This window comes from Malania oleifera, chromosome 6 (genome assembly GCF_029873635.1).
Source record: "Malania oleifera isolate guangnan ecotype guangnan chromosome 6, ASM2987363v1, whole genome shotgun sequence".
In the NCBI taxonomy this organism is placed as follows: domain Eukaryota; kingdom Viridiplantae; phylum Streptophyta; class Magnoliopsida; order Santalales; family Ximeniaceae; genus Malania; species Malania oleifera.
This window is the reverse complement of record NC_080422.1, coordinates 77,534,948-77,607,036: the sequence shown is the minus strand read 5'-3', so window position 1 is coordinate 77,607,036 and position 72,089 is coordinate 77,534,948. Positions and strand designations below refer to the sequence as shown.

At 35.8% G+C, this 72,089-nt stretch overlaps 1 protein-coding gene across 1 annotated transcript; it reads right to left on the bottom strand.

Moving 5' to 3' along the window:
• Positions 1-32,199: 32,199 nt before the first annotated feature.
• LOC131158021 (O-fucosyltransferase 35) lies at positions 32,200-49,130 on the bottom strand. The gene is made up of 9 exons (XM_058112570.1): positions 48,388-49,130; positions 37,063-37,209; positions 36,915-36,984; positions 36,737-36,807; positions 36,557-36,645; positions 36,173-36,305; positions 35,606-35,838; positions 33,117-33,593; positions 32,200-33,013 (listed from the first exon to the last, which is right to left on the bottom strand). Exons 1-9 carry the CDS (start codon positions 48,868-48,870, stop codon positions 32,809-32,811), a joined length of 1,908 nt encoding a protein of 635 aa, XP_057968553.1. The 5' UTR covers positions 48,871-49,130; the 3' UTR covers positions 32,200-32,808.
• Between the last annotated feature and the right edge of the window lie 22,959 nt (positions 49,131-72,089).

Here is a 72,089-nt window from a genome sequence, read left to right as displayed (position 1 = left end):
TAGCCAATGAAAAAACATATTTTAGACTTTGCATCAAGTTTACTACGAGCATTAGAATCAATATGAACATAAGAAACACTTTTAAATGAGAAAAGTTTACCTCTTTATCGCTCTAAACCTCTTCAGGAAGTCTGAAATTCATTGGAAATGAAGCTCCTTGACTTATTAGGTAAGTTGCAGCACTAACACCATCCGCCTAGAAAGTTTTTGGTAGTCCAGTATGCAGCCTCATACTCCTAGCACTCTTGTGATCGCCATGTTAAGCTCTTCTCACCCTACCTCATTTATATTGCTTGCTTGTTATTATTTACTTTGAATATAAATTGTGATATAATACACTTGTATCTTGCCAAGATAATTTTGTGATTGTAGAAAAAGTTATATATCCGCAAAAGACATCTATTCACCCCTCTTAGACGCATACCCAGACCAACAAGTGGTATCAGAGCGTCAATCATTGGACATGCGAAGTAACATCCAAGCGATAAGATCAAATGGTGGATATGTTTGTCCAAGGACAATCCATTGACCGTCCACTCAAGTTCTGCGAAATCAACTATCCGGCATGGAAAGACCGAATGTCAATCTTCATCCAAGCATATGAGTACAAAATTTGGAATGTAATCACCAAAGGAGATTACGTATTCAAGGATGACGAAGGTGAGATGATACCAATTGGGAAAATCCCAAAAGCTTATGCAAAGATGGCTCAACTAAACTTTAAAACAAAAAATCTTCTTTATTGTGTTGTGAATGATGAAGAATAAAACTGAATCTTCGGTTGAAACATGGCAAAAGAAATGTGGGAGAAGCTCCAGGTAACATATGAAGGTACAACTCAAGTGAAAAGATCAAAAATTTATATGTTAGTTAAAGAATATGAAATGTTTAAAATGGAAGAAGGTGAGTCGATTATTTCCATGTTTACGCATTTTACACATATAACAAATGGATTGAAAGCACTTGGTAGGGAATACTCTATGGAAGATAATGTGCAGAAAATTCTTCGTTCGCTATCGGAATTGTGGCAAGCAAAGTCTACAACAATTGAAGAAGAAAATGACCTATCTAAGGTCACTCTCGATGAGCTCATTGGGTCTTTCATGACCTACGAGATCTAGAAGAAGAACACTGTTGCAAAAGTTGAGGCACAGAAAAAGACACCCGAAATTGCCTTAAAATCTAGAAAACAAAAGGAAATTGTGGAGGAAGAAGAAAATGATGATGAAGTAGCTCTCCTCACATGAAGATTCAGAAATTTCTTACTAAACAAATGGGGTGGTAAGCAAAAGGAAAAAGGGGAATCAAGCATAAGGTGTTATAACTGTAAGAAGACCATACACCGAATGGCTGGCTGCCCACTCTTCAAAAACAAAGGCAACAATCAGCAAAGAGACAAAAAGAAATATAAAGTTATGAATGCAACCAGATGGGACGAGCTGGACAGAACTTCAACTGATGAAGAAAACGAAGAAGAAGTTGCAAACTTCTGTTTTATGGAGGATGAACAAAATGAGGTAAATTTTGATGATGAATACTTTCCCTCATATGAAAAAATAGAAGAAAACTGTAGGAAGCTTTATATTGAGTTGATTGCTATTAAAAAGCAAAATAGGCTTTTATAAGAAACTCATACAAAATGTAAGCAAAAGCTAATTTGTTCATGTGATACTTTAAAAGAGGAAAATACCTCTCTCAAAACTAAAAACAAAAAGCTTGTCAAGAAGTTCAAAAATGACAAGGAGATTTCTCAAAAAGAAGTTGAAATTTTGAAAAACCAAATTGTAGAAATTCTTCAAGATAATTCAAACCTGAAGAAGAAAATTGAAGATCAAAATTATATCATTCACAAATTTACAAGTGGAAGGGAAAATCTTGATAAGTTACTTGGAATCCAAAGATTTGGAATTTTCAAAGAAGGTTTAGGCTATGGGTTGTCGTCATCTGAATCAATTGGTTTTGCAAACCTTTGTGCTAAAGGAAGCTCTTTGACAAAGAAAAACCCAGCACCCAAATCAAACCCCTTACATGCTAATAAAGTTTGCTTGTGTTGTGAAAGAAAGGGTCATGTATGCTTTACTTGCCCCTTTAGAGGAAATAGAGGAAAAGGAAGAAGCATGAATGGGTGATTAAGAATACTAACCCTATAGGACCCAAGGCAATATACATACCAAAAAAAATCACTTAGTGGTGTGTGCAGGTATGCTTGAAGACAAAGTCTATAAGAAAAAAATGGTTCCTTAATAGCGGCTACTCAAGACACATGACGGAGACGTTGGCAAATTCTTCCCACTCAGCTATAAGAAAGAAGGGTTAGTAACATTTGGAGACAACGCTAAGGGTAGAATCATCGACAAAGGTAAAGTAGGTAATTCTTCTTTATCTATTTAAAATGCTGCTCTTGTACATACACTTAAGCATAACCTGTTAAGTGTTAGTCAGATGTGTGACAAGGGAGTGAACATTATATTTCAATCTACCCAATGCATGATAAATGATTTAAATGGAAATACTATACTTATGGGTAAGCGTGAATCTAACATCTACACAATTGAGTTTGATGATATTAAACATGTGATGTTAGATGTTTGGCTGCAACAAATGAAAATTGTTGGTTATGGCATAAGAGGCTAGGTCATGCTAGCATGGACTTATTGCATAGGTTATCTTCTGAGGAACTAGTAAATGACTTACCAAAAGACAACTATGTCAAAGACAAAGTATGTGATGCATGTCAATATGGAAAACAAGTTAAATCATCTTTCAAAACCAAGAAAATGATATCCACAATGAGACCATTAGAATTGATACATCTTGATTTATTTGGACCAAATGATATTGCAAGTATAAGTGGAAAATTGTATGCTTTTGTTATAGTTGATGATTTCTCTAGATTTTTGTGGGTAATCTTTCTTGCAAACAAAAGTGATACTTGCAATGCCTTTATTCACTTTTGTGAAAAATTCAAAAATAAAAATGAATGCCAATTGTTCACATTAGGAGTGATAGGGGAAGAGAATTTAGGAACAAAGAATTAGAAGACTTTTGTAATGAAAATGGTTATTCACACTTCTCCGCACCTAAAACTCCACAAAAAAATGGAGTAGTTGAAAGAAAGAACCGAATGCTCAAAGAAATGGCTAGGACAATGCTTAATGAACATAAACTTCCAAAATATTTTTGGGCTGAAACCGTTTGTACAGCTTGCTATGTTAGTAATCGTGTCATTGTTATATCCAAAATAGGCAAAACCCTATATGAGATATGGAATGATAGAAAACCAAACATCTCACACTTTAAGGTCTTTGGATGCAAATGTTTTATATTAAACAATAGAGACCACTTAGCAAAATTTGACTCAAAATTTGATGAAGGAATCCTTCGAGGGTATGCAATGAACAGCAAAGCTTATAGAGTGTTTAATAAAAGAACCCAAACTGTTCAAAAGTCAACACATGTTGTTTTTTATGAAACTAACCCATATGCACCCAAAACAACAGTTGACTTGGATGATCAAGTGACTACCATGAGAGTTGAAAGGGAACTTGAGCAACTTAAGATAAATGATGAACAAAATTAAAATTCTCAAGAAATCAAAAATGATCATCAAGAATCATCAACTTAAAAAGAGTCTATGAAACCGGAAGAAGAAAATCAGGAACTCCCTAGAGCTTGGAAATTTGTGAAGAATCACCTACCAATCTCATCATAGGTAATCCATCCCGAAGAGTTAGCACTAGGTCTCACTTAATAAGTGGATGTAATCATATAGCCTTCGTATCCCAAACAAAGCCTAAAAACTTTGAGGAGGCTGAGAATGACGAGAATTGGATCATTGCCATGCAAGAAGAACTTGACCAATTCGAAAGAAGCAAAGTTTGGGAATTAGTTCCTAAACCCAATAACACGACGATAATAGGCACAAAATAGGTATTTAAGAATAAGAAAGATGAAGATGGTAACATTGTGAGAAACAAAGCAAGGCTTGTTGCACAAGGGTATAACCAACAAGAAGGAATTGACTATGATGAAACATATGCCCCTATAGTAAGACTTGAAGCCATTAGAATGTTGCTTGTCTTTGCCCGCTTCAAAAATTTTAAATTATTTCAAATGGATGTCAAAAGTACATTTTTAAATGAATATATTAATGAGAAAGTATATGTTAGACAACCCCGAGCTTTTGAGAGTCATTCTCACCCCGAACATATATTTAAACTCTCAAAAGTCCTTTATAGACTTAAGCAAGCACCAAGAGCTTGGTATGAATGTTTAAGCAAGTGTCTCTTGGAAGATGGCTTCACAAGAGGACAATTTGACACTACCTTGTTCTTGAAACATAAGGAAAATGATATGCAAGTCATATAGATTTACGTAGATGACATCATTTTTGGAGCCACAAATGAAAATATGTGTAAAGAGTTTGCCCAAACTATGCAAGAAACGTTTGAGATGAGTATGATGTATGAATTAAATTTCTTCCTTGGGCTACAAATAAAACAAATAAAGAATGGAATTTTCATTAATCAAGCTAAATACATCAAGGACATGTTTAAGAAATTTGGGCTTGAAATGGGAAAATCAAAAGCAACCCCTATGAGCATAACAACGAAACTTGATGGTGATGAAAAGGGGAAGAATGTTGACCAAAATCTATATAGAGGGATGATTGGTGGTCTGTTATAACTCACTTCTAGCAGACCTAACATTATGTTCAGCGTTTTCTTATGTGCTCGATTCCAATCATGTCCCAAAGAGTCACATCTCAATGTCATTAAGAGAATTTTTAGGTACCTAGTAGGAACATTTGACTTAGGGCTCTTTTACCCTAAGAATGCTCCATTTGTTCTCATTTTCTATTCAGATGCTAACTATAGGGGCTATAAAACTTATAGGAAGAGTACTAGTCGAACATGTCACTTCCTTAGACACTCTCTTGTATCCTAGTTTAGCAAGAAACAAACCTTCGTTGCACTCTCAACCACCGAAGCTGAATACATTGCAGTCGGTAGTTGTTGCGCCCAAGCATTATATATGAAGCAACAACTCGAGGACTTTAAAATTTTGATAAAGGGTACACCAATCCATTGTGACAATACCAATACCATTTACATATCTAAAAACCCTTGCCTGCACTCTAGAACTAAGCATATTGAAATCTGGCACCATTTCATTCGAGATCACATACGAAAGGGGGGATGTTGAATTAGTATATGTGAATATCGAAAACCAATTAGCTGATATCTTAACAAAACCCCTTAATGAGGAAAGATTTTGCAAAATTAGGCATGAACTATGCATGTGTACTCCTCAAGACATCCCTTAAAATAGTAAAGATGGTTGAGCATATCACAAAAAAAAAAAAAAGATGGTTTGGTGCAGGACCAAACCATCGACGATTTCAGGGCACCTTGAAAAAACCTTTGATGGTTTCAGACAGGCAAATGATTTTAGTACCAAACTGTCGATGGTTTCATAACACCAAGAAAAATAGTTGACGGATTTTTGCAGGCCGAGCGGTCTTTATGTCATTAAAACCTTAAATTTTTTTAACCCTCACCCTTTTGTGTTATGCTTTATCCTCTTAAAAACCTCTCTGAACCCTCTCCTCTCCTCTACTCGTGATTGAACACCTTTCCCCATGGCTCCCAAGCATGCTCACGATGAAGCCAGCTCCTCATAAAAGAAATCCAAAGCACCTCAAGAAACCTCGTCCTCTCCACCTCCTAGCTCTTCCTCTTCCCACTCTAAGGAATCTGATTCCTCTCTTCAATCTAAGAACGTATAAAGAAGGATTCTGAGGATTGGCAGAGCCTCTTCTCCTCCCAAGAATCTCATCGGCGATACCACTCAGTCACAACACAAAGAAACATTGTAAGTAGCAAGATTCTTCCGATCACCTTCCTTCAAACGCACCTTCCCATGTTCATTGCTAAAATTAGGAAAATTGGTTGGGAATTTTTGATGACTTGCGATGAATCTGTATTCCCTGAACTAGTAAAAGAATTTTATGCCAATTTTTTTTCCAGCACCCCCAAGGAACCCGCACATTCAATGGTCAAGCGTTAGGAAAATTTCTTTAGATGCTGAAACCCATTATGAGATACTTAAATGTGACCGCTATGACATCACTAGTCTCCCGAGCAAAGGCTAGCCAATGCATAGCACATGGTTCGACCCTCATGATGCATTAAAGTTAGTAACTGGAAATCCTCAAATAACAGCAATAGCTAAATCGAAAGCAAAGGACCTAACTATAGATTTTTGAGTCCTGCACCACATGATCACCTATAATATCTTTCCTAGGCATGATGGACGTGACACAATGACTCTGGCCGATATATTCGTGATTCATTGTGTCTAACATGGTCGAGGGATTGATCTTCCATTTCTCCTAGTGCATGTCATGGAAACTAACCTCCATAAAAAGAATGGTTGTCTTCCCTATGGCCATCTCCTTACAGCCATATTCAACCATTATGATGTACGCACCGCAGGTTCTAAATAGAAATTTCCTAGACCAAAGGATAAATATTCAGAAGCTACCTTACAGCATATGCATTTTTTACAAGATGCACAAACCTCCCTATGGATAAAACCAGGGCAACAACAAGCGCCCATTATTAAGGACCAGGAAGAAATGGTTGGAGAAGCAGCAGCTGTAGAGGATCCTAATGCCATCGTGGACATACTCGAGGATCTTGAGCCGCCCCATGAGTCTGTTATGCAGTGCCTAGAAGGGATAGACCTAGAACATAGTGCTCATTTTAACTCCATTGGCTCTACTCCAACGGCCAAGCAGTAGGAACAATGCTCTTTTTTTGACTCCCTCCAACAGGCTTAAGAGGCTCGCATGGCTCATGTCAATTCTATCCTAGCTACAATTCTTGAGCATCCTTGCCACAACCTTTAGGCACCTCTCACTACTTTTTAATGATGGAAAAATGGGGAGAAGTTGTAATCCTTTTGGAAACTCTTTTTTTAATTTTTGTTGCTCTAACTAAAATTCTACACTAGTTAACACGTGCATGTTTTTGCACTAAAATATGTTATTCGGTACATACTTTTGGAAAAACACTCCCATGAATACCGCTATGATCCTTCATACTTTGTTTGGACATGGTAAGCATCATTTGACCTTCATGCTAAATTGTTGGTTATATTCATCTTGTTTGAGTATTGAAAATATTAGCTATTGTTGGAAATATTTAACTTACCTGCACTATATTAATTTTCTTGGAATACTGAAATGCTTGTATTGGACTTACTGATATGTTGAGTATACTGAAATGTCTAAAATCAATCAGGTTTTAATGGAAAATGCTCTATTTACAGACGGCATGCTGTCGAAATTTCATCTTTTCAAAATAAAATATGATAGTCAAATAGTGCATATATTAAGGGGGAGGATTTGTTATCATTCAAACATGTATGCATATTTTGAGGGGGAGCATTTTTTTTAAGAAATATCTTTCAAAAAAAACACCAATGGTTTGCTATCATCAAAAAACGGGAGAATGTTAGCCCTAGTGGCTAAGTTCCTTTATTCAAACTTGTTTTGATGATAACAACCCATTAGTGATTCTTTGGTTAGTTAACATTTTTCCTCAAGTTCAGTTCAGACAAGTAGATACTTAAGAAAGCATAAAGATCGAACGAACCTTAAGGGAGCAATAAGCAAAAGCATACACAAAGAATACTCGAGGCACAACCAACCAAAGACTTGATGATGTCCTATATGTATAATAAGTTGTGTGTAAGGTAGGATATCCCTGTAACTTTTGTGGCATGATATTGGTAAGAATACTTAGCAAAAGTTGAACAAGTGCATCTGCATATTAGTTCATAGGATATCTTTAACAAACTTAATAAGTATTAAAATAGATTTTACAAGATATCACATACTTAAACAAATTTTTAAGGACAAGGTTTTAACAAGTTTAGGGTTCTATTTTTATATAATTTTTAAGCACCCAAACGAATATGAAACAAATCAGGAGCTTAGAAGGTTTTCTGGAACAAGGCCTAACATACAGAAAATCGTCGATGGTTTGGGAAAAGCCTAAAAAACCATCGACAGTTAGGTTCATTACTTTGCTGTTCTATAGAAAACCGCAGACGGTTCATTACTTCTAGTTGTTTTGATTTGTTGTATTGAGGAGTTCTTTGTGAGCCTTTGTAAGGTGACTCTTGGTGAGAATCTTATTGTAGCTCTTGGTGAGTGGCCAGATTGTAAAGACTTCTCTGTCTTAAAGGAGGATGATTAGCGGATTTGGGGAATCCTTGAGTTGGTCTCAAGGTGTGGACGAAGGCTTGGTGCCGAACCATGTTAATATCGTCGTGTTAAGCTCTTCTCACCCTACCTCATTTATATTGCTTGCTTTTTATTATTTACTTTTAATATAAATTGTGATATAATACACTTGTATCTTGTTAAGATAATTTTGTGATTGTAGAAAAAGTGATGTATCTGCAAAAGATGTCTATTCACCCCTCCCCCTCTAGACGCACACCCTGGCCAACACATAGCCTTCCACTTCTTAAAAGTTTCAAATACATCAGATTTATTTTTCAAAAAATAAACTCATACCTTTCTGGTTGAGTCATCAATGAAAGTAATGTAATACCTTGAACCTCCAAGTGATGCAACCGAAGAAGGACCCCATAAATCAATGTGCACTAACTCCAATTTTCCAGCCTTCAATGTCCTACCAGTTTTCAAGAAACTCACTCTTTTCTCCTTTCCTAAGACGCACCTTTAACACAAGTCAAAATCAATAGACTTCAATTCTAGTAGTTTCCCTTTTGACAGCAGCATCTTCATCCCTTTCTCACCCATGTGACCAAGTTTGTGGTGCCATAAGCTCGTATCAGTACTTGCTTCAAGAACTGCAATTGTGTCTCTTGGACTTGAGGTCATGTATAGAGTATCAGACTTCTTTCTACCAACCAATACTCTGACTCCCTTTGTAACCTTCCAAGTGCCGCTAGCGAATAACATTGCATGCCCTTCATCATCAAGTTGTCCGACAGAAATCAAATTCCTTCTTAGGTCAGGAATATGTCGTACCTTCTTCAATAACCAAACAAACCCATTGGGCAGTGACATCCATACGTTTCCCATACCCACAACATCCAAGGCTATACCATTAGCCAAATACACCTTACCAAAATCACCTACTACATAATTTTGTATGATTTCATGGTGTAAAGTGGTATGAAACGATGCTCTTGAGTACAAAACCCAATCATCAAGTGGACTGTCTGCTGCAAGAAGTAATGCATCTTGTACCTTTTCTGTTACAGCATTAGTGGAATCATCCTCATTCTTCTTCTTAAAACTTTTGCATTACCTCCTAAAGTGACCCATTTTCCCACAATTCCAGCATTGTCCTTTTTGGCCAAATCTAGATTTACTTATGTTTCGATTATAATTTCTAGATTTTGATCTACCCCAATCTGAATTTCATTCATTACCTCTACCTTTTGTCTCAAGGTTTAGGGCAGAACCAGATTCTGAGGTTTCAATGGCATCTCTTCTATGAATCTCATTAGCTAGAATTAAATCTCGTATGTCATTGTACTTCAATTTTTATTTTCCTATAGAGTTGCTTACTTCCATCCTCATTGCCTCCCAACTGTTTGGCAACGAAGCCAAAATGATCAGTGCACGAATCTCATCATCAAAATCAATTTCTACAGATGAAAATTGATTTGTGATAGTGTTACACTCGTTCAGATGTTTTTCTACTGATGCATTCTCTGCCATCTTCAAATTAAACAATTTCTTCATCAGATGTACCTTGTTATTTGCTGACAGCTTTTCATATATACTAGACAAAGCCTTCATCGAATCTGTTGTGGTCTTCTCCTCTTCAACGTTGTGTGCAATAGACCTAGATAGAGTTAATCTGATAACTCCCAGTACCTATCTGTCAAGGAGAGTCAATTCCTCATCCTTCATAGTAGCAGGTTTTTCACCTAAAAGTGGCAAATGCAACTTCTTCCCATAAAGATAATCCTCGATTCGCATCCTACAGAATCCAAAGTCTGTGCCATCAAACTTTTCTATTCCAAACGCCTTTCCTGCTTGCTTTACCATTGCTTCTAATGAGTCCCTAAAATACATGATTTTAGACCCTCATTTACCTATGCTTATCCTCATTTTATTATATATGAACCCAGAGTTATCATTGTTCAGAGTTATGCAAGGTTTGTTTGTCTTTTCAGGAAAAACAATTCAAACCATGGAATTAGGCATTATAACAAGCTAAGGAGAATTTGGAGGATTCAAAGCTCGAATTCAGACGTTTAGCCAAGCTCCAAAAGCTTCAAGAGTATAAATGGACATGAAGATGATGCTCAAACATGTGGCACGACCAACAATCCACAAGGGCAACTTAGTATTCCACTACAAACTCCAAGGTTCATACTGAGATCGAATTGTTGCAAGGTTCGACCAAGTGCTCGACCAAGTGACCCACTGAGGTGACCACATCGAGATGTTGAGACTTAACAAGAATTCAAAAATACTGAGAGCCTCAATGAAGTGTTCGACCAAGAGACATTTAGAGGTGACTATGTCGAGATACTGAGATTTCTTGAAGATCGAGATACTGCAAGTCTCACCCATCAAAACCCTGAGGCACGATGAATTCGAAAGCATTGGAGATTCGAATCCTTGACTTCCCACGTGTCTCAACTAGGGCGCGCACAAGAATGACAAAGGAGCGACTTGGTCAACAACGACGATCTGCCGCGCGGGATCTTCTGCAAACCTTCTAAACTGCAAAACAAACTTTGCAAACCCTAGAGCCTATAAATATTTGCTATGAACATGAGCTCTGGGTTCCTATTTGGTCTCTCTTAGGTTAGTGACAAACTTAAGATGTCATTAAGAGTCAAGAGAGATTTGGAGTAGCATAGTTTTCAATTCCTGTTTTGGTGTGTGCATGAAGTGTTCATCGGCCTGTGACAACCGGTTGCATTTGTGTGCTATCTGTGTATATTACAGATCACTCCGTTTGTAATTCCTGAAATTAGTGACAGACATTCTAAATAATAAAGGGATGATCTTTTTATTCTTGATTTCATTTACATGCTTTCATTTGTTGCTTTACATTTATCAGTTGTGTGTTTGATGAAGGATTGCAGATAAGGATAAGCACTTCTACGTATCAGTCAGAGGGAAATAGTCGGCTACGGAACTGCGGAGGTGTTTGTTCATCGTTGATACAGGGTATTCTCTGGTTCCCGACCATGCTCTAGACGGTTGGGGCACCTTTACTACCTTGCGCCCTCAATCGCCCCTCTCCCACTTTGGCCCACTCGGGTTAGTACTTCTATGGAAATTTGGATGAACATAGATAGAGACATGGCGTCTAGCATTTGATTCAGACCATAGTATTGCTTTGTAGGAGTAGGGTCACTTTTAAATTTACTTTCTTTAGATTTACTTACTTTCATTTAATCGCTTTCCAATACTTAGAAACATCCACCATTGCAAAACATCACCTTTTACTTCTTTTTCATAACAAGGCTATAATAAACTAACTCGGAAGTGGTTTACTAACTGCGCTTCAAGTCCCTGTGGATTGATACCCGACTTACTCACTTTCTACTAAACTGGGGATAGTTAGGTTTATAAATATTATTTTTGGTAGTTTAGGACCCAAGCCTAAGCGAGCCTACCAGCTCCCAGTTGAACCTAACCCTAGGCTCTGATACTAGTTGTGGGGAATTAATACAAAATTCCCAGATCCTGTGAGAAACAAAAATAGAGAAAATATCCACGCCAAAGAAAAATAATCACACACAAGATAATATTTACGTGGTTCAGCAATTTTGTCTACGTCCATAGAATTGCAAGGATTTCACTATAATTAGGAAGAAAAACAGAGAGTGTGCCTATACAATGTTCTCTCTCTCTCTCTCTCTCTCTCTCTCTCTCTCTCTCTCTCTCTCTCTCTCTCTCTCTCTCTCTCAAAATAACAACCAAAAGCAACTAGGCTCCACAAAGCCCAAAAGCAGCATGGTTCATCTGCCATGAAACTTTTTTTCCCTTTTTACTCTTATTGAGTTCATTTCATGTTGCCTAGCATTTAAACAAAAGAGACATCTCTATAAAGGGGGGGGGACCCGATGCACAAAGCTCCTGCGTATGCGGGGTCGAGGAGGGGTCTATCAAATGACAATCAGCCTTCACTTACCCATGTACACGTGTGAATTTCCAAATATGTATAATATATAACATGCAAACATACAACAAACCCATGGTTCTGTCTATTAATAGGGAGAGAGAAGTTTGTTAAACTAACTAAAAATAAAAGGATTTTACAACCTAGGGTGTGGAGGCCTGAGGAATTATACTAATTAAATAATAGGAGGATAAGGAAAAAGAAATTGAAATAGGAACTTCAGTAGGGTCTCGTCGATGAGAAGATATTCATAAGGCTGTTTTTGGGCCTGAAATTCATCAACGAAGAGTAAGTGTTCGTCGATGAAATTCCTTCATGGCCTCATCGACGAAGTGACGTATCTCGTCAATGAAGACACATAGCTGAGCATTCTATATAAGGCCAAGATCACCCTTTCTGTGAGATAATTTTCTCTCTCAGTTCTCTCTCTCTCCTCTATGGCTCCTCTCCCCTTCTCTCTAGAAATCCAGGACGGTTCTTCGTCGGTTCGACGATTCGAAGCTGCCATGCTACTCCTGGGAAGTTTCTCTTCATTTCTTCTGGAGTAGATCGTTGGTAGGGCCAACTTGGACACCATCCCAGATTTAGGGTAAGTTGGTTATCTTAGGCTTTTTAATGAATATTTGGTATTTTTAGAGTTGTAGAAAAGTAGTATTTTGATAAATACTGAAGTTCTGTTAGGGAAAATATTATTTTTAGGGTGTTGAGTTGGGAGCCCTGCGGATGCAGCACTAACTATTTTTGGGGCTTTCCAATAGACAGGTAAGGGAATAAACTAAAGCAGTAATTATTCATGAAATTTATTATTATTATTTAACAGCAAATTAATTTTCAGTAAGCATGTACTATATATGAGTATATTTGGGAATACTGCTATTGAACAGGAATATGTTTTAATGTATAATGTCAAAAAATAAAATGTTAGAACAGATTTCATGATTTCATTCAGTTTGTGTGGCATGAATATTATTTCCCGAATATTGTATTATGTTAAGTCAGATTTACAATAAAGACATGTTTACAGTTATTTTCAGAAAAACCATAGATATTACAGAAAATTATGATTTCAACACTTATGATAAACAATACATATATTCAGTTCAGTATGTATGCAATGCTCAGTACAAGGTCGTGATTGATAGCCGGCGCAAGGCCATATTTGTGCATGTTATCCAGCGCAAGGCCGTGATTATTACGATATGTCAGAACTTAGAAAATGCTATCAATCTAGTTTCACGTTAAACCAGTATATGTATAAGTACTATATGTTATCAAAACCAAGATAGTAGTTTAGATTAGTATTCAGGGTTCGGTACTATAGCTATTCAGTTCAGTTCAGGCTTGTGCTACCACCCTTTCCAGTAGAGGGGGTGGGATATAGATAGTTGATGTGGCTTTAGTGTAGTGTTGTAGACATTCCCCTGGCAGTCCGGACCAGGGTGGGACGGCCCATCGTACTTACAGACATATTTGACTTGGCAGTGGTTGGCCAACCATTGTCAGGTCTCGCCTTCGGGCTGCACAACCTGTCATGGGAGGTAATATATGACATTAGCTAGCTATCCATCCTGGGTATATTTCAATACTATCAGTTATAGCAGATGATTTTATAATAATAGAAAACCAGTATGATTTAATATGCTTATGTTTATATATCCATTACTCAGTTATTATATTACAAATTTTTACTAGACATGTATCACGAACTGTTTATTTATTTATAATAAGAAAATATTCATGTTGCCACACAACTGTATTTAGTTTATTTCCCGTACTGAGAGGTGTCTCACCCTGGCTTAAAATTATTTCAGGAAACCCAATCAGATAGGCGGACCGAGCTCCGCACCATTAGAAGCAGTCTTTACCACCCTGCTAGGGGGGTGAATTTTTTAACTAGGATTAGCTGGTTTTTGGTGTATGATTCTATTCTTGTCTTTTTGGGTTGTGAGGATTGTGTATATAAATTTACAGACATAGTAAGGATTTTAATAAACTCTGGTATTGTATATTATGAAGGGAATTTACGTTTTCTACTGCTTAGGTGTCCACTGTGTATGACAGGTGTGTTCCCGTTACCCATGGGTAAGGGTTGACTTTGTTATATCATTAGTTTAAGGTATTAGGGTACTTGCTATGATTAATTATGTAGTAAATTAAGCAGGTCATTACATGGGGAATGAGTGTTTAGGGCAAATACAATTGGAGAAGGGGAAAGTTTGATTTTAAAAATTTTCAAAATAAATATATGAGGATTAAAGACAAGTGTGGTCACTAAACTTATCAGTTATTACTTAAATCCGATTGAGTCACTGTATTTAAATTTTTACAAATGAAGTTATCAAATTTACTGGATTGGTTCAATATCATAAAAAAATGCAATGGGCATTAAGAAGAAGAAACGAAATGTCTCGTTGATGTCTTAGTCAATACCCCCAACATCCAATCAGCACCCACTAATGCATGATTCAACATTTTCTTCATAACTAAGAGTAACCAAAATCCACATACTTATGTGATTCGAACAAATGCTAACCCCTCATTCGTTTGTCTTTGGTGCAAGTTACAAAGTTCTATTAGATATGACTCCAATCCAAAGATTGGATTGAAGACGTCTACCTTTCTACCATAAATTTAAAGTTCTAGATTTTTTCAAAATTAAAAATTTTTTATCCAAATTATGTGAAAATTGATTTAAAAAACTAGGTCATAGGTTGAAGAGCAGTAAATTTGAAACCCCCAATGCAAATGTTAGTTACGAAAATCATTGCTTTTGTTGACATATGATGCACTATAGCCCTAAGTTGGGATATGTATAAAAGAAAGGAATTCATATAGAATCCTGACGTATGTTTGGATATGTATAAAATGCATAATGCTTTGTTTTAAAGGTATTTTAATATGTTTTAACCCTATTTTAAAGTGTCCTTAAAGAACATATGTTATAGCTTATTGTTTTTAAATATATGTTCTTGATAATGAATATGCTATTTATTTTGACTAGGCAATAGTGATGAATACTTTATTTAGAGATTTTATTATGATGATAAGTTGCTATTACCTAAGGGCGAGAACAACTATGTTTTGATAGAATTGATTGCTTTGATTGGGTAAATAGTGATGAAATATTGTTGTTGGATATTGAACACATGGCTGAGCAGCTTTATGGTACCAATAACTCAAGAGCTATTTATTAGGAAATGTCATGGAGGGATCTCTCTTGGAGGATGATGGAGGCTTTGATCTGCTTTGCAAAAAAGGAAAAGGAGCGGTTGTAAGGAAGTAGAAGAAGTGTGTGTGTGTGTGTGAGAGAGAGAGAGAGAGAGAGAGAGAGAAAGAGAGAAACAAACTCTACATTATCCATGATGCACCTACTAAGGATACATTATATAGGAGACCTACTCCTTTATCTTGTCCATGTACTTACTTTTTTTATATGAAAAATGTAGTAATAGGTCTTGCTTTCTATACACTCAATGTTAATAAATATCAACACCACATCTTTCATATTAAAAAAAATGAACGCATGAAGCATGAAGATACGTACATATCTTCGATGTAATTTTTCCCTCGTTACAAATTTTTCCATGTTTAAAGGCACGACTACCATCAAAAACAACTTAGAGAGAAAGAGAGAGAGGAGTTGGTAGTGAGAACATTTGCTGGATGCTTCTTGTTGAAATATTTTCTAAAATATATTTAATGCTTTGTGGGTTTATCCCACATTGGAAAGAGTGAAAAAGGAAAAGTCATTTATAAATGATAAGGTGGAATATTCTCATAAAATTAGTTAAGAGATGGTGCTAGTATGTACCCTAGGACGGTGCTTCGCACTGTCCGCACATGCACGCTCGTGCGTGTGGCGTGGAGTGGCATGGGTTGTAGGGTTCTAGTGGCACATTAGATGGCGCACAAGCACTTGGCACTTCCAGAGTGTGTCCACCAAGGCGCGACCAAGAAATTTTGGAGGTGCGACCAAGTCGATGCACATTACGCTTTGAACAGTTGCGACTATTCATACCTTTGTAACTTTTAGGAAAAGACATAATTCTATCTATTTAAACAAAAAATTAACACCACGAAATATATAGGAAAACTCATCATTCCCTCCTTCTCTTTCTCATACAAAGTTTTCATAATTTATATCTTTTTCAAATTTGGGTTCTGTTTTCTGTAGAAATAGAATTCCAAAAAATTATTTCAGATTCTTGTAAGGGTGTTTGTGATCAGTTTTTGTTTGTGTATAACGCAAACTGATATCAAATTTATATTATGGGTTTCATTGTATTTTGGAAATGTATTTTTTGACTCACTATACACTGATTTGGTGGGTGCAAATAACATTTTATGGAAAACAACATTGTAACGTGCCTTGAAACATTTCTGTTATGCACCATTTTCTCTATTTAACTCTTACAATCTTAAAACATTATCATCAAAATGGTTGGTTCTTCAACCTTGAGGGAATTCGCTGTGGATTTTGTGAAACTTGAACTGTTTTATGGAAGCAATTTCAGGCGCTGGCAAAAAAAGATGCACTTTCTTCTTGCTAGTCTCAAAGTGGTGTATGTTTTGACCACCCCCAAACCTATTTTGAATGAGAATGAGAATTTGGCTCAAGGACGTGCAAGGCTAAAATAGGAACAAGATGATTATATAGGCAAAGGCCACATTTGCAATTCTATGTCTGACAATCTGTTCGATATGTATCAGAATATGGCAACTACAAAAGAGTTTTGGGATGCACTTGAGGCTAAGTATTTCACAAATGATGCGACTAGTAAGAAATTTCTAACTGGAAAATTTTTCAATTATACCATGCTTGATAGTAGGCCTGTTATATAGCAATTTCATCAAATTATGTATATCCTTAACCAGTTTAATCAACATAATATGAAAATGGATGAATGCATTTTCATTTCGTCTATTATTGATAAGTTATCTCCATTTTGGAAAGATGTTAGAAAATATTTGAAGCACAAGAAGGATGATATGTCTCTTGAACAACTGGGCCAACATTTCCAAATTGAGGAAGTGTTTAGGTAGAATCAGAAAGGTGCAAAAGAGCATACTTCCAAAGTGCATATGATGGAAGAAGAAGGCAGTTCTAAATAGCCCCAACATCCTAAAAAAGGGAATCTAAAAAGGAAGTTATGTGATACCCCATGGAAGAAAGACTTAAAATGATTAGATATTACTACCCATATCAATAAAGTGCACCTTTCTTTTTTAGAGCCTTCCTATAAGAACTCCCCGGTTACGCGTGCTTGGCTTGGAGTAATTTTGGGATGGGTGACCTTCTGGGAAGTTTTCTCAGGAAGTGTGTGAGTGAGGACAAAACACACTAAGAATGACGTGTGTTGGTCTGTGGGACGAGTCATTAGTCTAATAAGGCTCACCCCCTGTTTTCTGGTCTAGGTAGAGGAGGAGAGACGCAGTGCTCCCTAACAAACCCAGGTTGGGCTTTACAAATGGTATCAGAGCAATAACCCAATTAAAAGTGTGATGAGATTCACATCGCTTGGGTTTGGAAATGTGGGTTCACAACGAGGACGTTGCATTCTGTAAGTGGGGGAGAATGTGTTACCCTGTGAAAGAAAGACTTAAAAGGATTAGATGTTACTACCCATATCAATAAGTTGCACCTTTCTTTTCGAGAGCCTTCCTATAAGAACTCTACGGTTAAGTGTGCTTGGTTTGGAGTAATCTTGAGATGGGCAACCTTTTGGGAAGTTTTCTTAGGAAGTGTGTGAGTGAGGAAAAAACACATTGAAAATGACACGTGTTGGTCTATGGGGCAAGTCATTAGTCCGATAAGGCCCGCACCCTGTTGTATGATCCAGGTGGAGGAGGAGAGATGCAGTGCTCCTTAACAGACCTAGGTTGGGGCGTTACAAGTTTAGTTCTGTCAAGAATCAAAATAAGAAAAAGAAAGGTTCATGCTTCTATTGTGGAAAACCTAAACACTACAAAAATGAGTGTCTTCTTCTCAAGAAAAAAAAAGGGAACAAACTCTAACAATTTTCTGGCTATGGTTCCTGAAATCAATGTTGTTGAAGATGAATGCGCATGGTGGATTGACTCAGGTGCAACAAAGCATGTTTCCAAAGACAAGAGTTCATTCTCAAAGTATGATCACTGGTGGAAAATGGCAATGTTCTCTACATGAGAAATTCGTCCACCACTGTAGTCAAAGGCAAAGGAAATGTCACTTTCTAGAAAAAGTTTAACTCTCACTTATTTATACCATGTACCGGAAATTAGGAAGAATTTAGTTTCTAGAAGCCTACTTAAAAAGTTTGGCTTTAAGTTAGTGTTTGAATCTGATAAATTTGTACTCTCCAATGGTGGAGTCTTTATGGTACACCTACCATAGGAGGTGAAAAATATTTTGTAACATTTATAGATGATTTTTTCTAGATTTTGTTATGTTTATCTTATGCATACTAAAGATGAAGTAATTGATAAATTTAAGGTTTATAAGGTAGAAGTTGAAAACCAATGTGACACTAAGATAAAATGTCTTAGATCAAATAGAGGAGGTGAATGTTACTTCCCTACCTATTGTGAATCTATAGGTGTGATACATGAAACTTCTGCAGCATATACTCCACAACAAAATGGAGTGGTAGAAAGGAAAAATCGAACATTGGATGAAATGGTCAATGCCATAATGTCAAATTCAGGACTAAGTAAAATGGCATGCTTTCCTATGATGAATTGCATTAGGAATATCTGTATACCCTTAAAATTTTTGAAAAAATGAATAAGAAAAATTTTGATTTAAAATTAAAATTGAAATAATTTTCAAAGTTAGTTAAACGTCAAAATGAATCTCATGCATCTCTCATGAAAGACAAGGATTTGAAAATTGAGGAGTTAGAAAATAATTTGAAAGATAAATCTAAGATTATATGTAAATTTACTGAAAGTCAAAATAATTTTGAAAGACTCCTAGGAGCTCAAATAAATTCCCTAGAGAAGGAAAGTCTTGGTTTTAATGGGAAAGAGAACCTAAAACAGAAACATCTTTACATGGGATATTTTGTAAAAGAGTCAAAATTGTATGTTCCAACTAAAGACTATCATAGAAATATTATATGTTTTAAATGTAAAAGGTTGGGTCACATAAAATTTGACTGTCCTTTCAAAAATAAAGATGTCAAAATTAAGAAAATCTTGAAATTCAAAAGAGAATCTAGCACTAACCCCCACGGACCCAAAAAAATTTGGGTACCAAAAGTAGTTATCTGATTATGTCCTACAGATGTGCTTGAGATTGTCTTCCTCAAAGGACAAGTGGTATATGGATAGCGGATGCTCGCGAGACATGATAGGAGATAAAGCTAAATTCTCATCTATCATATCTGAAGATGAAGGATTCGTTACATTTGGAGATAACTCTAAAGGTAAAATCATTGGAGTTGGTAAAGTTGGTAAGGAACCTTCACTTATCATTAATAATGTGTTGTTAGTCAATGGATTGAAACATAACTTATTAAGTATAAGTCAACTATGTGATAAAGGTTATAAAGTCTCATTTGAACATGACAAATGCATGGTAGAGAACAAATCTAAAAATAAAATATTGTTTACTGTTGATTGTCATGAAAATGTATACATCACTAGCCTTGATAACCTTGCATCTCAACATGTTACTTGTTTCTCTGCCATAAATGAGATTAGTTGGATTTGGCATAGGAGACTAGGAGACGCAAACATGGACTTAATATCTAAACTTGTTAAGGGATAATTAGTTAAGGGATTGCCTAAAACTAAATTTGTGAAAGATAAAATTTGTGATGCATGCCAACCAGGAAAACAAGCAAGAATGAGCTTTAAGAAGAAGAAAGTAATCTCTAATACTAGGCCACTTCAAATGCTACACTTAGATTTATTTGGTCCAAACCCAATTCAATGTTTAGAAGGAAAATCATACGCATTCGTTATAGTTGACGATTATTTAAGATATGCATGGGTTCTATTTTTAGGTCACAAAGATGAAGCGTGTGAACAATTCATAAATCTATGTAAGAAAATTCAAAATGAAAAAGGTTATACTGTTACTAAAATCCGAAGTTGTTGGAATTGGTGTGATCCCAAGAGGGGGGGTGAATTGGGTTTTAAAAACTTTTTGGCTAATTTAAACAATTCGCCAATTCATTACAATATCATATCTCATTCAACATGTATACATGTATGTAAAGCAAGTTTAACAATAAAAGCAAACATACACATGTGCAGTATCTTATTTAAATCAAATGTGTGCATGAGAATAATTTCAACATTAAATAAACATTCATACACATGCTGAAATTAAAGTGCAGGAATTTAAATAAAATAGAAAGAGCGACACCAGATTTGCTATCGAGGTTCGGCCAAACCAGCCTACATCCCCGCCTTGGGCTTACCCCCAAGGATTCCACTATACCTGCTCACTTAACCGGGCGAAGCAAAAGTCTTTTACATCCTCTCCTTACGGGGCGAGGAAAACCCCAGCTCAGTTACTAGACTGAGCCAAACTAGTCTCACTTGCGGGGCTGAGACTCCCCAGTTCAATTCCGGGCTAAACTGAACCAATCTCACTTGCGGGGCTGAGACTCCCCAATTCAATTAATGGGCTGAACCGAACCATTACAATAAAATCATTTTGTACATAAAATATGCTTCTGAAATACAAGTAGAGATGTACAACATTAAAATCTAATATGCATTCTCATATGATTTTGAAATGAAGCTCATGTAGAGTATGGGTTTTCTCTCAAAATATTTTTCAAGTAAAACTTGAGAGTTTGGAAAAAGATTTAATTTCCTAAAATGATTGACCTTTATAAAATAAAAGGAGAAGCCTCTCAAGCAAGTATATATTAATTTGATATATGCTCAAGGCTCCCTCTTGTATAACCCAAAGAAATTCTCCAACAAATGTATTTCAAGATAAGAGTAGGAGAATATTAGGGTTTTCTTCAAAATGATTGACCTTAGTAAAATTAATCTCAAGAAGGCATTCAAGCAAAATATATGAGCGAGAATATTAGCCCAAGCCTTCAAGACATTTTTCACAATAAATTTCTCCAAAAAATATTTTCCAATTAAAAGAATATGGGAGAAATTTAATCTTTGAAAAACATGAAAAATAGAAAGGCCTTCTAGCAATATACATATGAAGAATGTTATATGCTCAAGCCTCTTCAAATATAACCCCAAAAATATTTTCCCCAAAAATGGTTTTCAAAAGAAGAGAATGGGAGACATTTTAATCTTTGAAAATATATCACAAATGAAAGAAGAAGGCCATCAAGCAACATATATGTATATGATATATGCTCATGCCTCTTCACATAAAACCCCCAAGAATATTTTCTCCCAAAAGGATTTTCAAATAAAAGAAGAGTAGGAGAAAAATGAGAATTTAAAGAACAAATGGGGTATAGAAGTGTGGGAGAACAAAGAATGATAAACTAATTTAACAAAGGGATTCTCCAACAATTTTCAAGTGTTTTGGGGTTGTATTTATAGGCAAAAACCCCTTGTGACCGTTATATAGCCGTTGGGACCTTAAAATATTTATTTATTTTGAAAACAAACCATTTTTCGGCCGTTGGGACACTTTCTCGAGAAGTTCGGTCGACCAAGCTCAAGGTACAATCGACCGAGGCTTGAAATCAACGAGTTTCGGTCGACCGTAGTGAAGGTTCGGTTGACCGGCCTCTACTTTTCTGCACAGACACTATTCAATATTTTATCCATAACCTTTTCCATACAACTCCAAATTGGATTTTCTTGATATCAATAGAAAGGTAAGAGAAAATCCCACAACTTTCATGTTGAACAAATTTTAAGATAATGATTTTTCGTATGATAAAAATGTCCATCAATGAGACGGAAGAAACATGAAGGGAGTTTTCCTCTTACGGATACGTTTCAGTGTTTTGGCCATAACTTTTTATGTGTAACTCCAATTTGGATGTTCTTGGTATCAAACTCAAGATATGGGAAAATTCCACAATTTTCATGTTGAACATGGTTTGATATGAGATATAATTGAGTGAAAAAATTGCCCATTTCTAACATTCGGTCGACTAGCCGATTGACTGACCCCTTTGAAAAATTTAGTTTTTGCCTTCTTTTAACATTAAAACCATTTAAAAACCTTTGTATAAGTTAGGCATTTTGTGAAAAGAGTTTTTCATGTTATTTGGAGGTCCTATGGTCAATCTAAGGTCAAGTAGAGCTTCAATTTTAAATCATGTAAGATGCATGCAGATTCAACCCTAATTACTATTACAACTCAGAAAATAAATAAAGTCTTCGTGTCTTCTGCTCCTCAATGCTCCATGGAGTATGAAGATTGGTGTTCTTCTCGGTGCTCTTTACGACTTCCATTTTGCATTCATCACTTGTGCTTACAGAAATATAACCATGTTCACACTCAGTTACACAAGTGGGATACTGTGGTTTGTCATTATCAAAATAGGGATCGAACTCAAAAAGTCAACAGAAGTGATAAGGGTAGAGAATTTAAAAATCAAAGCATGGAAGACTATTGCAATTCATTAGGAATAGGTCATAATTTTTCGGCTCCTAAAACACCATAGCAAAATGGTGTAGTTGAAAGGAAGAATAGGTATATACAAGAAATGGCTAGAACTATGTTTAACGAACATAAACTACCTAAGTACTTATGGGTTAAAGCAGTAAATACCGCCTTCTATGTTCTAAATAGAGTTTTGATTAGACCATCTCTTAATAAGACTCCTTACGAATTATGGAATGGTAATAGACCAAACATATCATATTTTCATGTCTTTGACTGTAAATGTTTTGTGCTTAAAGACAATGAACATTTAGGAAAGTTTGATGTGAAATCAGATGAAGGTATCTTCCCAGGGTATGCCTTAGATAGTAAAGCCTACAGAGTATATAATAAACGAACATTAACTATTATAGAGTCCATTCATGTAGTGTTCGATGAGTCAAATCCCTTCTCAAAAAGGGCTAATGAAGATGAAATTGAGATAAATAAGGAATTTGAAAAACTATCCATTAAAGATGATCTAGGAAAGAAAAATGAAATAAAGAAACCATCCGCTGAAACTACTCAAATTGAAAATGAGGTTAATGAACTACCTAGAGAATGGAAGTACATAAAGAATCATCCCATTGATCAAATTATAGGTGAACCATTACGTGGAGTAGCCACTTGATGCTCACTTAGGAATATGATTAGTCATTTTTCCTTTCTATCTCAAGAAGAACCTAAGAATGTGAGTGAAGCAATTGAGGATGAATCGTGGGTGTTATCCATGCAAGATAAGTTAAATCTGTTTGAGAGAAATAAAGTAAGGACATTAGTTCCTAGACCAAGAAAGATGAAGATGGAATAGTTGTTAGAAATAAGGCAAGACTAGTAGCTCAGAGATATAACCAGGAAGAAGGAATAGATTTTGAAGAAACCTTTGCACCTGTAGCTAGAATGGAAGCCATTCGAATGCTTTTAGCATATGCTACTTTTAAGGACTTCAAGCTATACCAAATATATGTTAAAAGGGCATTTTTAAATGGCTACAAAAGTGAAGAGGTATATGTAGAACAACCCCCAAGCTTTGAAAACCATAAGAATCCAGATCACGTTTATAGACTAACAAAAGCCTTGTACGGGTTAAAGATGGCTCCTAAAGCTTGGTATGAGAGATTAGGCGGCTTTCCACTGGACAATGGATTTATCAGAGGAAGGATAGACACAATACTTTTCATCAAGTCTAAGAAAGATGACATGCTCCTAGTTCAAGTAAGATGACATCATATTTGGAACTACAAATAGAGACTTGTGCAATGAGTTTGCTAACACTATGCAAAATGAATTTGAGATGAGCATGATGAATTAACTAAATTTCTACCTATGACTTCAAATCAAACAAGCGAAACATGGAATTTTTATAAATTAATTGAAGTATATTAGAGATCTACTTAAAAAGTTCAATATGGAAGATGGAAAAATACTAGGAACACCTATGAGCTCTTCTTTGAAATTATATAAAGATGAACAAGGTATACCAGTAGATGTCAAGCTCTATTGTGGAATGATCAGTAGCTTACTTTATCTGACTTCCAGTAGACCTGACATAATGTTTAGCGTATGTTTGTGCGCAAGATTTCAGGCTGCTCTAAAAGAGTAACATTTGTTAGCTGTCAAACGAATACTTAGATACCTGATAGGAACCTTGGAACTTGGGTTATGGTATCCTAAATATGCATCTTTTAAGATTATCATCTATTCAGATGTCGATTTTGCTGGTAGAAAAGTGGATAGGAAGAGCACGAGTGGTACATGTCATTTCTTAGGACATTCGTTAGTCTCTTGGTTTTCCAAGAAGTAAAATTCAGTAGCACTTTCCACGGCTGAGGCAAAATACGTAGCGGCAGAAAGTTGTTGTGCTCAAACACTATACATGAAGCAACAATTGACGGATTTTGGACTAACCTATAACATAATACCTATAAGATGTGACAATACGAATGCAATAAACATCTCAAAGAATCCTATATTACATTCATGAACTAAACATATAGAAATAAAACATCATTTTCTTCATGATCATGTGCAAAAGGGAGATGTGACACTTGAATTTGTATGTACGGATGAACAATGGGCAGACATATTCACGAAACCACTTATGGAGGATAAGTTTATCCAAATTAGGCGTAAATTAGGCCTGATGCATAGTCGATAGGTTGGCTAGAATTATATTAGATGACATAATTCAAGGGGAGCAACGTCACTTAATATTCACAATTGGTTATAAATTTCAATTTTGGCTCATTTTTTCTCATTTGGTATATCATTTGTTCACATCATGATAAGAGCATATCAACTTACACATGTTCATCATCACGTAATCTTTGAACCTTAGTGATATATGAAATTTGACACATTGTGTATGTTCACATTGCAATTTACATTCAATAACACAACTTTCTACATTAGTAAAAGGGAGCAGTAAATTGAATTAACACAGAGAGACACATTTCATAGTATAATCTTTAAAAATTGATGGTTGAATAAGTTTAAAACTTTAAGATTTAAAAGGGGAGAAGAACATAAGGTTATGTTCACTCATGTATTATTATTTTACACCTTTTTGTTGATGTCAAAAGGGGGAGAAGAATTAGGTGATAGCAAAAATGGGCAAAAATGTTGGCAAAACTAATTGTGTATGAGGATGAACATATTTCATTTGGCATGAACATATTTCACTTGCTGAACATTTGATGCATTATTTGAGGGGGAGCCATGAACACTAACGTATATATATCTTGCCAAAATCCATGAAACTAAAAGAGTTGAAGAATGAAGATGCAAGCGACAAGTTCAAGATCGTCATAGGAATGGGTATTTTAAACTGAATGTATTTACATATTTCATATGATTTAATTTGAGACTTAACATATACCCTAGATTGACCTTAGGACTCATGCATCTCATGAACATCTTTAGGGGATATTTATGGACTTACAGATTTTTAAAAACCCTTGAAAATATTTTATAAAAAAGCAAAGAAAGGGAGCAAAAATAGATTTTTGAAAATAAAGAGAAAATCCAGAAAATTGTCTATTCAGAAGAAACTCCACGTTCAGTCGTCTGAAGATTCATCTTCAGAAGACCGAAATTAAGCTCAGTCGTCTAAAGAATTTCTTCAGAAGACCGAAGATTAAGTTCAGTCATCTAAAGAATGATTAGTGAAACACATAATCTGGTAGAAGCACATTAGAAGACTGAACTTAGACTTCAGTTGTCTGAACCCGACACTTCAGAAGACTGAACCCTAACCTCAGTCGTCTGACCCTGTGTCCAGGTTAATTTTTTCGAAACTCTAAGGAACTTCAGTCGTCTGAACCTTAACCCTCAGTCATCTAAACCTGCGGGAAAGTTTAAACTTTTAATTTTTAATGAGAGAACACGCGAATTATTTTTTGATCCAACTGTTAAGATTCATTCTAAGGGCAAGGATATCTATATAATCAACACATAAACCCTAGTGCCTGACAAGAACAACAACAAGAAGAACACGAAGAAAAACAAGAAGTGAAAAAAGAACGAACCTTTGGCATACAATTGAGCATATTGTAAGATTAGCAAAACTTTGGAAGACACACTGCTGAAACTTTTGCTTGGAACTTCAAAGTTTATACGTCAAATCTAAGCTAAAGATATCTTGAACTTCAAAAGTCATTCTAGTTATTGTTGTGCATTCATTTTGGTATTGAGGTTTGGTAAATTGGTTTGTTAGTTAATATTTATTCTCATAGACTTTTTCATCTAAATTGATTTGCTTGTTGATATTTATTTTTCAAAGAACTATTCATCCCGAAATCTATTATTGAATATAAGTTGAGTGGTTGATCTTGAGTGTGCTTACATATAAATTGTTTTGATAAGATCACTACTTGAGAAAAGTTTTCGCCATTGGTTAAACGGTTTTGATTCAAGTGTGTTTTCAGTTAAAGACTCGATATTTTTTATATCACAAAACCACTTGATTAAATATCCTTAGTGTTCATAACTATATATATTATTGAGGGATATTTTCTGAAAAATCGTATGTTAGGTTTTTGATCTTTAGAAATCATATCATATATATATATTTGCATATTACGAAAATCATATTGTGGTTGAATATTTGGAAGAAAGTTTATTGATTTTGATCGTTATAATATTTAAGACAAAACTTTTGATAAGTTCACATTTGATATTCGTGCATTTAGCAAGTTGAACTTGAACCCTAATTTTTCTCCAAAGCTTTTACTTAAATCATTACTTGGGAGATTTGATAAAAGGGACATTTGTTGAAGCATATCATTCATATAAAGATTGTATCGTTACATACATACTGAGCTTCAAGTTTCATCATATGGATATGTGTTAGGTTTCAATTGTACTCACTAGCTATGTTAGAATTGAACCTTGATATGTTTTGCATATTTGATATTACACATTGTAATCATGATTCGGGTTGTGAACCGGGTAAGGAGGAAGTTGTACCTCTTGTAAGCAGCGGATGTAAGGGAAGCTCCCTCCCGGTTAAAGGCGTAGGGATTTAGTGAAATCCTTGAGTGGGTTGCTTAAGGTGAGGACATAGGCCGGGTTGGCTGAATCTCGTAAAAATTGTGTTTGCTTTCTCTCTTCCCTTACTCTTTTTATTTTCCGCACTACATTTCATTACTCATTTTTCATGTATGTATGTTTGAATAACCCCACACGCACTTGATAATTAATTGGGAAAACATTCATTGATATACTAGTTTAAATCAGCCTCAAATCCCTGCAATTAATTTGTTAAATATAGAAATAAGGATTAAGTGGTAAATAATCTGAAAGGTTTTAAAAATACCCAATTCACCCTCCCCCCTCTCGGGATTACACCTAAATTAACACCACCGATCACATGGTGCGTTCTCCCACTAACTTAACATATTCTATTACTATTTCTGGTCACACAGTATGACTCTCTGATGGTTCTCATGTTGTGGTAACAGATATTGGAGCCATTGTTTTCTCTCCTTCCCTTATTTTGAAAAATGTTCTTTGTGTTCCTTCCTTTCATTTCAACCTCATTACTGTTCATCTGTTATGTCAAAATCTCAATTGCTTAATCATTTTTTCTACTCACCTGTGTTTTATTCAGTACCTACGCTTGATGAGGATGATTGGACAGGGCACTGAGAAGGATGGGTTGTACTACTTCCACGAGCCATCTTCTGCACGTTGCCAAGTGGCTACATCGAATTCCCAACTCTGGCATCGCCGGCTTGGTCATTTATCCAATAAAGTCTTGTATTCACTTTCACAACATATTTTAGGCATTTGTTCTAATTTAGATCCATGTTCCATTTTCCCATTGGCTAAACAAACACGTCTTGAATTTCCTTCAAGTTCTATTTCTTCTGTTGTACCTTTTCAATTAATACATGTTGACATTTGGGGGGGTTATAGTGTTTCATCACTCACCGGGGCACAATTTTTCTTGACCATTGTTGATGATTACACTCGATGTAGTTGGGTCTATTTAATGCGTCATAAGTCAGAGACTCGTTCTCTTCTTCAAACATTTATTCAACTCATCAAAAATCAATTTAACCATACAATCAAAATTGTGCGCAGTGATAATGGTTCTGAATTCAACATTCCATCATTTTACTCTGAAAAGGGCATTGTGCGTCAAACTAGTTGAGTTTCCACTCCTCAACAAAATGGGGTTGCGGAATGTAAACATCGTCATATTTTAAATGTTGCCCGCACTTTTCTATTTCAGACCAATATGCCTAAAGAATTTTGGGGTCATACTCTTCTTACTGCCACTTCTTTGATCAATAGAACCCCTATTCCTCTTTTGGGCGGGAAATCTCCCTATGAAAAACTTTACAACATCCCGCCTAAATATCACCACCTTCGAGTATTTGGGTGTCTTCTAAATTTGACCTTCGTGTCATTCGTTGTTCCTTCATTAGATATCCTTACGGACAAAAGGGTTATGCGTTATATGATCTTGCCACTCACAAAACCTTTGTCTCACGTGATGTGATCTTCCATGAGGATCAATTTCCATTTAGCCACACTCCTTTTGAAACATCATATTCTATCTTACCGCAACCTCTTGACTCTTCAGATCTCCTCTCCGCCAACCCTACCCAGACACCTCCTGGCTCTCCTCCTCTTCATTCCCCTTCTAATGCTCCAATGGTCCCTGTCCGGCGATCCACACGTGCAATTCAGCCACCTACCTACCTACGGAATTACCATGTTGACCAAGCACTCCCTTCTCGTTTTATCCCATCATTCGACTCGGCAGCATTCCGTTCTTTAGGTACTCCTTATCCTCTTTCTGATTTTCTTTCTTATGATTCCCTATCATCTACACACTGTGCTTTCACCACTGCTATCACCATTGCAAAAGAACCCTAGTCCTTTTTACAAGCCATGCAGAATCCCAAATGGCATACTACCATGCGTGTTGATATTGATGCCTTGGAAGCCAATCACACTTGGAATTTGATTCCTCTTCCACCACACAAACGACCCATTGGCTACAAATGGGTGTACAAAATCAAACACAATCCTGATAGATCTGTAGAACGTTACAAGGCTTGCCTTGTTGCCAAAGGGTACAACCAAAAGGAAGGGATTGATTACACTGAAACTTTTGCTCCTGTAGCCAAGATGGTCACTGGTCGCACTGTCCTCACTCTTGCTGCTACCCACAATCAGCACCTCTTTCGGCTTGATGTTAATAATGTATTTCTACATGGTGATCTCGATGAAGATGTCTACATGCATCTTCCTTTTGGTTTCGGATGAAAGGGGGAGACCAGAATCTACAAGCTTAACAAGTCTCTATACGGTCTCAAACAAGCATCCAAGCAGTGGTATGCTAAATTATCTTTCACACTTATCAATGCTAGTTATAAACAATCTAAAGCAGATTACTCTACGTTCATCCGATTCAATGAAACAATTTTCACCATCGCCTTGGTCTATGTTGACGATATTATTTTGGCAAGAAACAACTTGGAATATATCAATAGGCTTAAGAAATACTTGGGAGAATGCTTCAAACTAAAGGATCTTGGTCAGTTGAAATAATTTCTAGGGATAGAGGTGGCTCGCTCCAAAACTGTAATTTTCTTGTCACAAAGGAAATATGCCTTGGAGATACTTGAGGAGACTGGTTTCCTTGGGGCTAAACCATGTAATCTACTAGTGGAAGCAAACTTGGCACTTAGTGAGATGGATGGAGAAGTCATCTCGTTCCATCTTCATATCGAAGACTAGTTGGGAAACTGATATATTTGACTATCACTAGATCAAATTTGGCATATGTGTTGCACAATGTTGCACACATTAAGCTAATTCATAAATAAGCCTCGAACTTCCCACTTGGATGCAACACGTCGGGTTTTGCGCCATCTCAAACAGTCATCTGGGCAAGGAATTCTTTTGTTAGCTTCCAGTGGTATTCAATTACATGCATTTTCTGATGTCGATTGGGCTTGGTGTAGAGATACTCAGCGATCTGTTACTGGGTACTGTATTTTACTAGGAAAATCACCAATCTCTTGGAAAACCAAGAAGCAAACAACAATTTCACGATCCTCAGCTGAAGCAAAATACCGCTCTATGGTATCAACCTATTGTGAAATTACTTGGTTAAAGCAACTTTTGACAGATATCCAGATAGCTCACCCACAACCAATCAAGTTGTATTGTGATAATAAAGCAGCTATTCATATTGGATCTAATCAAGTTTTTCAGGAGCGAACAAAGCATATAGAGATCGATTGCCATCTTGTATGAGAGAAGATCCAAAACCAAGTTATTCAAACTATTCACATACCCACAAGTCAGTAGCCTGTGGATTTATTCACAAAATCACTCAGACCCACACAATTCAACCATTTACTGAGCAAGTTGAGTATGATCACTATCTACTCCAACTTGAGGGGGAGTGTTGAGGATTGCACAGCTCATTCCACCGAAACTTCCCAAATATAGCTGCATTGACTCCATAATTGTAGATAATTATATTTATTCTAGGAGATTAGTTTCCATTATATTTGTAATCTCATTTAATTGTAATTATCTCTTGTAAATATAAATATAATAATCCACACCCATGTTGTAGAGCGGTGGTTTCTCAAAATATTCAAAGAGTCTGCTCTAAAATACATAAGAGTACCTGATGGACTAGATTGAAACCAATTGAGGTGTCTACTCCAAAATACATAAAGAGTATCTGATGGGCTGGATTGAAGCTCAGCGAGATGATGAATCCATATTTCCTCAAAATTTGGGTGCTTGAAACACTTCACCGTGCAGCTAGACCGTAAGAATTTTGATGAGGTTAATGACTTCAGATGTTTTGTGGTGTAGGGACACCATTTCCACCCAACATTGTTAAGACAATATTCAAGCAATCGCACACTTCTATCACTCGCACTTTTTTCAAAAGATTTTGGGTTTGAAAGAAGAATCCCATCTCGATACTTGCATTAAGCCTATCGTTCTATTTACATGGGTAAGCCCTATATGTCATGAAGTCATTTATAAGTCATGAAGTTGGTGAAATGATATACGAGCTGTGGATGAAGTTGCCCTTTTAATTTTGTGTATTTCTTTTCATTATCCCTTGTACTATTTGATCAAAAATTTGTGTTGGAAAGAAAAGGAAATAAGGGAATCAAAGAACTTTCATCATATGTTTTTCTCTTCATTAAATACTATTAAGAAAGAAGATTTATTAAAAAAATTTATTCAGTATTAAGAAAAATCAAATGTATTTGTGTAAAACTCAATTTTTGTTCTTTGAGCAGTCAAATTGGCATAGTGGGTCTATATGATGTACTAATTTGGCTGAGATGGATCTTGGTTCGTCTCAAAATGGCTACATATGCTGTGCTCTGCAGGAATTCCGCTTGACCGAAAAAGGAGAGCTTGCACCTCTGCGGGACCTTGTTGGGCCTATTTCTACAATTGCTGCGCCCTGCCGTGTGATTTTGTTTCTTTTTCTTTTTGGTTTAACTGTTTTGGCAAACATTTGTTTTCAACGAGTTAGCTTCTTTGATTTTGTTTACAGTGGAAATTTGTCATCATGGAGGTCCAGATGCGTACATCATATTACATTCTTGGATTCATCTTTATGTGCCCTAAAATAAATTCGAAAAATGAAATTTTAAAATGAGATTTTAACTATTATTTTAATAATTGTGTGCACCCATGGCCAAAATTGACAAGCTCAACTCACATTAAAAAGGTGGTTTTAAATTTCCTCAGTTCATCAAGAATTTCTCTAGTCTAGGATAACAAATTTGAGACAACCATTGTGTAGTAATCACAAAATTTTTAACAAAAAATTTAATGAAATTTATGTGAATTCGCACTATTTGAAGTTAACAGTACCAAATTTGGCATTTTCACATGTGCAAATTTGAGACAATGAAAAAAGAAGAATGTATAAAAGGAAGAACAGTTGCATAAAGAAAATCAAAATGGAGCAAAAGTGACTGCCATAGAGCTCATTACATACTTGAGAACAGACACATCTTATATGCAGTCATTTCCCCCGAGTTCCATATCAGATAAATGGAGATGACTTGACGAACGAATTTACACGCTCAAGCAGATCGCTATATGCACACAAAGTAACATGGCAGCTTAGATAATGCTTTTGAATGATCAGTAATGAATATTTTCAGTATCAGACCCATTTGGCACTCCCATAAATTATTCAAACTGTATAAATTCCAAACCCTAAAGTTGATGCACCTCCCCAGAAACTCAAATGGTATGAATGTATGCTTTCGTGCAATGTCCCTATAAGTGATATACCTGATGACATTGGCAATGATTCTTAAATAAGACTGGTTAACATTAACCTTGTTGTATCGCTCCCTGCTATGCAATAACCCCTGAGCCTCAGGTCTTTACCGTGAACTCATTCTTTGGTTGAACCAGCAGATTAAAGATTGCCATGTTGAAGATGGAAACAAATGCTTCCAATTCTTCTTGGCTGGGGCCCAAATCATCTGATGCAAAAGACTAGCCAACACCATAACAAGTTTATTCTCTATTTTTCCATGTTTCACAAATGCATCCCGGAAGGGGGTTGGCATAGAAACTTTCCTCCAGCTTTGGAAATTCTCCAGGCTCCCTTAAGTATGGACCCCCAACTTGGTCTTCATGAAGTTTCTTCACTTCGGAACTGAATTTATTCCAAGAGATTTTCTCTTCATCAAACTCATCAACCAGTTTTATGAAATTCACTCTGCATTTTGTAAAAAAAAAAAAAAAATCATTAGTTGAACTGATAAAAATAAATAGAACTGAACACAGCGCAGAAGTTGGAACATGATAGTTCAGATAATTACTTGTCTGGACTGATACTTTTTTTGAAGTTCTCAAAACGTCTATGACCTTTAACTGCCTTCGCCATGTTCCCATCATATGTATAAACAAAAACATCACTTTGCAGAGCAACAACATAATCTAAACCAGCCAGCATGTTCTGGTGACTCCTGAAAGGACTCAACTCTTCTTCAGTAGAAAGAGTGGAATGGGTGAAGATATTTGGGAAGTCGTCCTTGAGATACTGCATGCTTCCATTCCCATAAGCTTCACCGGCTACCAAGTAAATCATGGTTGTGGATGGGAAACCAAGCCCTTTGAGCAAAAGTGAGGTCTCTCTTGGGGTCAATGGGCAGCCACCAAGCTTTCTTCTCTCCACTCCATCAATCTCTTTCTCCTTCCAATGGCTGACTTCATATCGCATCCTACGAAGCTCCTCGTCCTCTTCTGCCGTCAAATTATGACTGCAGCCTGTAAATGAAAGCATATCCTTCTCATACCTATAAGAAAAATAGGAAAAAAAAATGAACAGAAGGAAAAAGAAAACAGCTGTGGATTCTCAAGAACTCACAAGAAGCAACTGTATGGATTACTTGAGCCCTTAATTTGTCATTGTAGTAAAAAAAATATTAACGAAAGGTTGAACAAATATATAAGTCTACAGATTGGACACATGAAACATGATGAATACAGAAAAATAATCAAGAATTGCAAGCATAAGTTTGTCCGACCTAACACAACCCTATAAATTACTTGAGCACACCATCATTGCCGAATAGCAAGATATGAAAGACTGGTTCAACAAATATATAAAAGCGCACAGATTGGACATACAAAACAATGATGAAAACAGACAACAGTCCAAAGTCAATTACCAGCATAAGTTTGTCCGAGCTAAGCACCAACTTGCAAAAGATCACCATGTTCTCACAAACATAGAATCTTGAAAAAAATGGAACTCTGGATTTCAGGTGCCTAGTTTGGGGACATGTGATTCACAAACCCCTTGTTCCATTTGCTTAAAAAGCACCACCAGAAGTTGATCCAATTTATCAAAAATACATATAGCTTATTTGCATCAGCAAGGTAGATTATAAATAGCTAAACAATATGTTAATGACAGAGCCTTGCGAGTGATTTCACATAGATTACAATAATCCCTTAAACAATACTCTAATTTTGATGTTTTCCATCAGCTTTATGATAGAAACTAATGTCTACAAAATCTGAATGATCTGCCATCCAAGGATGTTCTAAAGTAGTAGCTTGGAATTTAGTCAAACTAATAAAGCCCCAAGGTTTCATTAATCGTAATTTGATGATAACAAACTAATTTGGATTAATGGCTTCGTATTTAAGTTGTGTTTAACAGGTTTAAACCATTTAGAGTTGAAGAATTGAGAGAAGATTTTAAAGACTTTACTTGTTTTATTTGTATTCTATGGTCTCAAGTATGATGAGCTTTATTGTGTAAATCTCTAGCCCTAATGAACTTGGTCCTAGAAAAACACATAAAACAATGGTTGTTCAACGCCGCCCTGCCAGGAGCGGTCAACCGGCCCAAAGAGGGCGATCAACCAGCCTAGGCAAAGCCTGGGGCGGTCAATTGGTCTAGCTTTTCAAGAACTTCAACAGTCAGTTCTTTTCTCTAAAAGCTAGTGCCCGATCAACCAGCTCGTGATCCAGGTCGACCGGTCTGCATAGAAAATTTACTCCAACGGGCAAAAAACGGCTAGTTTTGCTCTAAACTCTACTCATATGCCCATTCAAACCTAAGGAATGTTATCCAAGCATTTTAAACTGATTTATCGATTGTCAAAACTCTTTTCTAGAAACTCTAGAAAACTCAAGTGTCATCTCTTTGTTCATTATTTGAGAGTTTTTTTTCAGCTTCAAATTGTAAATCTTTCCTTGAGAGGAAAATTTGAAGTGTATTTAGATATCTTCCGTAAGTTAGTGACCTTGCCTCCGTGAAAGCAAGGAGATTGTAAGTGGTGTCCTTATCATTGTTAAAGTAAAAGTGTAAAGGAACCTCAAGATGATTAACCTTGCAAGAGTGGACGTAGGCTGGATTGCTGAACCACTATAAACGTGTTTAAAATCTCTCTTTCCTATTCTCCTTTATTTAAATGCTCTTAATTTGAGCGTGTGCTTCGTTTGATTAATTTATTTTAAATTTGGTAATTATACATATTAATTTTTTATTAAATCCAATTCACCCCCATTCTTGGGTTGCCCTTGGGCCAACAATTTTCACATAGATTGCATTAATCCTTTAAACAATATGCTAATATTTTGATGCTTTCCATCAGTTTTATTATAGAAACTAATGTCTACAAAATCTGAATGATCTGTCATAGCATTTTATCAGACCTACAATGTGAAGTTCTAAATTAGTAGCTTGGAATTTAGTCAAACTAATAACTCCACCATGTGATCAAATGCTGAATAATCCTAGAAAAATATATATTCCATCCTTAACAACCAAAATAATTATTAAAATAAAACTTGCCTCAAGTGGAGAGCAATATAACGGCTTCCATTTTCTCGCATTCTAGAAACCAAAGTGTTGCCAAGTTTTTCTATTGGCGCTGAATATTTTAATGCCTTGTAATTTACACGGCATCGCAGCTTTTGTATGGAATTCGGGAGATCGTTGTTGGCAAGTCGGGAATCAGTATGAGTAAAGTATACAACTTTGTGCTGCTTCAAAATAGGGAGAACTTCTGATTTGTAATAACCAACCTGGCAAAGATGACACAATGAGATTGATAAGGTAAATGATGATACAAGACATTAGACATGAGCAGCAATAAAATGAGGATGATGCACAGCCAATCTTAGAATGGTTAATGAGTGTGTATCCAAGAATATTTGTCGAAGAACTCTAATAGTTGAAAATTCTTATCTATCAACTATTTCAGAGAATATAAAGCCAAGATCTTCCCTGATACAACATGATATCCAACCCTCTACATATTTAAAAAATATTAGATAGAAATAGAACATCTCAATCCTGAGGTATAGGTCCACAATATATTTCTTCTGTACAACTAATGGAATTACAGTTGGTACCAACCTTAGACCAAGATATTGGAGTCTTTATGAAAGGTTCAATTTCAGCATAAAGAGGTGGTAATGTCTCAACTATGCGGACGTCATCCTTCAGCGTCTCTATGAAGTGTTGCCAGTCAAACAGATCCTTAAACCCACTGCAAATGAATATGTGCAAAGGTCAGTTAGAATTTAGATTAGATCGTAACAAAGCCAAAAAGCTTGAGTCAAGAAAAAAGACACCATCCAGTACAACTTCCTTATCCCTTTTATATATATATATATATATATATATATCACTCAGCATCAAGTTTCGACAACAATATGATAACACAACATTACATTAATTGTCAAAACCGTAGCCAAAGCAGAGGAGGAAAGGGACAAAAGAGGAGGAGGACAAGTAAACCTGTTATCAGCCCAGAAGGATGAGTGATCAAGTGAAGGAAGGACAAGTGTTGCCTTCATGATCTTAGCAACAGCAACCATATCACATATCTGCACTCTAAAATTATTTATTCATCAGAGATAGCAGGTAAGAATACCAACAGCAGCTTACTGAAATCATATAAACACAAAATAGCCAGACCCCAAATCTCATCTGATTCAAGCCACCGTTAGCATTAATAAGAATGTAGCCATTTGTCTTTGCATCCAACTCTGCCAAAAGAAGCAAGAGAGAGAGGACTGAGTAAAGGCTAAAACATTGGAATCACACACACACACACACGCACAGATATTCAACTGAAAGGGGTATTAATTCTTACTTTTGTGAGTAGACCTGTCAATGCACTGGGTGTAATTCTCACTATTGGCTTTGGACCAGATACCTGAATACTGACGAAGTAAATTTTATGAATAATGAAGCATATCTTAAATAAGTGAATGTCATTGCACAACGACTATTAGACTTACTTCGGTGATACTACTCTGGAAAGTGGCTACAACTGATGCTACTGTCATCAGAGTTCGTTCAGCATCAATTTCCTCTTTCCAATATCCGTAATCATGTGAACTTTGATCCACAAGATTTAGATGAGTGATGCCCGAGTCAGGTAAATCCTATTAGAAACATAAAATAGTTTAATAAAATAAAGGGACCAGCAAGAAAAATGAAATATATGTACATGCACTAGATGAAGATACAAGACTCAATGATAGAAAAGGACCTCCACAGTCTCTAGGCTCTTTACATGGAAAAGAATAATATGGTTTCCAAAGTGTCTTTTCCCATTGCATAATAGATTAATAATGGATAATAAGGACAAATGTAAAATGCAGTTCGAAAGCAAGTCTCAAAACATTCCAAGTACTCATCCCAAAGCAGGAGAACATAGGATCTATTATTTTGTGTAAATAGTTTTCATTTTCCGTCTCCAGTTTTTTTAAAAAGAACTACCAAAATGCCACCTTATTTTTCAGTTTTTCATCATTTGAATAGAAAGCTTAGAAAATATGTATTTTCCAAGTTCTCCATATACAAATGTAGCAAAAAAAAAAAAAGGTCTCCAAATAAATGTTAGCAAAATGCAAAACAATGTCACATTTTTCTAGTCATTTGGAAATTTAAAATTGTTGTCCCCAACTAAACAGTAACAGGCCCTTAATTTCAAAAAAAAAAAAAGGACAATAACTAACCATGCTAATTCTACTGAAAACAGCTTTAAACAGGCTTAGCTCTAGAGGCGCATCGCCATCCTCTTTTGCTACACAGTTTCTCCTTATATTTCATCCAACCAAGTCACCACTCCATACAAAGTTTATTCTTATGCTCATCCAACCAAGTCAGGAATCCATCCATCACTCACAAGATAGTTACAATTGGAATCCCACATAAAATCGTTGGGAGGGTCTCTAGGACCGGATCGTGGATCATAAGATTCAACTTACATTGTAAAATAAATTAAAAATGTATATATTTGGCAATTTATGACAACTCTTAATAAAATAATCCTAAAAAGTTGGTAGTAAGTTTACGAAGTTTCAGGAATGTAGCTAGCTTGCTAGCTAGCACCTAGCAGGTTTTTCCTTCAACAATTTTGACCCTATGATAAATCTAAATAGCTTGAACTACAAAGTGCTCTGCAACGGGCAGACTGTTGCTAGCTTATTTATTTAATAATTATAATTAAAAATAAAAACAAAAAACAAAAATAAAGAGAAGAAGGAAGAAGAAATTGCTAATCTTACTTCAATGAACTGATGTAAATTTCTCAATTTCTGCAATTTTGTCATCAAACCATATGAAGAAGAAGAAGAAGGAGCAGGAAGAACTTTTTGTTAGTTGCAAAGAAAACAAGAGGAAAAAGAAAGCAATATGCTCTCTGCTTTGGGAAAAAAGATAGGTCTCTGGATTGTTGATAATAAGGGGGAAACAAAAAAAAAAAAGTAAAAGAAACTACAAAGATAATGCATAACTGCCATAAGCCTGCAACTTTAAGCTCTCAACCTGACTGTGCAACTCCCTATTTGTTGAAGCTCTTTGCTGATCTCAAAGCTCTCAATTGGCCTCTACTATTGCTAGAAGAAGGAACAGTCCAAACCTACTAATAAACAACCAAGGATTTGTCTATCAAGAACTCTAAGTTCTTTGAGAGCTTTCAATTTTGAAGGAAGAGACCTTTCAATAGATGCTCAGGTGCTCTCTTGACTTGGATCAAACAAATCCTAGAATATGTGTTGACTTTTTGAGTCCGATCCTTGGTTTTGATAATGACAAATCGCAAGCTACTTATGTGTGAATTCAATGCTTGAACAGGCTTAATATTTTAGCGCACACATAAGAAAGAAATGGAAGCCAGGAGGAACATAAAGACCATATCATCCGGCGTATTCCAGGACAAATCAGATGAGCAAAAGAAGCAGGAGAAGACATTTGTTCTGTAGTGTAAATGTGTTTTGTTTTATATTTTGGGTCTGTAATGTTATGGACTGTAATAATTGCATTGCATGCATGATAGGATGAAAAACTCAATATGACCATAGACTGACCGTAGGGAATCATTCGGTCGAACGACATTGGATTTTTAGGGTCAAATTGAGGGCCACAATTGTACCTCTGAGTAACCTCGGTCGACCGAATACATTGTTGGCTGGAAAGACTAAGCCTCGGTCGACCAAATCCCTGACAGTGTAAAAGCCTTGGTCAACCGAACCAATCAGAAGTCAACAAATTGACTTCTCATGGTCGACCGTTCTAAAATAAACGTATCGTCCTTGGTCGACCGAACCAAAACTTGTCTGACCCTTAACTATTCGGCCGACCGTTTGTGTAGTTCAAATTGACCACGGTCGACCAAACCATATGAGTGGTCAATCGAACCTTAGCCATGGTCGATCAAACCTACGAAGGGTTCAAAATCGCCCTGAGACGGTCGACCATTTCCGTAGTTCAAAATTGCCACGATCAACCGAACTTAGCAATATGATCGACCGAACCTTGAATATGGTCAACCGAACCTCTCAGATTGGAAAAATTTTTACCGTAGGTAAACAGGGTTAATTTTCATTAAACATAATTAAACTTTTTCCAAAACACCCATGATGTCCCCAACAGTTATATTTTTGCCAAAAACTATATATACCTCCTCATTTACTAAAATTAGTAAGAGATTAGCATATCGATTAGCATATTTTTCTCTGAAAATTTCATTGTACTAAAATTTCATATACTCTCACATCTTCTTAAGCATATTGCTTTAAAACTCTTTCTCATACACATTTGATCATAAATCCTTAGAAAGAGCATATTTCCTCACCTTCTTCACTTGCATATTGATTGCATTTCGAAGCTAGGTTGAGTGTTATTTTTGTGAGAAAATTTCACACCACTCAAAAGCTTAAACTCTCTCCCATACTTGCATTTGTTGATTGTTGATTTTGGAGAGTAGCTTAATGTTCTTCCCATTGTATTTTACTTATAAATATTGGATTGGGAAAAATTCTTCATTTGCTTAAGAACTTGCATCCTTATTGCAAGTTTCACAAGCTTACTTTGTGTTTTGATAAAAATATTTTCAGCAAGCTTGCTTAAACCCTAACATACATTGATCTTGTTATTTGAAAAATACTATTGTGATATTTGCTTATGGTTGTAGAGGCTCTTTGACTATTCATATTGTGAATATATTATCTTGAAATCAAAGGTCTCACTCTCACATATACATATTAATACACATATTGTTAAGAGTTAACACATTGGTTAACAAAATCTCACTTGAACTTAATATCCCATCATACGTGAGTGTATTGAGCATACTGTTGTACATCATCTGCTTAGTTTAGAAGCACATCTGTTTGTACACAAAATTATTGATTATCTGTTGTATTTTCGACGGGTTGTCGGAAGAGGGAGACTAGCCCTGTGAATAGTCTCATATTGCTCTAATTAGGTTAGGAGAGCACCGGACTGGTTCAAACTCAGTTAAGAGAACTAGATGCACCATCCTGGTAAGGTGTTGTAAACTATGTCGCTCCACCCGTGAAGTGAGCAACTAGTGGAATCCTCCTACTTGTGAGCTTGAGGTGAGGACGTAGGCAGTATTGGCCGAATCCCGATAACATCTCTTGTGCCTGATTTTAATTTCCGCAATTTAAATTCCTGCACTTGAATGATTGTGTTTTATTGTTGTGTATGATTGTGAATTATTGAACCTGCTTACTTGCTTTGATTATTTGCTCAGTTAAATTCTTGTGGGTATTGGAATCTATTCAAAAAGACTCTAGGTCGCGAAATACTGCTGATATCTAGTTTAACCTAAGAAGAAGTTTTAAAATTCCAATTCACCCCCCCCCCCCCTCTTGAGAATACACCAATGCCAACAATTGGTATCAGAGTCTCATTGCATAGACTTAAACGTTTTTGTAAAAGATCGCAATGGCTCAAATTGGTGTATCTCCATTTAGTGAGGGACAATCTCCTACTAGGCTTCCTATATTTTGTAGTGTCAATTTCACCCATTGGAAAATTAGAATGAGCGTATTTATAAAATCAATGGATGGGATGGGCTGGCGGATGATTGTTAATGGAATTCGTATGCCCTTGGATGAAAATGATATTAGGTTAATGCACGCGAATTCATATGCCATGAAATTATTATATTGTGCTTTGGATTCTTATATTTTTCATGAAATTATGGCATGTAAAAATGCGAGAGAAATCTGGGATGAACTCGAAAGGAAAAATAGAGCATCCCGGGAGAATGAGACCACCACTCAAGTAGTGGTAAATGATAGGGCAATTGCGCTAACAGACAGAGAGGTATATGATCCTATCTCAACCTCTATAGATGATTCTGTTGCTGAATTCTGTGATACATTATATTCCGAATCATCTATTGAATATAATGATAGTTCTGTTGATAATCCATGCCATGATTCCTATAAAAAAATTTTGTGCTATAACTTATGATGAATCATCTATTGTTTATGATGATAATACTGTCTGCATTAATTCATATGAATGTTATAGTGATAAGTCTTATGATGAATCATGCATTGAATTTAATGACGATAGCACGTCCTTTAATGAAAAAATAGAAAGTGCTTTATTGAAAACACATAAACTTGTAGTTAGGATGTCTATAATGAAAGCAATCTTGAAAAATGAAAATAAAAGGTGGACAACACAATTAGAAAATCTAAGAAGAATATCATATCACCTTAGAAAAGAAAATGATTATGAAGGTTTTGAAAATCATCTGCTTACAAAGAAAAACTGAAAATTATTTTGGAATGATTTTCAAATCCAAAAGTCAAAAGAAATAATACTTTCAAAAAGGGGGCATCTTTTAAATCCAATAGCCATTTTTATGCCTCATCGAGCAAAAATAAGATTTGTAAGCATAATCTTTCACGTATATACAAAACTTGCTAATTCTGTGAAATGTTATGGCACATTCAGTTTACTTGTCCATCTAGAAGTGCCAGAGGCTTAGATAAGGAGATGGCGTGGGTAGTTATGAAAGCAAACTCCGTAGGACTTAAGGAAGAATGGGATCAAATAAGAATTAAATATTCACTTGAAATTCTTCCTTAGTTCCTAGGTTTAAGGGGTTGTGATGACTTTAGGCTTGGGAAGTGGTGCCTGCTTAAAATTTCAAATCTTAGTATATATTCACTACTAAGATTCTTAGAAGGAAGTTAAGCCAATATGAAGATTCAAGTTATATTTATCCTATCTGAAGTTATACATCAACATCATCGTAATTGGGTAAAATATGAAAACATTGGCCATAGAATGCTAAAGTAAAATCCACTTCCAAATGGACATGGCATCTTTGCTAGGTAAATAATTCTTATGCTTAACCCATGCCTAAATGTGGATATCCTAAGTTAAGCATATTTTTGTCCATTGTACAAGTTTGGTTTTAGGGAATTCATCATATATTGTTTTACCATCTAACCCTAAGCCTGTCCTTAAACATAAAAGCCTAATCAAATATTGGTCATCACTCTAGGCTCAAGCACTAATGATCATTAGTCCCTATTCTAACCAGTGCTTACTTAAAGACATCCTTCCATAATCAAAATTAGAGACATCGATATAGGGATTCAAGTTCAATCAAAATTATCCCTTGTGCTTTAAATGTAAAACTCTCTAGTTTTGATTCATGCTAATGCCTTCCTCCTCCATAGGAGATCTTTACCAAACCACGATCATATCAGGTAAAGATCCATCCTTTCCTTGGTCTGTATTCTTGCTCAAAATTGAAGTTACATCTAAAGGATACCTTCCATCCTCCAAAGAGCTTTGGTCAAAATATTCACACACTCCTTATTGCTCTTTGCCCAATCTGTTTGGACATACACTCTAGCTCGAATATGTCTTGAAATTGTCCACTCAGGAATGCTCTTCTCAACTCAGTAAATTAACCTTCAAGAGTATTCGTCCTAACTCGCTTCATAAGCTCTCAAACGTCAACATCAAATTATTTAGATCTTCATCTCGTTAGAACAAGCTAAATGGCTTAAGCGGTTGCATTAGGTGTTAACCTAGATGAAGGAATAAGAATTCAAGTAATCCTATGCACATGCAGTTAAAACTCAAAGCCATGTTGAACTTGTGCCTCTCACATGTATTGAGATTCATAAGAAAAGAGGCAAACATTGGCTTATCACCTTAACGAATATTTATTGTAATTTTTTTATCCGATAAACCTAAAGCATTCATCGCCAAGATCTTAAAAACTTGGCTAAAAATTTGAAAATTCAAAAAGGCATAAAATAATTAAGTGCATAACTCAGGGGGGGCATTTCCATTTCATGGCTATATACTTTGAATGCTCTCATGATATTTATATCCATATGCCTTTATGAAATCAGCACTGCAAATTACTATCCATAACATACTGATTAGTTAAAGATTCTTTGATGGATAGATTATATTTTATGAATTGTTGATTGCTACCTGATTGCATGCATAGTCTAAAATGCCTCCTACATGGCGGATGCAGTGATGTGAACTTCATGCTAGTAGTTGATTTTAGGTTGTTGCATAATTGATATGAATATTTTGTTGAAAACAACCTGCTATCACGTACAGGTTTATGGGAAAATGTCCAATTTACAAACGGCATGCTGCCAAAATTTTGGTAGGAATTTTCCCAAAATAAAACCTTGTACAAAAATGATTATGATAAATTAAATGTTAAAATATTTTTGAAAAGGTGAGTGAAAATCAATTGAACATTAAAATTTCATCCTTATATAATCATCAGATATTTAGAGGAGCTAAGCTCCATCCCTATAGAAAGAACAAAATGGACTCGTATGCATCATGCTTTGCTTTTTGAGTATTGAGGCTCTTCTGAATATTATATTCTGTGTTTTAAGCTTTATGATTTGATATGGAATGTTCTTGGGTCATGAATACTATAGCATGCCTTAATATACATTTTCTGATGCATCTATAGTCTATAGGGAGACTGTAGTGGGTAGATGATAAAGATAGTATTAATTCACATCCAGTTTAGTTGCTCGTTTGGTAAAGGTTTATACTACTAGGCATAATGAAATAATTCTCTAACTAGTATAAGTAGTTTATTGCATCTAAGCTAGAATTCAAATCAAAAGGGGGAGCATCTAGAATTAAATTTCTCTCCTATTATGTTCACCATACGCTCTCTAGCTTAGATCTGTTTTGAATCAAGTATGGCATGTGCTTAAATGTGATGTTCTTATTGAAAATCATAACTTAAAAAATGTTGGTAAGCCACGGTTATTTACTTTACCATATGATCCTTACTTTAAATTGTTTGATATATTTAGGATCTGTGTAGTTGATTTTTCTAGTCATATTTTATGTGCACTTAAATGATAAACTAGGAAAAAGTTGCTTGCATGATTTCTTGTTTTGCAAGCACATCCCTAGTACTTCTTTTGACAATATCATAAGGGGGATATATATATTTATCTATATATATATATATATATATTTATCTATATATATATATATATATATATTTTTATATACATATTTATAAGTTTATTTTGCAAGAAATGGTTTTATGTTAAATATATTGTGTTTCTTGCTTGTGTGCTAAATTGCTATGCCCAAATTAATTTTTTTTTTATTTTTTTTTTTATTTGAAAAAAAAAAAAGCAACAAGAAGAGTTGTATATTCAAAGTGTTATATCAAAAAGGGGGAGGATTTTTTTATGCTTAAATGCCTAACAAGGGGAAAGTTTTTCAAAAAGGGGGAGTTCTCTTTTGCTAAGTCTATTTTAAATGACCAATTTTTTATACTTAGCCTAACCCTTTTGCTGATGCCAAAAGGAGGAGAATTTTTTTCTGAACAAAATGTGTGAAAATGTTTTTTAAAGAGGGATAATTATTTTCAAATGAGGTCGACATCTGAGCTGCATGCATGTCAGTGCCTTAATACCTAAACTAAATGCATTTAGTTAAAATGTCTTCTTTTATGAATATGCTTGACCTATACTACTTATTTTTCACTTATGCATATTCTTAGGGAAAGCCTTTTTAGTTAAACCTCATTTTACTCTTGTGCGTTTGTCATCATCAAAAAAGGGGAGATTGTTGACTTTTTGAATACAATCCCTGGTTTTGATAATGAAAAATCGCAAGTTACTTATGTGTGTATTTAGTACTTAAGCAGGCTTAATATTTTGGCGCACACATAAAGAAGAGATAGAAACCAGGAGAAACATAAAGACTATATCATCCAGCGTATTCCATGACAAATCAGAGAAGCAAAAGAAGAAGTGGAAGACATTTGTTCTATAGTGTAAATGTGTTTTGTTTTATATTTTGGGTCTGTAATATTATGGACTGTAATAATTGCATTGCATGCATGATGGGATGAAAAGCTCAATATGACCATAGATTGACGGTAAGGAACCATTCGGTCAACCGACGTTGGATTTTTAGGGTCAAATTGAGGATAAATTGTACCTCAAAGTAGCCCCAGTCGACCAAACCATTCTAGTAATAACCAGCTTGGTCGACCGAATACATTGTTGGCTAAAAAGACTAAGCCTCGGTCGACCGAATCCCTGGCAGTGTAAAAGCCTTAGTCGACCGAACCGATCAGAAGTCAACAAGTTGATTTCTCAATGTCGACCATTCTAAAAAGAATGTATCGTCCTTGATCGACCGAATTGGAACGTGTCTAATCCCCAACTGTTCGGCCGACCGTTTGTGTAGTTTAAATTGACCACGGTCGACCGAACCATATGAGCGGTCAACCGAACCTTAGCCATGGTCGACCGAACCTACAAAGGGCTTAAAATCGCCCTGAGACGGTCGACCATTTTCGTAGTTCAAAATTGTCACGATCGACCGAACTTAGCAATATGGTCGACCGAACCTTTCGGGTTGGCAAAATTTTTACCATAGGTAAACAGGGTCAATGTTTATTAAACATAATTAAACTTTTTCCAAAATACCCTTGATGTCCCCAACAATTATATTTTTGCCAAAAACTATAAATACCTCCTCATTTACTAAAATTAGTAAGAGATTAGCATATCGATTAGCATATTTTTCTCTGAAAATTTCGTTGTGCTAAAATTTCGTATACTCACATCTTCTTAAGCATATTGTTTTAAAACTCTTTCTCATACACATTTGATCATAAATCCTTAGAAAGAGCATATTTCCTCACCATCTTCACTTGCATATTAATTGCATTTCGAAGCTAGGTTGAGTGTTATTTTTGTGAGAAAATTTTATATCACTTAGAAGCTTAGACTACTCTCTCCCATACTTGCATTTGTTGATTGTTGATTTTGGAGAGTAACTTAAAGTTTTTCCCATTGTATTTTACTTATAAATATTGGATTGGGAAAAACTCTTCATTTGCTTAAGAACTTGCATCCTTATTACAAGTTTCATAAGCTTGCTTTGTGTTTTAATAAAAATATTTTCAGCGAGCTTAAACCCTAATATCCATTGTGCTTGATATTTGAAAAATACTATTGTGATATTTGCTTAGGATTGTAAAGGTTCTTTGACTATTCATATTGTGAATATATTATCTTGAAATCAAAGGTCTCACTCTCACATATACATATTAATACACATATTGTTGAGAGTTAACACATTGACTAACAAAATCTCACTTGAACTTAATATCCCATCATACGTGAGTATATTGAGCATACTGTTGTACATCATCTACTTAGTTTAGAAGCACATTTGTTTGTACACAAAATTATTGATTATCTGTTGTATTTTCGACGGGTTGTCAGAAGAGGGAGACTAGCCCTATGAATAGTCCCGTATTGCTCTGACTCGGTTAGGAGAGCACCAAACTAGATCAGACCCGATTAAGAGAACTAGGTGCACCATCCTGGTAAAGTGTTGTAAACGGTGTCGCTCCACCCGTGAAATGAGCAACTAGTGAAATCCTCTTACTTGTGAACTTGAAGCGGGAACATAGACAGTATTGATCGAACCCCGATAACATCTCTTGTGCCCGATTTTAATTTCCGCAATTTAAATTCCTGCACTTGAATGATTGTGTTTAATTGTCGTTTATGATTGTGAATTACTGAGCCTGCTTACTTGCTTTGATTATTTGCTCAGTTAAATTGTTGTGAGTATTGGAATCCATTTAGAAAGACTCTAGGTTACAAGATACTGCTAATATCTAGTTTTAAAATTCCAATTCACCCCCCTCTTGGGAATACACTAATTCCAACAACATGCTTATTATGTTGCCCTAATTTTGATGCATTTGAGCCAACTAGACCAAATTTGTGTGTCTATTGCAAAAGCAAAGTGTTTGGGCCAATAAAAATATATATTGGGCCTTTTTCTTTAAAATCCTAAATAGGAAAAGTTCATATTCCATTGCAAAAGTAGGATTGATAGGATCGCAAGTAGGCTCACGATCCTAAGATTCTAACGATCTAGATAAGATCCTACTGGGATCCTACTTTATTAAGATTCTACTTGAGATCTGAATTGATCAGACAAGTGTGGATCATAGGATCGTAGAATTGCACAATCCAGATCCGGATTTTGATAACCATGATCTCTCATGCTATCTAGAGAAGAATTTAGGTAATTTACCTTTAATATCTTTGTTAAATAACTAAAGCAAACTAAATTCCAAAACTACCAAGGACAAAGGTATCCCATTGGCAAATGCATAGTCCTTAATAAAGAGTAGATATTCGACTGAAGCAACCAATATGTGCGCTTTCACAATTTCTTTTATCATTACCTTTTTTAATGCAGATTTCAACTGCTAATGAGATGAAATGGCACATCCCAATAGCAAAAATGTTACCTTCCTCACTTGGATAATGCATTCCCATTATGAATTAATGGCAACTATGAAAATGAAGTTCTCCTTTTCTACACCTAATAAACTACACAAATTTTATTAATTCCTCTGAAATATACCTCATATCTAAGTTGCAAAATGGACCTACTTCAGATTAATAGGTTGCATAAATTATTTTGCGCTACTTGTATAGGTGAGTCAGTATCAATAGGGATCAAGATCTTCTAGAACTGCTCTTTCCTTAAGTTCTATAGAGTTAAAAAACTGTGTCCTTATCTCTTTCTTACAAAAGCAAGCACGATGTAGTACTATTACAACTTTTGAAAAACAGTTAAAAGAGATTCAAACTTAATGAAATCTACATAGAGCAATTCTAGAGGATCCTTTGCCGTATCAACGTAGTATTCAGCTATCAACAACTGCACTCAACTATTTTAAAAAGCAGGATAAGAGGAGAAGTCATAGAACAAGAATGGCTACCAACCTGATTGGACTCGGCACTTTCAATGGAAAATCCAAACCATCCGTTTGCGCAAATCTTCAACACACCCCAGAACAAGCACACCGCAAAAAACAACAAAAATCCCAATTTTTTCTTCTCCCGCAATACCAAGCCCCCGCGAACAGATCCAATCGATTTCTTCAAAAGGGTCTTCAAAACTCTCTGGCTTCCGTGATGGCCATGCTTCCTTTCCAAAATCGCTTCAAACCCATCGCCGGAAATCAAATCAGTTGCGACTTCCGATCTGGGCGAGTTCAGTACGAGATCGATCTCGTGGTGGCTGCCGCTGCCGCTGCTGTTACTGCCGCTACTGCTGTTGTTATTGTAGTGAGTGTTGTGGCTATTGGTGTTTCGTTTGAAGGACTGCGCCCGGCGAGTCATTGGGCCGGAGAACCTCGGACTGTTGACGCGCTGGGAGACGCCGTCGCTGCCGGCGCCATGGTGGTGGTTCTGATGAAACCCCATGCCCTCTAACAATTTTGCAGATGGGTGTGTCTTCTTATATACAAATGTAGCTACGGCACCGGCGGTGGCTGCGGAGGGATGTGGTCGCCGGCATTAACGAACGACGCCCAGACTCTGAACTCTGAAGTGTGAGCGATCGAGACGAGTCGTCAAAGCACACGTCCGGCGGTAGCCGACGGGGGTCTTCATCTTATACATATATTATCCTGTGTATTATTTTTATTTTTTTTTAGAAAAAGATAATGACCAGCCCCAAGTTTAGCAATAATACAAAATTGTTAAGGACGGGTTTTATTTTAAAAAATATTTTTTATTTTCTAATTTATAATTATTTTAAAGAATTATAAAAATTTTAATTTTTCAAGTTTCTTCTTAAGAAGGGAGAAAATAAAGAGTTTGTTTAAATAAAGAATATTTTTTATTTTTTATTTTTTAGATTTTAAAATAATATATTTTTAAAAATTTTATTCAAATTTTATACTGTTGAAATTGATGTATTCCCAAGAGGGAGGGTGAATTGGGTATTTAAAATTTTCTACTTAGATTAAATTCTCAACCAGTATTTTGCAACCTAAGGTCTTTCAAAGCAAATGTCAATTACCCACTAATATAAAACTGAGCAAATAATCAAGACAAATATAGCAAGCTCAATGTTCCCCAAATAAGTATCTATGCAAATATTTAAAATAATTAAAAAATTCACAGCAGTGCAAGTACTAGCATACATGTGCGGAATTGAAAGTGCGGAAATTAAATAGAGAGTTGACACAAAATATGTTATCGGGGTTTGACCAATACTACCTACGTCCCCGCCTCAAGCTCACAAATAAGAAGATTCCACTAGTTGCTCACTTCATGGGTGGAACGATATCATTTACAACACCTTATCAGGATGGTGCATCTAATTTTCTTAACCGGGTCTGAACCAGTCTGGTACTATCCTAACCAAGTTAGAGCAATACGAGACTATTCACAAGGCTAATCTCCCTATTCTGACAACCTGTGGGGAATACAAAAGATGATCAATAATTTTGTGTACAAACAGATGTACTTCTAAACTGAGCAGATGATGTACAACAGTATTATAGAGACCCGAAAATATAATAAATGAAAATGATAAAGGAAAAAGGGAAATGAATGAGAAAGAAAAAGAAGGGGAAAAAATTTAAAAAGTGGCATCAATAAGGATTCGTTGACAAACTCATGGTCTTCGTCGACGAACGTCCTTCTGGGTCTCGTCGACAAAGTACACATGTCTTGTCGACAAGAAGATACTGAGAGCATGAAATTCAGGCTATTAAGGGTTCGTTGACGAACTCATTACCTTCGTCGATGAACACCCTTCTGTGGTTCGTCAACGAGTACACGTGTCTCATCGACGAAGCCACATGGCCCAAAGTCTATATATATGTTAAAAATCATATTTTTCAGTGAAAAATTCTTCTCTCTTTCTCTCTCTAGGTTCGGCTCTCTTCAAATCCGGCTTCGTTTTACCCCGTTTCGATGGTCGGAAGTTACTACGATGATCCCGAGGAGATTCTCTACAACTTAACTTGAGCGGATTATTGATTTGGAATCTTTGGACACCACTCCAAAATCAGGGTAAGTAAGGTATTTTAGGGTTTAAGTGCTTATTTGGAGTATATAGGGCCTAGGAAATGTTAAATGAGAAATATTCTGGGGTTGAGTTGATTGAACTAGGGGTAAATGCAATTTCAGGGTTTAGAGTTTGGACGTTGTAGGCATGATTTAGGGTTTTTCAACAGACTTCTTAGGAAACAAGTAAAGGGATAAATTAAATCAGGTATTTTTATAAAGTTAATTATGGAATATACAGTATTTGATTCAGGAATTCATGTATGGTTTAGTATAATTTTTGGGAATATTGATGTGGAACTGAGAAAACCTTGAAAACAGATTTAATATTATTTTACTGGTAAAATATGTTTTTCAAGGTCAGATAATATGATATAGTGTAGTACTCACTTATGTGTGGCATGAGTAAAATTTTATTGTATATGATGATATGTCAGAATATTTATAATTTTACAGAACAAACATGGTTTGATGACAGTGTTTAGAAAATTATAAAATGGAATAGAAATTATATTTTTAGTATATTGTGCTAGTTCAGCCGACGCAGATGTCGAGATATTTAGCTAGTGTAGATGCCAAGATATTCAGTCGGCACAAATGTTGTGATAGTTCAGCCGGCGTAGATGTCGTGATAGATCAGCCGGCGCAGATGCAACCAAATATATTATAATAGTTATTCAGAAAATATTATTAGAACAAATATTGCACAGAATTATGAAACAGTTATATAACATTATTATGAAATATATTATATGATAACAGAACCCGAATGGCTTAGTTTAGATTCAGAGCACGGTACCGTAGCTTTTAGTTCAGGTAGTGCTACCACACGTCTCAAATAGAGCGTGGGAGATGGATAGTTGATTAAGCATTAGAGTAAAGTAGTGTGCCCCCCTAGCAGTCCGACCAGGCTGGGCAGGCCAATTGTACTTCCAGACTTTTTAATTTTGGCTTAGCGTGGTAGGTCAACCATTACTAGGTCTCGTCTACGGGCCGCACAACCTAGTCATGTGGGGATTAATACATGACATCAACTAGCTATCCATCCAAGGTATGATTTCAGTATTATACAGATATAGCAGAAGATTTATATGAATACGGAAATCTAGTATGACACAGTATGTTATATGGAAATATGATTTATTCAGATTTATACAAAATAGTCTTACATGGATTATTAAATGCAATTAAATTATATACAGATTTTGTGATACCCCGTGAAAGAAAGGTTTAAAAGGATTATATATTACTATCCATATCAACAAGGCGCACCTTTCCTTTTGAGAGTCTTCCTATAAAAACTACACGGTTAAGCATGCTTGGCTTGGAGTAATCTTGGGATGGGTGACCTTTTGGAAAGTTTTCTCAGGAAGTGTGTGAGTTGGGACAAAATATACTGATAATGACACGTGTTGGTCTGTAGGGCTAGCCATTAGTCCAATAAGGCCCACCCCCTATTGTTTGGTTCAGATAGAGGAGGAGAGACACAGTGCTCCTTAGTAGACCTAGGGTAAGGCGTTACAAAATGGTAATAGAGCAATTACCCAGCCAGAAGTGTGATGAGATTCACATTGTCTGGGTTTAGAAATGTGAGGACAAAACATACTGAAAAGGACATGTGTTAGTATGTGGGGCCAGTTGTAGAGAGCTGAACCCGTAAAATAAATAAAAAAGGGTAAAAAGGGAATTATAGCAAGTTTCATTGATGAAGGCAGTATGTTCATCGACAAAGTCCCTTCAGTTCTTCACTGCCAAAATTTAGAGCATCGTCGACAAAGAAATACCGAACGAGTCAAAGAAAATATCCGAATGGGGTTCGTCGACGAAGGTAGAGCTTCATCCACGAACTGAGTGGCTACTTCATCAACGAAGGCGCCACCTCGTCGACGAATTTGACTCGGTCAAAGGCTCTATAAATATCATTTTTGGTTGCTTAAGGGTTAAGAAAACTCAAAAGCTCTCTCTCTCTCTCTCTCTCTCTCTCTCTCTTTCTCTCTCTAAAACCAACGAGTTCTTTCTTTCTCTCTTTCTATGATCCTTCGTCATTCGTCTTTTGTTTCTACGATTGGAGGTTTCTGTGTGGATTAGGGGAGGAAACTCCACAATTATAGCAGATCAGATCGTTGTTTTGAAGATTTTCGAGATTTTCCCTAAAATTGAGGTAAGGATCTAATTTCATTTCTGATTTGGTAGTTATGTAGTAGTCAAAATTATAGTAAGGTATCGTTCTTCGATTTTTAGGTTTCGGGGATCCCAGGTCGTTGTTTTGGAATGATCCATTCGTGTTTTTGTTTTCGGGATTTAGGTGAGAGAATTTTTTTACATCAGTATTTTTATAAAACTAAATTGTTAAAAAGTTAGCTTGTAAACATGTGCATGTTATGACTGCTTATTTGTGAAGTTTCACCGGGTTAAAATGCCGATTTAATGATTTTATGGTTTTAGTAAAAATAGGGGTTTTAGCATATGATCTCCAAATTTTTCAAAACTTCTTTATTTGCATTAATCTTAACGTAGGAGATGTTTGAATCCTTTATTTTTCATTTAAATGTTATTTATCAAGTTGTATACTATATAGCGGATTTTTTATCCAATGGGTGTGACATATGATATGAAATGGAATATGTAAATCTGTTTAAATATGTATATGAACTATGGGAACTAGAGTTCCATTTTTCTATGTGAAAAATATGGAAAATAGGTGTCGGTTATATACCGAGTTATATACGTAAAAAGGGCTAAACCAAGAGGTTGTGTGCCGGTTTATGCCACGGTACGATTGTATGAGTTTGTGAAAATACTGGAACTGTACAAGTGATTTGTGAATGTGAAATAAGTTAATTCGTTTTACAGTAAATTGTATATGTGATATTTGGAAACTGCATTTTGTTACTATTAGAGCCCTAAAAAGTTTACTGTTATATTAGAGCCTTAAAAAACTCACCGTTATATGAGAGCCCTAAAAAGCTCACTGTTATAAGAGAGCCTTAAAAAGCTCAACGTTAAGCGTGATTCTGTTGCTTTATATATATTGGATACAGTGCAACCACACACAAGATTTTCAGTGTGGGTATTGAGATAGTTGGCTGGATATTGGAGTAGCCACTGGTGGATTAATGAACCAGGTGGTACTAGTTATACTATAGTAAATTGCATAACCCATAGGCTAAGGGGTAATGTGTTGGTAGTTGTTATTATTGTATCTAAGTTGGACAGTGTTTTAAATATGCATATTTATGATTTGAAAACTAAAATGGGCAAAGTCACAGGTTTGAGTACCCGGCGGAGAGATCGTACAGTGTATAGGCCTATACCCTACTCTAACCTCGGGAACTCTCACTTGTTATAATGCCAAACCATCTATCATAGGGTTTATGTTTATATATCTCCTATATTACAATATTGAGAATATGCCTTATATGTATTTGCTTTTAATTGAAATAAACGCATGTGGTCACACATTAATATAATATCTTCCACCTTACTGAGAAGTGTCTCACCCCAACATACAACCTTTGTTTCAAGTCCTACAGGACATCGGTCATAGTTGCTAGAGGAACCTGAAAGGGTCGTTTTGTCTTTAGCTTACGTAAGTTATTTTGTATATGCTACAGACTAGTTCGGAACATTTTTGGGGGTGTAAGAATTGATTATGTTTTAAGTATGGACATATGTATTTGAGGATACAATTAGAAAACTCTGGTATGTCTTTTAGATTCCCATATGGATGTTTATGTTTTCCATTGTGCATGAAATTATAGATCAGTATGAAATACCTGTATGTCCCTATTCAAGGTGGGTTGTATATGTATGTTATCAGGGACACGTGTATTAAACAGGTGCAGTAGCACTCTGGGGCCGTATAATGGGCCGGGGTGTTACAGTATGGTATCAGAGTCTTAATCTGCCGAAAGTGTGATATGGTTCGCACTGCCTGGTTATGGAAATGCTCGGAACTTAGATTGATAGGTTTTGTAGATTAGACTTTACTAGAGTTTAGGATATGGATAAAACATTTGAGTTTTGCTTTGTATACCTGGAGACAAAAATCCATTGACAGACTTCTGTATTTTTCTGGATCAACCGATAAGTTTAGAAAATCATGGAAAGTCATTGACAGTTTTGTTTCCAAGTGGAAGGGTGAAACTTGAGTTAGAATGAGAAGGTTAAATTAATGGAGTACGTCCATATTAAGAATTTGGATTTAGGGAACTGAGTCTATAGTATGGTAGTATTAGCTGATACTTAGGCTATTACCCTTCTACTGGATGATCACAATTGCTTTTCAGGATGGAATCTAGGGACAATATTGCTAACGTGGGAGGCAGTAGTAGTGAGGGTGCCAGCCATGAGATTGGTAGTGACTTTACGAGTGTATTGCTGGATTTCGTACAGCAGCTTATGGCTAAATTGGTGCAAATGAATAGGGGGCAGGATCGTCCCATAACTGAGATGGGATGCTCCATTGATCAGTTCACTAGACTGAAGCCTTCAGTTTTCATCAGAAGTGCAAATCCGATTCGAGCTTAAAATTGGATCCAGGAGATCGAGATGATCCTAGATGTTCTAAACTGCACAGAGAAGCAGAAGGTAACCTTTGCAATGTTCAAGTTGTCAGGGGAGGTAGAAAGATGGTGGGTGTTGGTAAAGAAGATGGAAGAGCACCGACCGATACTAGTTGCTATGACGTAGGCCCATTTCAAAGAACTCTTCTTTGAATGGTACTTTTCATCCACGGTCAGAAATGTGAAGATGGAGGAATTCATAAGTTTGACGCAAGAGTCGCTGATAGTGCAGCAGTATGCTGCTAGATTCCATGAGCTATCCCAATTTGCTCCATTCATTATACCAGATAAGGCGATGAAGGCTTGGAAGTTTCATAGGGGTCTAAGGAAGGAGCGCCAGAGACAGACAGCGATCTTGCAGTTGCAATACTTTGCTACTCTGGTAGACAAAGCCACTGTAGCAAAGGAGAGTATGTTGGAGGACGCAGAGGTCCAAGTCCCGAAGAAAAGGCCAGCACCTCACAGTTCTTCTTCTGAGGCAAGGCAGGGTAACTGGAAGAAGAACAGTAATGGTACATCTCAAAGCACCACATCCTATCATGGTTGCCCTACGTGTGGTAAGAGGCACTCTAAGCAGTGTTGGAATACTATAGGGGCTTGTATGCAGTGTGGTAAGCAGGGACATCAAGCGAGAGATTGTCACATGTAGGGAAATAGTGGAGCCCCACAATAGCCATACAAAGGAGATACATAGGCGTAGCGTGGTGGTCAACAGAGGGGGTACAGCCCAGGCTAGGGTGTATTCTCTAACTCCAGGCGATGCAGAAAATGCTGGTGATGTAGTCACATGTATCATTTACATGCTTTCTCATAAAGCTGTTATACTATTTGATTCTGGGGCAACACATTCCTTTATTTCTCAAGGATTCGTTAAATTGTGTGGATTAGAGGTGCAACCATTAGATTATGAACTGGTAGTAGCTACGCCATTTGGGTCTGTAGTCGTGTGTAGCAAAGTAGTCTATGACTTCCCGGTAGAAATTCAGGGGAGGGTACTGCTAGTTATCTTTATTGTGTTTGACATGTATGGCTTCGATATCATCCTAGGGATGGACCGGTTATCTTCCAGTTATGCCAGTATCGATTGCCACAAGAGGGAGGTGATGTTTAGACCGCCAAGGAGCAGGAATTCAAGTTCCTAGGGTCGAGTGTGCATTTTACACCATGGATCCTTTCAGCTATGTAGGCTAGGAAATTACTCCTGGAAGGATTCCAAGGGTACTTGGCATTTGTGAAAGACACACTGGAAGAGGAGCGTAAACTAGAGAGGATACCTGTAGTGCGTGAGTTCCCTGACATGTTTCCAGAGGACTTGCCAAGATTACTTCCGGACCGTAAAGTGGAATTCGTGATAGATTTAGCTCCAGGTACGACGTCAATATCGAAAGCTTTGTATCGTATGGTTCCAGCTGAACTAAGAGAGTTGAAAGAACAGCTTCAGGAGCTACTGGACAAAGGGTATATTCAACTGAGTGTTTCACCCTAGGGAGCACCAGTGTTATTTGTGAAGAAGAAGGATGGGTCGATGAGAATGTGCATCGACTACAGAGAATTTAACAAGGTGACGATAAAGAACAAGTATCTACTACCTAGGATTGATGATCCATTTGACCAGCTACAAGGCACACAGATCTTCTCTAAGATCGACCTACGATCTGGGTATCACTAGATGAAGGTGAAAGCAAATGACTTTCCGAAGATAGCATTCCGAACCCGGTATGGCCATTACGAATTTTTGGTTATGCCTTTTGGTTTGACTAATGCACCTACAACATTTTATGGATCTAATGAACAGGGTCTTTCACGAATACTTAGACCGGTTCGTCGTGGTATTTATTGACAACATCCTAGTGTATTCTAGGAGTGCTGCAAAACATGAAGTTCAACTGAGACTAGTGCTGCAAATGCTTAGGAATAAGAAGTTATTTGCTAAACTGAAGAAGTACGATTTTTGGCTAGAATAGATTGCATTTCTAGGGCACGTAGTGTCCAATGAAGGTGTATTAGTGGATCCAAATAAGATAGAGGCAGTAGTGGACTGGGCGAGACCGAAGAATGTTTAGGAGGTCAAAAGTATTCTAGGTCTTTTAGGATACTATCGACAGTTCGTAGAAGGGTTCTTCAGCTTAGCAGGTCCATTGACGCAACTCACAAGGAAGAATGTGAGGTATGATTGGACTAATGAGTGCAAACTAAGTTTCTAGGAGTTGAAACGGTGACTGATTATTGCTCCAGTTCTGACCATTCCATCTAGGGATAGCGGATTTTCTATCTATAGTGACACCTCTAAGAAAGGTTTTGGTTGTGTTCTAATGCAGCAAGACAGAGTAGTTGCATACGCTTCTCGTCAACTCAAGGAGTCCGAGAAGAATTACCCAACACATGATGTAGAATTGGCAGTTGTAGTGTTTGTATTGAAAATCTGGAGGCACTACCTGTATAGTGAAAGGTGCGAGATTTTTACTGATCATAAAAGTCTTAAGTATATTTTTCACCCAGAAAGAGCTGAACATGAGACAGCATAGGTGGCTTGAGTTGATAAAAGACTATAACTGTACTATTAGCTATCACCCAAGAAAGGCAAATGTGGTAGCTGATGCTCTGAGTCGAAAGTCAGTTGATGCTTCAGTCTTTGTAGTGGCAGTTCAGCATCAGATTTGTATGGACCTAGAAAGGTTGGACTTGGAGGTAGTGGAAGGAAATCATCGAGCTGTTCTTACTGGCTTGGTGGTACAACCGACCTTATAGGAGAGGATTCAAGCAACGCAAAAGGAGGATCTAGAGCTGGTTGAGGTTATGGAAGGAGTCCAGAGTGGGTTAAAGTTGGATTTTAGTATCTCTAGTGATGGGATATTGAGATTTCACAGCAAGGTTTGTGTACTGAATGATGCCGAGATTAAACGGGTCATTCTGGAGGAGGCACACCATTCACTCTACACCATACATCCTGGCAGTACGAAAATGTACTGAAATCTGAGGGAATCTTTCTGGTGGTCCAACATGAAAATAGAGATCACCCGTTTTGTAGAGCAATGCTTGACATGTCAGTAGGTCAAGGCAGAGCACTAGAGGCCAACAAGACCACTTCAGCCACTTGACATCCCCAAGTGGAAGTGAGAGCACATCTCAATGGATTTTGTGACGGGATTACCTGCGGCGGTGCATGGGCAAAATGTTATATGGGTTGTAGTTGATCGGCTGACGAAGACTGCACATTTCATGCCAATCAGAGGCAGCAATTCTCTAAATAGGCTGGCAGAGCTATATGTGCAGAAGATTGTACAACTCCATGGTGTTCCTATTTCTATCGTTTCGGATCGAGATCCACGATTTACGTCTCATTTCTGGAAGAGTCTGTAGGATGCATTAGGATCGCAGCTCACATTCAGTACGTCTTTCCACCCGCAGATGGATGGGTAGTTTGAGAGGACTATATAAACACTAGAGGATATGTTGCGGGCTTGTTTACTGGATTTTGGTGATAGATGGATACGGTATCTACCACTTGTCGAGTTCGCATATAACAAAAGTTACCAGGCCAGCATATAGATGGCACCCTACGAAGCATTATATGGTCGCCGGTGTCGATCTCCATTGTACTGGGATTAGGTTGATGAACGGCAGATACTGGGCCTAGAGCTGATTCAGCAGGCCTCTTCAAAGGTCGAGTTAATCAAAAAGAGAATCAAGACAGCTCAGAGTCGGCAGAAGAGATGCTAATACTCGTCAATAAGAGTTGGAATTTGAGGTAGAAGATATGGTGTTTCTGAGGATCGCTCCAATGAAAGGGGTGATGAGGTTCGGAAAGAAGGGGAAGCTAAGTCCTCGGTATATCGGGCCTTTCGAGATCGTGAAAAGGATAGGTTCGGTTGCTTATCAAGTGGCTTTACCCCCAACACTATCCAGAGTCCATGACATGTTCCACATGTTAGTGCTGAGGAAGTACGTGTCAGATCCATCGCACGTGTTGAGTTACGAACCTCTAGAGATTAGTGATGTTTTATCGTATGAGGAGGTAACCGTACATGTATTAGATCGGAAAGTTCAGCAATTATGGACTAAGGAAATACTGTTAGTGAAGGTATTATGGCATAACCATGCAGTGGAGGAAGTTTCATGGGAACTAGAGTCAAAAATACGCCAGAAGAACCAGCAGTTATTTTATGGTACGTAAGTAGGTATAGTATAGGTGGTTCAGATTAAATAGTATGGTATTCGGGAGAGTTTTGTATATGTATGTAATCTTCTAAAACATCATATTGTAACCATGGTATTCCTCTGCCATATGTGAAGGTATGTAATAAACTTGGGTCAGAGCCGTTATGTGAGTGGCTGCCGACTCTTCAATAGAATGGAGTTAAAAGATGAGATGATGTGTAGAAACGGTTAATAAATTTAGAGGATGAAATTCTTATAAGGAGGGGAGATTGTAGAGACCCAAACCCATAAAATAAATAAGAAAAGGGTAAAAGGGAATTACATCAAGGTTTGTCGACGAAGGTAGTATATTCATCGACGAAGTCCCTTTAGTTCTTCATTGTCGAAATACAGAGCGTCATCGAAGAAGAAATACCGAGCAAGCCAAAAAAAAAATCTGGATGGGGTTTGTCGATGAAGGTAGAGCTTCGTCCACGAATTGAGTGGCTGGTTCATCGACGAAGGCGCCGCCTCGTTGACGAATTTGACTTAGTCAAAGGCTCTATAAATATCATTTTTAATTACTTAAGGGTTAAGAAAACCCAAAAGCTCTCTCTCTCTCTCTCTCTCTCTCTCTCTCTCTCTCTCTCTCTCTCTCTCTCTCTCTCTACGATCCTTCGTCGTTCGTTGTCTATTTCTACGATTGAAAGTTTATGCGTGGATCAAGGGAGGAAACTCCATAGTTGTAGCAAATCAGATTGTTGTTTTAAAGATTTTCGAGATTGTCCCTAAAATCGAGGTAAGGATTTGATTTCGTTTCTGATTCGGTAGTTATGAGTAGTCGAGATTATAGTAAGGTATCGTTCTTTGGTTTTTAGGTTTCGGGGATCCTAAGTCATTGTTTTGGACCAATCCGTTCGTGTTTCTATTTTTGGGATTTAGGTAAGAGGATTTGTTTACATTAGTCTTTTTATAAAACTAAATCATTAAAAAGTTAATGTTTATGTGCATGATATAACTGCTTATTTGCGAAGTTTCACAGAGTAAAAATGCTGGTTTTACAATTTTACGGTTTTGGTAAAAATAGGAGTTTTAGCGTATGATCTCCAAACTTTTCAAAACTTCTTTATTTACATTAATCTTAATGTAGGAGATGCTTGAATCCTTTATTTTTCATTTAAATTCTATTTATCGAGTTATATACTATATAACGGATTTTTTATCAAATGGGTGTGACATATGATATGAAATGGAATACGTAAATCTGTTTAAATACGTATATGAACTATGGGAACTAGAGTTCCATTTTGCTATATGAAAAATGTGGAAAATAGGTGTCGATTATATACCAAGGTATATACGTAACAAGGGTTAAACCAAGAGGTTGTGTGCCAGTTTATGCCACGGTACAATTGTATAGGTTTGTGAAAATACTAGAACTATACACATGATTTGTGAATGTGAAACAAGTTAATTCGTTTTACAAAAAATTGTATATATGATATTTGGAAACCGTAGCTTATTACTATTAGAGACCTAAAAAGCTCACCGTTATATCAAAGCCTTAAAAAGCTCACCATTATATGAGAACCCTAAAAAGTTCACCGTTATAAGAGAGCCTTAAAAAGCTCAACGTTAAGCACGGTTCCTTTGCTTTATATATATATTGGATACAGTGCAACCACACACATGATTTTCAGTGTGGGTATCGAGATAGTTGGCTGGATATTGGAGTGGCCACTAGTGGATTAATGGACCAGGTGGTACTAGTCGGACTATTGTAAATTACATAACCCGTAGGCCAAGGGGTAATGTGTTGGCAGTTGTTATTATTGTATCTAAGCTGGATAGTGTTCTAAATATGCATATTTATGATTTGAAAACTAAAATGGGCAAAGTCACAGATTTGAGTACCGAGCAGAGAGATCGTACAGTGTATAGGCTTGTACCCTACTTTAACATCGGGAACTCTCACTTGTTATGATGCTAAACCATCTATCATAGGGTTTATGTCTATATATCTCCTATATTACAATATTGAGAATGTCTTTTATGTATCTTTTTTTAATTAAAATAAACGCATGTGGTCACACATTGATGTAATATCTTCCACCTTACTAAGAAGTGTCTCGCCCTAATATACAACCTTTGTTTCAGGTCCTACAAGACGTCGGTCCTAGTTTCTAGAGGAACCTGAAAGGGTCATTTTATCTTTAGCTTACGTAAGTTATTTTGTATATGCTACAAACTAGTTCGGAAAGTTTTTGAGGTTGTAAGAACTGATTATGTTTTAAGTTTGGATGTATGTATTTAAGGATACAGTTAGAAAACTCTAGTATGTCTTTTAGATTCCCATATAGATGTATATGTTTCCTGCTATGCATGAAATTGCATACAGTATGAAATACTTGTATGTCCCTATTCAGGGCGGGTTGTATATGTATGTTATCAGGGACAGGTGTATTAAACAGGTGTAGTAGCACTCTGGGGCTGTATAACTGGCCAGGGCATTACAACAACCATTAGTCCAATAAGACCCGCCCCCCTGTTGTCTGTTGTAGGTGGAGGAGGAGAGACGCATTGCTACCTAGCAGACTCAGGTTGGGGCGTTATAAAATGGTATCAGAGAAATTATCCAGTCGAAAGTGTGATGAGATTCACATCGCCTAAGTTTGGAAATATGGATTCACAATGAGGATGTTGCGTTCTGTAAGTTGGGGAGAATGTGATACCCCGTGGAAGAAAGGTTTAAAAGGATTAGATGTTACTACACATATCAACAAGGTGTACCTTTCTTTTTAGGAGCCTTCCCATAAGAACTCCACGATTTAGCGTGCTTGACTTGGAGTAGTCTTAGAATGGGTGACTTTCTAGGAAGTTTTCTCAAGAAGTGTGTGAGTGAGGACAAAACACACTAAAAAGGGCATGTGTTGGTCTGTGGGGTCAGTCATTAGTCTGATAAGGCCTGCCCCCCTGTTGTCTGGTCCAGGTGGAAGAGGAGAGACGCAGTGCTCCCTGGCAGACCCGGGTTAGGGCGTTATAGATTTTTCCTCACTTATCAGATACAGTTAAACATGTACAATATATATTATAATACAAGATACTCATGTTGCCACACACTGATTTTAGTTTATCTCCCTTACTGAGAGGTGTCTCACCCCAGCCATACAAATATTTTAGGAAACCCAGATAGACGAGCGGACCAAGCTCCGAGGTAGTGAAGGCTGATTGTGCTACCCTGGTTGAAGGGTAAGTAGTTGGAATGAAATCATAATGGATTTTTTAGGGTCTGATACTAGGATACTTACTGTCTTTTCTTTTGGGATGTATATATATATATATAAGTATTGCTAGACACAATAGAACTCTGGTATTGTGTATTATGTTGTGTAATTATGGTTTCCGCTGCTTAGTTGACACGTATGTATAAACAAGTGTATCCCCGGTAACTTTGGGTTCGGGTTGACTTTGATTTTGTTAGTATAACTTGGTATCAGAGTTATTATGATTATTATTATGTGGAAAAATATATATATAGCAGAAATTTCGGGTCGTTACAAGTATGCTCAATATACTCACGTATGATGGGATATTAAGTTCAAGTGAGATTTTGTTAACCAATGTATTAACTCTCAACAATATGTGTATTAATATGTATATGTGAGAGTGAGACATTTGATTTCAAGATAATATATTCACAATATGAATATTCAAAGAGTCTCTACAACCCTAAGCAAATATCACAATAGTATTTTTCAAATATCAAGCACAATGGATATTAGGGTTTAAGCTTACTCAAAATATTTTTATCAAAACACAAAGTAAGCTTATGAAACTTGCAATAGGGATGCAAGTTCTTAAGTAAATGAAGAGTTTTTCCCAATTCAATATTTATATGAAAAATACAATGGGAAAAACTTTAAGCTACTCTCCAAAATCAATAATCAACAAATGCAAGTATGGGAGAGAGTTTAAGCTTCTAAGTGGCATGAAATTTTCTCACAAAAATAACACTCAACCTAGCTTCGAAATGCAATCAATATGCAAGTAAAGAAGGTGAGGAAATATGCTCTTTCTAAGGATTTATGATCAAATGTGTATGAGAAAGAGTTTTAAAACAATATGCTTAAGAAGATGTGAGAGTATATGAAATTTTAGCACAATGAAATTTTTAGAGAAAAATATGTTAATCAATATGCTAATCTTTTACTAATCTTAGCAAATGAGGAGGTATATATAGTTTTTGGCAAAAAAATAATCATTGGGGACATCAAGGGTATTTTGGAAAAAGTTTAATTATGTTTAATAAAAATTAACCCTATTTACCTACGGTGAAAATAATGCCAACCCGAGAGGTTTGGTCAACCATTTTCAAGGTTTGATCGACCATATTGCTAAGTTCGGTTGACCATGGTGATTTTGAACCCTTCGTAGATATGGTCGACCATAGCTAAGGTTTGGTTGATCGCTCATGTGGTTTGGTCGACCGTGGTCAATTTTAACTATACAAATGGTTGGCCGAACAGTTGAGGGTCAGACACGTTCCGGTTCAGTCGATAAAGGACAATACATTCATTTTAGAACGGTCGACTGTGAGAAGTCAGCTTGTTGACTTCTGACCGATTCGGTCGACTAAGGCTTTTACACTGCCAGGAATTCAATCGATTGAGGCTTAGTCTTTTCAGCCAACAATGTATTTGGTCGACCAAGCTGATTATTACCAAAATGGTTCGATCGACCAGGGCTACTCAGAGGTACAATTTTAGCCCTCAATTTGCCCTAAAAATCCAACGTCAGTCGACTGAATGGTTCCCTACAGTTAGTCTATGGTTGTATTAAGTTTTTCATCCCATCATGAATGCAATGCAATTATTACAATCTATAATATTACAAACCCAAAATATAAAACAAAACACATTTACAATATAGAACAAATGTCTTCTCCTTCTTATTTTGCTCTTCTGATTTGTCATGGAATACGCTGGATGATATGGTCTTTATGTTCCTTCTTGCTTCCATCTCCTCCTTATGTGTGCACTAAAATATTAAGCCTACTCAAGCACTGAATACACACATAAGTAACTTGCGATTTGTCATTATCAAAACCAAGGATCGGACTCAAAAAGTCAATATTTAGAATTATTCTTTTTGAAATTTGAATTTAGATTTTTGTTGATTTATAAAAAATTCTATACATGACTCACACAAATTAAAATTTAAAATCTGAATTTCATGCTTTTATGTGGAAAATAAGAGTTAAAAATCTAAAAAATAATAATGAAAAAATATTTTCCAATTTTTTCACATAAATTTAAAAAATTAGAATATAAGGTGGCCTTTTGTAATTATTTAAAAAATAAAAAATAAAAAATAAAAAATGAGACTTTGTTTACAATCAAATTGTGTCCAAAATATTTATTGTTATTTATTTATTTCATATAAATGTTCTAAAAATGAAAATTTAGCTAACCCTTTTTTTTTTTGTAATGTGTTAGATAAAAACTATTTTCCAAAACTAAAAGGGTCCTAAGGTTTAAAAATTTTCACCGAGATTTCTTGAAATTTCATTACCAAATATATATAAGAGAAATTGAGCATCTTTTATTATCTCCACAAATGCCTTTATGGGTGCTTTGTTCCACTAAGATTTGCATAATATTTGCGCAAAATTAGATATAAATATCATATTTTGTATAAAAGAAATATGATATGACAAGGATGTGAGTAGAAATTAAAAAAAAAAAACTATACCTAAAATTTGTTAAGGATATCAAGGATAACAATTTCTGCTTCTTACAAAGTTTGAAAATCAAATAGTCTAGTTTGTACGGGATTGATATCCTTGATATCCTTAACACAATCTACTTCAATTTGAGTAAGAACAAGTAGGCAAACAAATAATTGTACATTTAATCATAATATTAATAGTCCCTTCCATATTAACATTTCTTAATTAATCTAGTTATCATTTCTTTTTTTTGTTCATTACTAATTGACACTAATATAATGGGACAAGTGTGATCTATCAATGCTAAAATTGTTTCAAGCCAAATATTAACCACTAGTTCAACATTTTATTGACAATCACCCACTACTCTTACAATTACTAAAAGTTAAAAAAAAAAAAAAATCTATTTGAGAGTTTTATAGAGAATCTTTATCAATGTTTAAATTAACTCTCATTTGAATGAAATATAAAAAATTTTAAGGTCCAAAAAATCATTTACCTTATTGTGATAGGGGTTTTGAGTTGAGGGCTCCACAAATGAGGCCTTCATGACCTAAGGAGTGTGAACTAAGGGTTTCACAAAATTAGGCCTTGATGACCCCAAGGGTTTTGAGCCAAGAGCTTCACTTGTGAGGCCTTGACAATTTGATGAAGACCTTAAGCTAATGGCTTTACTCATAAAGCCTTGACGACCTAAGGGGGTCTCATACTTAAGCCTTCATAACCTAAGAACTAAGATTTGAAAGCTTTATACCTAAGGTTTTGATGGCTCCTAGTCTTCAACTTGAGACTCAAGGTATTTAAGATAAAGGATTCATACCTGATGAAATTCGATCGCATTTCTATTGATTCTATTTCATTCTTATGTACTGAACATGCAATAAGATCTCTATGATGTAAGGATCTACGTTAACGGCTTCATGCCTTAAGGCTTGATGTTCTAAGGGATTCAAATTAAAGGCTTTATATATGAAGAAGGCTTCAATATATGAAGGCTTCAACCTAATGACTTTATACCCAAGGCTTTAGCAACTTGATTTCTTAGAGGTAAAGGTGAAACACTTGAAGCCTTAACAACTCCAAGTCTTGGAATTAAGGACTTTATGTTTGAAGTCTCAAAGACTTAAGAGGCTCTAAGTTGAAGAATTTGAGCTTGATGCCATAGTAAATTGAGGACTCCAAGCTAAGGGCATCATGTCTAAGGCATTGACAACTTAAAGATTATAAGTTGAGCATTTTACTCTCAAGACCATAATGGCCTCAAGTCTCCCAACTAAGGGCTTTATGCCCTTAGCAACCTAAGGTCGTAGAGTTATGACTTCTTTCCTAAATCATTGATGAATGGTTTCCAAATGAGGGGTTCCCACTTGGGTCCTTAACAACCTTAGGGTCAAATTTGGTGAGGAAGGCCCAACCTCAATATGATTTTGAGCTTACATTGTCTATATTACTTCAATACAAGCTCATTAGTTTTGGATTAGCTAGCTCCTACAATAATAATGTGATTGTTGGGGCTTGTTTATCTCAAAAGTAAGGCCTATGTTGTTGTCGTCATAGACGTTGCTATTATTGTTGGAGTAATAAATTTGATCTCACAAATGATATCAATCTATTAGTAAAAAAAATAAGACAAACACTAATCCTTAGATCAACTATACCCGCTACTTCTGCAATTAGAAAGAAAGCAAAATATTTAGGAGGCTCTAAGTGATAGTGCTTAACTTAGCCTTCAATTAAATGAAATAGAGAAATTTTTATGGTTTAAAGAGTCATTTATCTTATATCTATGACAGTCTTTTAACGAAATGGAGAGAATTTAAGATTATCTTAGAAGTACGTTCCTAATATAAGAAATTGTATAGAGGTTAAAAAATCTTCCTTTGGAGTATTAGAGTGTTATCTAATTTTTCTCTTAATTGGGCGTGACATGTTTTCATATTTTAACCTTAGTTATAGAAATCGACATTATTTTATAAGCACTTTTCTTCCCCAAATACAGGTTCAAACCACTTAATTTCTTATCTTTCAAACAATCGTTTATAATTTCTTAGATATGCTAAAAATAAGAAATAGATGCATCAATTCTTTGTTGTTGTTGCTATACTAGCATGGTGATTTATTTAGGACGAAAGGGTATGTAATTAGGACCACATGCTTATTTATTATAACTAATAATTTTTAGGTGGCCGTTATTGTGAAATTTTATTTATTTTTAACTATTAGTGCATGTTAAATCAACATGTAATTTTTTTTTCAAGCAATGTTATTCATGATGAGCATAAAGGAAATAGTGAATGATTCATACTTCAATCTTTTAAACTGCTTTTTATAAAAGACACAATTAATGTACATTTTACTTTAGGAGTAGCAAATGAATCTATATAGTATACTTTTCTTTTCACGTGTTAAAAAAGCAATTGAAGTAGTTGTGAAATTAAGTTTTTCCTTTGCACATTCTTCTTCACCATCTCAAATACTAGAGGTCTACTCCTTGCCAACTTGTTCCCAACTCTTTCTTTTATGTTCTTCTCTTTTTTTTTTTCTTTTTTTTTTTCTTTTGAGGTGCCTCAAAATTTTCAAACATTTATTTTAATTGAATAGTTTTGAATATTTTGACAATAAATAACATAATTAATATTGCAAATTTTTACAAAATTTTTGACAATCCAAATTACAATTCAATGAATTTGTGTATTCACCCTTTGATATAATTAATTAAGGAGTTCAAAATAGTGTTTTCCGTCAAACCAGTTAATAGCATTATTATTCACATTATTTAGAATAGAAAGTTAACTCTATTCTTGGGTTTAAGATCTACAATTTATAATAAAGCTTTGAATTTGTACAATAAAATAAAGTCGGTCAAACTCATATCTTTTTATAAAAGAAATGAAAATAAATTAATATAATATAAGCCCTTCAATGATTAAAATAACATGAGATAAAATAAATAAATCAGTTCCCATTTCAAAATCTAAAACACTCTTCCGAATAATTTGATTACTTGTAAATTAAGAGATATCGATTCTAACAGCTTTCTCAATTTCTCTTGTGGTTGTTTGAGAGATTTGAATCCTAATCTCAATTACAAAGTCAGAGATAGAAAAAAATCAATACACACTTAATCCATCTTATGAAAACTTATTAAGTTGTTCATTGCAATTGTTGGTGTGCATCCAGTCCTACATCGTCTTTGTAGGCAGTCCCAAACCAGTATAAGATCCTCTTAACTCTCTCTCTTTAAAATCCATGTTTTAAGGATGAGCTCTCTAACTTAACTTGGTATCAGAGCTGAGCCTTGGGTTGCTCGGCTCCTCTGGAGGCTAGACTCCTCCTTGCCTCATTTTTCCCCATAGGCTCGAGGGGGAGTGCATGTTGGTATACGTCTAGTCCTACATCGCATCTGTGGGCAGTCTCAAACCAGTATAAGATCCTCTTAAGTCTTTCTCCTTAATACCTAGATTTTGATGATGAACTCTTTAACTTGATTGCAATAATTTGAAGGAAAAAAATTATTATAAGTGGCAATAATAATTCATTTAATCATTAACAAAGTTTTAATTTTTTTTTTTTTTTTAAATTGGACTCTACTAAGTTATCATATTTTGCATATAGGTCCTTACATTTAAAAAAAAAATCACTTTTTGGCACTAGAAAATATTGTTTTAAAAAAACCATGGTCATTTTCTTAAGATTCCAATGATAATGATAAACATATAACCCATGACACAAAGCATGCAGAAAATTAAACAATGATTCAATGATTGGGAATGAAACAATCCCTTGGCTTCCAATCCACCTATGGGATAATGGGTAATTTGTGTGAGTGAGTGGGCAGTTTTGTAATTGAAGGTTCCTGAATATCCTATTGAGAATGAAACCCACTAAATAAATAATCATAACTAGAATGACAGCCACAAAGTCTTTTGTCTGCCTTCCAAGATTGACTCTTTGGAAGACAAATTTGCCCCTTCCACGTTTCCCATTTGAGAAGAGATTTAGCAATGGACCCACTATAACACAGCTACTCATATAAAGTTAACATTATACAATTTTTTTTCTCTTTTTCCAAAATAACCCTAAATTCAAATATAAGATGAACTATTAATTCAAAAAATGTACTTGTATTTAATTCAAAACTTTTAATTTGTTCAAAATGCACAAGTATTCATTTTTTCCTCGCACATCCATCAAGCATATATAGTTAATTAATGTCTATTTACATTTGCCTACCTCAATTCCATCTCATATTTGAGGTCATAAGTACCATTAATTTCTTGTCTAGATATTATACTTTTACGATCTTATACATTTGAATACGATGTCATTCTCATAAATATTTCGGTTAATTATCAAAGAAATAGGCATGTGTTTCTAAATAGAATAGGTTTTCAAAAACTGCAATGGTTCGTTTAATTGTAGAAAATAGTTTTATTTTTTATTTGTAGAAAAAGATATTTTCTAATTTTTTATACAAAAAGTTAAAAGAACAAATAAAGAATAAAAACCATTTTCCACCAGAGAAAAATTCTTAAGGGTTCGTTTGGAATTTTGAGAATGTTGAGGAAATGAAAGAAAATTATAAAAGAATCCAATTTTTTATGTTTGATTGTCAATGAAAGTGAGCAAGAAAATTTTAGAAAAATACCAAATCAATGAATAAAACTTTGATCTTGATATAACCTAAAGCAGACTTTAACCTTAAACTTAACATTAACTTATGTAAGACCAAAAAAATGAAAAGATATCAAAGGATCAATAAAAAGGAGGTAACGTGCATTAAATTAAAGTAACAATTTTGGTAGCAACAATTGACGCTGTCTATAGGGAACTTGGAAGGATTTCTTTCTAAAACTCAATTATGGTTGCGTTAAGCAATTTCAAGTTCGAACCTGTTACTAGGGATCAATTGCCTCGGTTTACTTCCCACCACTAGACAATTTTCTGCAAATTGTGCTTTTAGACCAATTTCTAGCCTTCCAAATGAAGGTGGAAGTCATGTTTAGCATGATCTTACAATAGAAAATAGATCCTGTAGAAGATGACCCAAGAGTTACTCAAGTAGAAATGACACCTAAGGATAAAGTGGTGGTACCACATGCAACAGTCTTGAAAATTTTAAGATCTAACAAAAAATGTAGATGGAGTCAATAGTGTCAGTATCAACGAGCAACAGTTCAAGGAATTTGAAGAAAAACTTAAGAAAATTGATCAACTGGAAAAAATAGTGAAAGAAGTTTGCAGCCAACCCTTATTAAGGGAAACCTCAGCTAAATCTTTGGTCTATTTTGCTACCAAGCTGAGCTCTCCAATCCTGCATCTTTCTTTTAGTAATATATACTTTGCAAATTATTTTCATCAGGCATATATAATAGAACTTGTAGAGCCACATAGTTGATGTTGTGATGCATGCATTGCATTAAAAACCACTTAAATCTTTGATGATGAAGCTAAGTCTCAAGCTTCCTCCCTTGATTTAATTTTGGCCCACATGAGTGGCATGCATTGCATTAAAAACCCTAGTTTCCATGATTTTATCCATTCGCACAAGCCCTTTAATTCAATATAAAGAGCTAGCCTCTCTCTTGAAAAACAATATATATGCACATTATTCAAATTTACATGTGAATATACTTAATTCATATTCATATCCCAATAAAAATTATATGAAATGAATGCAAATGCAAATCTCAGATTAAAATATTATAGGTCATAATTCATATTTTTTTCTAAAAAATTATCAGCTATTTGTTTCCATTCGTATCTTCATTATACTCAAGCAAAAACTATATTATGGACTCCCCTTTTAAAGGGATTATGTCAAAGAAATTATTTCCCTCATTTGTTAAAATTGGATCAAATTAATCACAAGCTCAAGTTAGCCAAGACTGTTCGTTTTCACCGTGTTAGGCCAAGCTTTGAGACGAGTCAAACTAGTTTTTCTCCTTAAGGCTATGGGAATTGCCTAACGGTCAACATGAGCACAACTTATATGTCAAGACTATGAGCATTGCCTATATGTCAATATGAGATTTGCTCATCTCTATAACCTATGGGCATCGCCCATTTATCAATATGAGCTCTACTGATCTGTGAGGCTTATGTGCATCTTCCATTTATCAATATGAGCTCTACTGATTTGTGAGGCTTATTTGCACCATCCATATGTCAATATGAGCTTTGCTTATTTGTCAAACCTATGGTCATCATCCATTTGCTATGAGCTCTACTCATTTGTCAAGCATATGGGCATTACTCATATGCCAATATGAGCTTTACTCACTTGTTTGGCACATAGGCATTGCTCATTTGTCATTATGAGCTGTACTCATTTGTCAATATGAGCTCTACTAATATTTTAAGCATATGGGCATTGTCCATCTATTAATACAAGCTCTGCTCACCTGTCAAGCCTATGGGCATCGTTCGTCTGTTAATATAAGCATTTCTCTATTCTTTCTAAATTCCATCATCGGTTGATATACTTTTATGCTTAAGTCATCAATTCTCCCATGTCAACTAAGGGATTCTTCCTCAATGACATAAGGAATTCTATTGGATGAAGTTCTGTTGGTAATGTTGTCATAGTTACTCCATGATCTAAATTCCTTATCTCTATGGTTGTATTGGTAAATTGACGCATAAACTTCTTCAATGACTATTTCTCTCCTTGAACCAAACTTATGAGATGTGTAGAGGTCTTGGAAATCTTTCAACTGCTAATAAAATGTCCAATGAAGAGTTGTTCCACATCTAAAAAAGCTCTTATTGACCATGGTTCTAATGCTTAATACCAAGATCTTGTATGCCTTTTCAATGTGAGTAACGACACCTCCATCAACTCTTACGTAAAAAAGAGGATCCATGAACTTAATAGATTGATGTTGAGGGATAGATTGCTCACGACCCTCCCTCATCAATTTCTCTAACTGATCAATCTTCTTAAACTTCTCCTCGAACACTAAGGAGCAACACTCATTGATATCTACATTATTAGCATCCTCAAGGCTTAATGTTTTTTTTTTTTTTTACCCACACTAAAGTCTTTGGAGTTTGTTCCTATTGTACTAGGGCTTGAATTTCTTTTTCCTTTGGTGGCATATATAGAGGAGATCTTACTTATTTTTGTATTAGTGGTTGCAAAATTTCACTAAGCATTTTTTTATTCCTTTTAGAAAAGACAAAAACTACTC

Bases quoted from the DNA above. Each gene is read 5' to 3' on its own strand.
- LOC131158021 (XM_058112570.1), bottom strand. From the start codon at position 48,870: ATGGGGTTTCATCAGAACCACCACCATGGCGCCGGCAGCGACGGCGTC. The intron at 36,808-36,914 runs GTAAGAATTAAT...TTCTTTTGGCAG, and splicing joins TGACAGGTCTACTCACAAAA to AGTTGGATGCAAAGACAAAT. The intron at 35,839-36,172 runs GTTGGTACCAAC...CATCTTTGCCAG, and splicing joins CTCCAATATCTTGGTCTAAG to GTTGGTTATTACAAATCAGA.